The 72,089-nt window shown below is 29.0% G+C and overlaps 5 protein-coding genes and 2 non-coding genes across 8 annotated transcripts; 4 read left to right on the top strand and 3 right to left on the bottom strand.

The window, feature by feature from the left end:
* Positions 1–22,184: 22,184 nt before the first annotated feature.
* LOC124842930 (dehydration-responsive element-binding protein 2D-like) lies at positions 22,185–23,784 on the bottom strand. The gene has a single exon (XM_047319544.2). It carries the CDS (start codon positions 23,698–23,700, stop codon positions 22,939–22,941), a length of 762 nt encoding a protein of 253 aa, XP_047175500.1. The 5' UTR covers positions 23,701–23,784; the 3' UTR covers positions 22,185–22,938.
* A 6,994-nt stretch (positions 23,785–30,778) lies between these two features.
* LOC124842936 (uncharacterized) lies at positions 30,779–33,954 on the bottom strand. 2 transcript variants are annotated; one of them, XM_088107368.1, is made up of 7 exons: positions 33,768–33,954; positions 32,812–32,953; positions 31,884–32,031; positions 31,733–31,808; positions 31,534–31,645; positions 31,330–31,421; positions 30,779–31,166 (listed from the first exon to the last, which is right to left on the bottom strand). In XM_088107368.1, the coding sequence occupies exons 1-7, from the start codon at positions 33,795–33,797 to the stop codon at positions 31,122–31,124; spliced, it is 645 nt and encodes a 214-aa protein (XP_087963494.1). In that variant the 5' UTR covers positions 33,798–33,954; the 3' UTR covers positions 30,779–31,121. The 2 variants fall into 2 exon arrangements, with proteins under 2 accessions (XP_087963494.1, XP_087963493.1); XM_088107367.1 differs by having other exon boundaries at positions 33,765–33,952.
* Positions 33,955–38,280: 4,326 nt separating this feature from the next.
* On the top strand, positions 38,281–42,109 carry LOC148204252 (cysteine proteinase COT44-like). The gene is made up of 5 exons (XM_088107366.1): positions 38,281–38,840; positions 40,207–40,442; positions 40,797–40,934; positions 41,045–41,470; positions 41,741–42,109. The coding sequence occupies exons 1-5, from the start codon at positions 38,432–38,434 to the stop codon at positions 41,816–41,818; spliced, it is 1,287 nt and encodes a 428-aa protein (XP_087963492.1). The 5' UTR covers positions 38,281–38,431; the 3' UTR covers positions 41,819–42,109.
* Positions 42,110–48,018: 5,909 nt separating this feature from the next.
* On the top strand, positions 48,019–49,522 carry LOC124842923 (thioredoxin H-type 2-like). Its single transcript, XM_047319535.2, has 3 exons — positions 48,019–48,191; positions 48,979–49,101; positions 49,215–49,522. The coding sequence occupies exons 1-3, from the start codon at positions 48,105–48,107 to the stop codon at positions 49,374–49,376; spliced, it is 372 nt and encodes a 123-aa protein (XP_047175491.1). The 5' UTR covers positions 48,019–48,104; the 3' UTR covers positions 49,377–49,522.
* Positions 49,523–54,889: 5,367 nt separating this feature from the next.
* On the bottom strand, positions 54,890–60,138 carry LOC148204251 (beta-galactosidase 3-like). The gene is made up of 18 exons (XM_088107365.1): positions 59,731–60,138; positions 59,545–59,640; positions 59,331–59,443; positions 59,168–59,234; positions 58,992–59,084; positions 58,708–58,851; positions 58,530–58,618; positions 58,343–58,448; positions 58,105–58,192; positions 57,649–57,767; positions 57,388–57,554; positions 57,078–57,251; positions 56,684–56,793; positions 56,467–56,576; positions 56,222–56,332; positions 56,015–56,128; positions 55,630–55,832; positions 54,890–55,333 (listed from the first exon to the last, which is right to left on the bottom strand). The coding sequence occupies exons 1-18, from the start codon at positions 59,905–59,907 to the stop codon at positions 55,204–55,206; spliced, it is 2,211 nt and encodes a 736-aa protein (XP_087963491.1). The 5' UTR covers positions 59,908–60,138; the 3' UTR covers positions 54,890–55,203.
* A 2,128-nt stretch (positions 60,139–62,266) lies between these two features.
* Positions 62,267–62,339, top strand: TRNAA-AGC (transfer RNA alanine (anticodon AGC)). Its single transcript has one exon. It is a non-coding gene; the product is annotated as a tRNA-Ala (tRNA).
* A 187-nt stretch (positions 62,340–62,526) lies between these two features.
* TRNAA-AGC (transfer RNA alanine (anticodon AGC)) lies at positions 62,527–62,599 on the top strand. The gene has a single exon. It is a non-coding gene; the product is annotated as a tRNA-Ala (tRNA).
* The last annotated feature ends 9,490 nt before the right edge of the window (positions 62,600–72,089 follow it).

Raw genomic sequence — 72,089 nt, 5'->3', positions numbered from 1 at the left:
ATACAAAAAAAAAATGTACAGCCTATTTTTACATTAAGTTTAAGAAAAGTAAGGATTTCAAATTGTTGTTCTCTACCATGTTTGGGTAAGGTGCATTGAAAACATTTTTTAAAAGAAATAAAAAATAAAAGCTCAATCTACTATTGAAACAAAGTTTATTATTGTCAATCAAACCTTATGACTTATTAAGATATTAAGTTAACAATCAAACAATAATAATTATTTCACATAATCTTATATTTTATAAAAAAGACTAAACATTTTAACATGAAGATGTTTTTCTTGAGAGAATTATAAAAGAATTATGTTGTAAGTCTTGTTTATTGTAAGACTGAAATAAATTTATTGTTGTCAATCAAGTCTTATGACTTATATGAAGATATTAAGTTAACATCAAACTGTAATAACTATTTCACATAATCTTATATTTTATAGAGTATACTAAACATTATAACATGAAAGATGTTTTTCTTGAGAGAAATATAAAAGAATTATCTTGTAAGTCTTATTTATTGTAATCATGAATCAGCTACAAAGGAGATTCTGGGTAAACTATGCAATGAACATTCTGTGTGCATCGTGACAAAACAGAAACTAAGACAAACTTACAAAAGCAGAGAGAGAAGCACACTTGAGAGCTTTCCTGTGAAAAATATTATGAATGAATTCTTATTCCAAGGAGAAGCAAAAAGTACAATTATATAGAGTAAAAAGGCAGTAAAAGCAAACAGATGGATATTCTAGAGTAATGGTTACAAAGAGCTTAACTGTCCTAACAGTCAGCCAGGAAGTGAGGCGAACGAGCGCACCGAACGGTTAGAGATGGTGAGACAATAGCCGTTTGGTGGAACATACAAATGATCATACGGGTGATCAGATCGTGTATAGGCAGATGCGTCCGAACGTTTAGCAGCAGAAGTGGTGGGGCATGAGCCGATCGGTAAAACATTGTGTGAACCGTCCGGTAAAGTATTCTGACAGACTGAAACAGAGTTTATTATTGTCAATCAAGCCTTATGACTTACAAAAATATTAAGTTAGTAATCAAACTGTAATAACTATTTCACATAATCTAATATTTTATGGAGTAGACTAAACATTTTAACATAAAGATGTTTATTTTAGAGAAGTATAAAAGGATTATGTTGTAAGTCTTTTTTATTGTGAGACTCAAACAGAGTTTATTGTTGTCAATCAAGCCTTATATGACTTATGAAAATATTAAGTTGATAATCAAAGTGTAATAACTATTTCACATAATCTTATATTTTATGGAGTAGACTACATATTTTAACATGAAGATGTTTTTCATGGGAGAAGTATAAAAGAAATATGTTGTAAGTCTTGTTTATTGTAAGATTGAAACAGAGTTTATTGTTGTCAATTATGAAGATATTAAGTTAATAATCAAACTGTAATAACTATTTCACACATAATCTTATATTTTATGGAGTAGACTAAACATTTTAACATGAAGATAGTTTTCTTGAGAAAAGTATTAAACGATTATGTGGTAAGTCTTGTTTATTGTAAGACTGAAACAGAGTTTGTTGTTCTCAATCAAGCCTTATGACTTAAGAAGATATTAAGTTAATAATCAAATTGTAATAACTAATTCACATAATTTTATATTTTATGAAGTATACTAAACATTTTAACATGAAGATGTTTTTCTTCAGAGAAGTATAAAGGGATTATGTTATAAGTCTTGTTTATTGTAAGACTGAAACAGAGTTTATTGTAAGACGGAAACAGAGTTTATTGATGTCAATCAAGCCTCATGACTTATGAAGATATCAAGTTCACAATGTAATAACTATTTCACATAATCTTATATTTTATGGAGTAAACTAAACATTTTAACATGAAAATGTTTTTCGTTGGAGAAGTATAAAAGGATTATGTTGTAAGTCTTGTTTATTGTAAGATTGAAAGATAGTTTATTACTGGCAATCAAGTCTGTTGAGTTACGAAGATATGAAGTTAATAATCAAACTGTAATAAGTATTTCATAGAATCTTATATTTAATTTAGTAGACTAAACATTTTAACATAATTTTTTTTTCTTGAAAGAATTATAAAATGATTATGTTGTAAGTCTTGTTTATTGTAAGACTGAGACAGTTTATTGTTGTCAATCAAACCATATGACTTACAAAAATATTAAGTTGACAATCAAATTGTAATACTTATTTTACATAATTTTTTATTTTATGAAGAAAAAAAAACACTAAACATTCAACAAAATGAAGATGTTTTTTTTAAGTATAAAAGGATTATTTGGTAAGTTTTGTTTATTTATTGTCATACTGTAAAGTAAATTATTCACATAAAGAAAACAATTTTAAGATCCTAAAACTAAGTCGTGATGTCATATGTTTAGGAGTGTTGCTTTTATTTTATTGTTAATCATGTTTTGGATAAATAAAAGTTAATTTTTTTATTTTTAAGAAAATGAATAGGTTTCAGGTTTTTAATCTCAATAGAAAATTTGTTATTAATGATGAGTTATTTTATATTGATTATACATGTTATGTTTTTGAACTAATAGAGAATTAACTTACTGTTACTTATTTGTTTTTGTTTTTTCTTGGGCAAACAAGACATCATGTTCGCTGCAATTGCGAAGAACGCCCACATCTCCATCACCTCGTACACTGCACCCACAGAGGTAAAATTTGGAACACTGAACAACGTAGTATAATTAATATGATGTCTCAGCAGTACCTATGATAAAGGATGACGCCTTCCATCCTCCTGTTGTTCGCTTGTCAGCAATCTTACCATGCACATCAAAGAAGCTACTGTTGCTCACCAATTCCATCTCTTTCAGAAATAAAAACTACATCGTCTTGTAATTAACTCTGCAAACCATAATTCGCATAAATTCAAGTAAACAAATGCTAATTGCCTTGTGATCTAGTTTGTTGGGTAGTAGAGTAGTACTCTCCTTGAATTAAATGAATTGTCTGTGAAGGAAATTTCGCAGAGATCTGGCATTGTGTGTAAGACATTTGGATAAGAGTCTGCTTTGTTTATTGATTTGCGCTTGTACATGATAGAATGGCATACTCTGCCGGCCAAAACATGGAGATGATGGTGACAACAATTGTTTTCTTCCTCCCTCCCTCAACAAACTGCCTTCTAAATAACGAAATTTCTGTTAACTTCATATTATTCATGATCCTTATTTGATCAAGATGGAAAAAAAGTCTACCAAAACAATTTTTAGGCTGAGGCTAAAAGTATTACAGTCTTCTTCTTTCTTCAGAATAAACTTAATATAAAAACAGTGAAGACTTTGACACCTTTTGAAGTTTGGAATGTATATAAACCATCTTTAAACTTTTTTAAAATGTTTCCTTATTTTTGTTCTCGTACACGTGTGATAAATTAGGTAAGAAGACATTACAAGAAATCTTTGTAGCTATAATACAATATTGAAGACATGCAAAATTTTTCAGCCACAACAATAAACAGGAAATATTATCATAAGAAGGGATGTACAATTTGTGAAAAATGAAAAATAAGAGACTAGAGAGATCAATCCTTAAAACAATCAAACTTACTGATTTGTCACAACTACTAAAGAACAAATAGAATAAGATTGACTAAAATAACACGGTGGATGATTAGAAGGAGGAGGAGCTTCATGTTATCAGAAAAAATAAATAATATACGGCAGTTTGGGTTAGGAGTGTTTCAAATCAAGCTAAATGCAAATGGATTAATAAACATAAGGCAAGGCTTATGGTTAAAGATTATGCTCAAATTTCGGAATAGACTGCGTAGAAACATTTGTTGCGTTGTATTAGTTGAAACATTTTTTTAATGGTTTTTTTGCATAAAGAAATCTATGTTGAGCAACCTTAAGAATTTCAAAAGAAAGAAGAAGGTGTGTCTATTTTTTAACGAAGACACTCTATGTATTGAAATAAGCTCTAAAAACTTGGTACAACATATACAATCATTTGTTAAATATAACCTTTGAATCCATTCTTTACATTATACATTTTAGGGTTGACACTATCATTGTTTTTCTTTATATTGATGATCTTTTAGTGGTGGAAAACAATGTAGTCTTAATTGATGAATTTAAGATTGCAATGATGAAAGTCTTTTAGATTATTTAGTTTCTTATAATGGAGATTAAATAAAGTTAAGATGAGTTTTCTTTTATCAAATAAAATATGCTAAGAAAATTCTCAGTAAGTTTTATATATGAAAGAATAAGTCAATGAGTACTGCTATGAATAAAAGTTAGTAGGAATATGCAAAGTGTAGATGAGACATAGTTGACTAGTTTGATTAGGTACTTACAACAAGAAAACCAGACAAATTAAGTGCCATATTTATTTTATCTTGGATCATACTCTTTGCAAGTCAAACACACTTAAAAATTGCTAGAAGAGTAATTAGATATAAAAAATTTACATTTTTTTTGACAAGTTTGAGAAAAATAAGGATTTCAAATTGTTGGTGTTCTCAACCATGTTAGGTAAACTGCATTGACAACATGAAAAACACTTAGGACATTGCTTAGTCTTAGATATAGAACTTTTTTAAAATAAACAAGAAATAATAGTTCAATCTACTATTGAAACAAAGGTTATTGCTGTCAATCAAAAGTTATGATATACGAACATATAGTTAACAATCAAATTATAATAATTATTTCACATAATCTTATATTTTATAGAAAAGACTAAACATTTTAATATGAAGATGTTTTTTTTGAAAGAAGTATAAAATGATTATGCTGTAAGTCTTGTTTATTATAAGACTAAAAGAGAGTTTATTGTTGTCAATTAAGTCTTATGACTTACAAAAATATTAAGTTAACAATCAAATTGTAATAATTATTTCACATAATCTTATATTTTATGGAGTAGGCTAAACATTTTAACATGAAGATATTTTTCTTGAGAGAAGTATAATAATTATTTCACATAATCTTATATTTTATAGAGTAGACTAAACATTTTAACATACAAATATAAAAGGATTATGTTATAAGTCTTGTTTATGTTATAAGTCTTGAAAAAAATATAAAAGGATTATGTTATAAGTCTTGTTTATTGTAAGACTGAAATAAATTTTTTTATTTTCAATCAAATCTTATGGCTTACTAAGATACTAAGTTCATAATCAAACTGTAATAATTATATCACATAATATTTTTGTATAAGAAAACTAAACATTTGAATAATAAAGATATTCTTTTAAAGAAAGTATAAAAGGATTCTACCGTGTAAGTCTTGTTTATTTATTATAAAACTGAAGAACAAATTACTCATATTTTTACCTGAAAACAATTTTAAGGTCCTAAAAATAAATCTTGATGTAATATGATTAAGATTGTTGCTTTTATTTTATTGTTAATCATGTTTTGAATAAATAAAAGTTAATTTCTATTTTTAACAAATTGAATAAGTTTCAGGTTTTGGATTTGTTAGTTGTCACCTCAATAGAAAATTTGTTATTAATGATTAGTTACTTTATATTGATTATACATGTTTTGAACTAATAGAGAATTAACATACTGTTACATATTTCTATTTGTTTTTTCTCGCCCAAATATGCACAAATTTGTAAAACAAGTTTCACTTTCTTTTATATTGATTCAAAAGTCCTCCTGTTTGCGCTCATGTTCCTATACATTTGGTCTCATAGGTGATAAACACTTTCTTTTCTGGTATATGCTTATGTGCTTAACTATATTAATTAGCTGTGCCTTCGAATTTTGTTACTATGATTATTTTGTTATGGCTAATTGACTATCTACTTAAATATTTTGCTGAAAAACCCCTCTCTGATTACACTTCCACTTGGAACTTCTGAATATTATTCACTCTTTCTCTAGTGGAAGTTATTGGAAATAAAGAACAAAGCAAAAGGTTAAACTATTATGAACTTAGTCTTACTAATATTCAATTTTGAATCCTATCAAACTTACAATTTTCTCTTTATAAGATTGCAGAGTGAAGCCCGAGATTCAAATCTTATATATTGTACTCTATCAAAAAAGCTTTAGCATACATCACTGTTATGTCTTCTTACTCAGCTTTTGGTAACAATTTTTTGTTTTCAAAACCTGCTGGTAACTTATAAATATTTAATGTGTGTTGTGTATATGAATATACTTTTGAATAATGAATGATCTTTCATTAATAACTTGACTTTTCCTTATCAGATTGCATTGATCTATAGTCAACTCTCTGCAAATTGGGAAGCTATTTTGCACAAGTATTTAGTATTGGAATAAGTGATTTTTCCTTCTGGAAGGATTTCCAATAAAAATTACTACCAAAAATTACATAATTTGAGTTTAAAAATTAGTATTCTATAAAAGAATCTTCGTACCTGGTAATGTAAAAACTGTTAAACTTGAAAAAATTAAACAATAATCATATATTAAGTTACATGAAAATATAATAACTATTTCACATAATTTTATATTTTATGGAGTAGACTAATGATTTTAAAATGAAGATGTTTTTCTTCAGAAAAATATAAAAAAATTATGTTATAAGTCTCTTTCATTATAAGACTAAAACATAGTTTATTGCTGCCAATCAAGCCTTATGACTTAGAAGATAATAAGTTAACATCAAAATATAATCACTATTTCACATAATCTTATATTTTATGAAAAAGACTAAACATTTTAACATGAAGATGCTTTTCTTGAGAGAAATATAAAAGGATTATGCTGTAAATCTTATTTATTGTAAGATTGAAATAAAATTTATTGCTCTCAATCAAGCCTTTATGACTTAGAAAGATATTAAGTTAGCAATCAAATTATAATAACTATTTCACATAATCTTATATTTTGTAGAATTGACTAAACATTTATATTTTTCTTTAGAAAATTGTAAAAGGATTATGTTGTAAGTCTTATTTACGGGAAGATTGAAACATAGTTTATTCGTATCAATCAAGCCTTATGACTTATAAAGATATTAAGTTAACATCAAAATGCAATAATTATTTAACACAATCTTATATTTTATGGAAAAGACTAAACATTTTAACATGAAAATGTTTTTCTTAAGAGAAGTATAAAATGATTATGTTGTAAATCTTCTTTATTGTAAGACTGAAACAGATTTTATTATTGTCAATTAATAAGCCTTTATGACTTAGAAAGATATTAAGTTTACAATCAAACTGTAATAACTATTTCACATAATCTTATATTTTATAGAGTAGACTAAACATTTTAACATGAAGATATTTTTTCTTGAGAGAAGTATAAAAGGATTATGTTGTAAGTTTTGTTTATGGTAAGATTGAAACAGAGTCTATTGATGTCAATCAAGCCTTATGACTTACGAAGATATTAAGTTAACATCAAAATGTAATAACTATTGCACGTAATGATATATTTTATGAAAAAAATTAAACATTTTAACATGAAGATGTTTTTCTTGAGAGAAGATAAAATGATTATATTGTAACATATTTTTTCTTTGAGAGAAGTATAAAAGGATTATGTTGTAGGTTTTATTTATGGTAAGATGGAAACAGAGTCTATTGGTGTCAATCAAGCCTTATAACTTACGAAGATATTAAGTTAACATCAAAATATAATAACTAATGCACATGATGATATATTTTATGGAAAATACTAAACATTTTAACATGAAGATATTTTTCTTGAGAGAAGTATAAAAGGATTATATTGTAAGTCTTGTTTATTGTAAGATTGAAACAGAGTTTATTGCTGTCAATCAAGTTTATATGACTTAGAAAGATGTTAAGTTAACAATCAAACTGTAATAATTATTTCACATAATCTTATATTTTTTAGAGTAGACTAAACATTTTAACGTAAAGATATTTTTTTTGAGAGATATAAAAGGATCATGTTGTAAATCTTATTTATTATAAGACTGAAACCGAGTTTATTATTATTAATCAAGCCTTATGACTTAAGAAGATATTAAGTTGACAATCAAAATGTAATAACTATTTCATATAATCTTATATTTTATGGAGAAAAAAACTAAACATTTCAACTTGAAGATATTTTTTTTGAGAAATATAAAAGAATTGTTATAAATCTTTTTTATTATAAGACTGAATTAGAGTTTATCTTGGTTAATCAAGCCTTATGATTTATGAAGATATTAAATTGACAATTAAACTGTAATAACTATTTAACAAATTTTTTATTTTATGTAGAAAAAAAACTAATTATTTCAACAAAATATTGTTTTTTAGAAAAGTATAAAAAGATAATATTGTAACTCTTCTTTATTGTAAGACTGTAAAGCAAATTACTCATATATCTCTGTTGGAAAACAACTTTAAGACACTGATAAAAATAAATTTTAATATTTTGTTTTATTATAGTAAGGAGAAGTCTCATATGTTTAGGATTGTTGCTTTTATTTTATTGTTAATGATTCATGTTTTGAATGAATAAAAGTTAATTTTCTGGTTCTAAGAAATTGAATAGGTTTCAGGTTTTGAATTTTGTTATAGTTGTCACCTCAATAGAAGTTTTGTTATTAATGATTAATTATTTTATATTGATTATACATGTTTTGAACTAACAGAGAATTTGCATATTTTTATTTGTTTTTTTCTAGCAAACCTACATAAATTCGTAAAACGAGTTTCACTTTCTTTTATTATGATTTAAAACTCCTCTTTATGTTTGTGCTTATGATCAGTATACATTGGGTCTCATAGGTAATTAACACTTATGTTTATGTGCTTCACTAAATTAATTAGCTGTGCTCTCGAAATTTGTTCCTATGATTATTTACCTATGGCAAATATTCACTATCTACTTAAATATTTTGCTGAAAAACTCCTTTCTCATTACACTTCCACTTGGAACTTCTGAATATTATTCACTCTTTCTCTTGTGGAAGTTATTGGAAATAAAGAACAAAACAAAAAGGTTAAATTATTATGAACTTAGTCTTAGTAATATCCAATTTTGAATCCCATAAAACTTACAATTTTCTCTTTATAGGACTTGAAGGTGAAGCCACACCATTCAAACCTTATATATGGTACCCTATCAAGAGAGTTTTAGCATACATCAATGTTATGTCTTCTTACTCAGCTTTTGGTAACAATTTTTTGTTTTTAAAACCTGCTGCTAACTTATAAATATTTAATGTGTGTTGTGTATATGAATATACTTTGAATAATGATCTTTCATTAATAACTTTACTTTTTGCTATCAGATTGCATTGAACTATAATTAACTTTCAGGAAATTGAGAAGCTATTTTGTACAAGTATATAGTACTGGAATGAGTGATTTTTCCTTCCTGAATGACTCCCAATAGCAATTACTACCAAAAGTTACATAATTTAAGTTTAAAAATTAGTATTATATCTAAGAATCCTCATACCTGGTATTGTAAAAAATGTTAAACTTGGAAAAACTAAACAATAATCATATATTAAGTTAACATCAAAATGTAATAACTATTTAACATAATCTAATATTTTATGAGTAAACTAAACATTTTAGCATGAAGATGTTATTCTTGAAAGAAGTATAAAAGTATTATGTTTTATGTCTTGTTTATTGTAAGACTGAAACATAGTTCATGATTGTCAATCAAGCCTTATGACGTACAAAGATATTAAATTAACATCAAAATGTAATAATTATTTCACATAATCTTATATTTTATGGAAAAAACTAAACATTTTAACATGAAAATGTTTTTTCTTAAAAGAAATATAAAATGATTATGTTGTAAGTCTTTTCATTATAAGACTGAAACAAAGTTTATGGCTGTCAATCAAATCTTTATGACTTAGGAAGGTAGTAAGTTAACAATCAAACTATAATAAATATTTCATGTAATCTTATATTTTATGGAGTCTATTAAAAATTTTAACATAAAAATATTTTTCTTAAGAGAAGTTTAAAACTTATGTTGTAAGTCTTGTTTATTGTAAGACTGAAACATAGTTTATTGTTGTCAACCAAGTCTTATGACATATGAAGATATTAACTTAACATTAAAATATGATAACTATTTCACATAATCTTATATTTTAAGGAAAAAAGCTAAACATTTTAACATAAAAATGTTTTTCTTAAGAGAAGTATAAAATGATTATGTTAGAAGTCTTGATTATTGTAAGACTGAACAGAGTTTATTGTTGTCAATCAAGTCTTTTTGACTTAGGAAGATATTAAGTTAACAGTCAAACTTTGATAACTATTTCACATAATCTTATATTTTACGGAGTAGACTAAACAATTTAACATGAAGATGTTTTTCTTGAGAGAAGTATAAAAGGATTATGTTGTAAGTCTATTTTACTGTAAGACTGAAACATAGTTTATTGTTGTCAATCAAGTCTTATGACTTACGAAGATATTAAGTTAACATCAAAATTTAATAACTATTTCACATAATCTTATATTTTATTGAAAAAAACTAAACATTTTAACATGAAGATGTTTTTCTTGAGAGAAGTATAAAATGATTATGTTATAAGTCTTGTTTATTGTAAGACTGAAACAGAGTTTGTTGCTGTCAATCAAGCCTTTATGACTTATTAAGTTAACAATCAAATTTTAATAACTATTTCACCATCTTATATTTTATGGAATAGACTAAACATTTTACATGAAGATGTTTTTCTTGAGATAATTAAAAAAAGGATTATGTTGTAAGTCTTAGTTTATTGTAAGACTGAAATATAGTTTTTTGTTATTAATCAAGCCTTATGATTTATGAAGATATTAAGTTAACCTCAAAATGTAATAACTATTTCACATAATCTTATATTTTATGGAAAAGAATAAACATTTTAACATAAAGATGTTTTTTTGAGAGATGTGTAAAAGGATTCTGTAGTTAGTCTTGTTAATTGTAAGACTGAAACAGAGTTTATTGTTGTGTAACTTAGAAAAATATTAAGTTAACAATCAAATTGTAATAACTATTTCACATTATCTTATATTTTATGGAGTAAACTAAACATTTTAGCATGAAGATATTTTTTTTTGAGAGAAGTATAAAAGGATCATGTTAAAAGTTTTGTTTATTATAAGGCTGAAACAGAGTTTATTATTGTCAATCAAACCTAATGACTTAAAGAAACTATTAAGTTGACCATCAAAATGTCATAACTATTTAAAATAATCTTATATTTTATTAAAAAAAACTAAATATTTCAACTTGAAGATATTTTTTTAGAGAAATATAAGATAATTATGTTATAAGTCTTGTTTATTATAAGACTGAAATAAAATTTATAATTATCAATAAGTCTTATGATTTATGAAGATATTAAATTAACTATTAAACTGTAATAACTATTTCATATAATCTTCTATTTTATGAAGAAAAAAAACTAAATATTTTATCATGAAAATGTTTTTTTAGAGAAGTATAGAAAGATAATATTGTAAGTCTTGTTTATTGTAAGACCGAAAAGGAAATTACTTTGTTTATTGTAAAACTGAAAAATAAATTACTTATCTATTTTTATAGGAAAACAACTTTAAGATCCTATTGAAAGTAAATTTTAATATTTTCTGTTATTAAAGTAAGGAGAAGTGTCATATGTTTAGGTTTTTCCCTTCAAATTAGATCACCAATTATCAAGGATTAAATCATTTATAATTTTTTAAATTGTTTTTCACTTAGGTTATGTATAAGTTGACTTCTCATCACGATAACTAATATTGAATTTTATTTGTGATAAATAAATAATTTTTCTATTAATTTGTAATGTTGAATATTTTAATATTACTCTTTTAACTTTCAATTATATGATTCTGTTTAACAAGAACTCTTACGTTTATTTGAAAAATGAAGATTTCCTGTTTTTTAATAAATAACATTTCTTTAAAGGAAATACTTAAAATCTTCAAAGTCTTTGGTTTCAAATTTGATCACAAATTTTTTTTGTAAAGTCAAATGGTTTACGTTATCATTTTTTTCATTAATCATGTCATTTACAAACATCAAGGACTAAAAAAGTTATAATTGTTTTTAGATTATGCATAAAATAACTTATCATATAAACAGAATAAGTAAATATTGGGGTGATAAATAAATAGTTTTTTTAGTATAACTTATAATGTTCAATATTATAAGAGGACTGTTTTAACTTCTAGTTATATGATTCTGTTTAACCAGAAGTTTTACTTCTTAGCTTATATGTATCTTTGAAAATTGAAATTTCTGTTTTTGACTAACTAACATCTCTTTTAAGGAAATATTTAACTTCTCAAGGTTTTATATATATATATATATATATATATATATATATATATATATATATATATATATATATATATATTAAAATATGAAAAAATATAAAGAAAATACTAATACATTAAGGTGTGGTTGTATTTTTTTAAAGAAGGTTAACATATCATTACCCTAAAATAAATTTATTGAAATACCTACCATTTAAATTATATTATTTATATCGTTATTATGTTGGCTTAATAACCAATACGGGGCATAAAATTTTGTGCATAAAAGAGGCACAAATTACAGAATTTCAATCAGTCAACTAAATTACTCAATAATTAATTATTTATAAAATTAATAAATATTTCACCGCTATAATATAGTGTTAAAAATTCTACATACTGATATTTTTACTCCAAAACTTTTCAAAGTTCCTAAACAAAAGTTGAAAGGAAAGAATGGCATTATTTAAATAATATATAAATTAACATAATTTGCTGTGTCTCACGGTCAGATTATAAATTCGGGTTAAATATGTTTTTAGTCCCTAAACTATTGGCCGTTTCTGGTTTTCGTCCCTCTTCCAAAGTAAGGTACAATTTGGTCCTCATTCTTTAGAAAAACGTTCGTTTTAGTCCTCAAAATTTTGTTTTTAGTCCTCGTTTTAGTCCTCAAAACGTTCGTTTTTTCGACTAAAACGAACGTTTTTTAAAGATTGAGGACTAAATTGTACCTTACTTTGGAAGAGGGACGAAAACCAGAAACGGTCAATAGTTTAGGGACTAAAAACATATTTAACCCTATAAATTCTGATAATATAGCATCTAGCAATTATTATCATAACACGAAAAATAATTTTTTTTAATGGTTTTTTCAAAAAGAAATCTATGAGCAACCTTAAGGATTTCACTATATAGGGGATCAATATCACTATTTATCCAAAACCTTAAGCCAATGGGTTAGTAGGTTTTTCACTTTTATATACTACTTTACTTTTTCATTTCTATTCAATGTGGGACTTAGACTCATACTTGAATTCCCAACAAATAGACAATCATTTGTTAAATATAACCTTTGTGAAAATCATATTTGAATTCATTATTTACATTATACATTCTAGGGTTGACACTATCATTGTTTTTCTTTATATGGATGATCTTTTAGTGGTGGAAAACAATGTAGTCTTAATTGATGGATTTATGATGAAAATGATGAAAGTCTTTTAGGTTACTCAGTTTCTCGTAATGGAGATTAAACAAAGTAAAGATGAGTTTTCGTGTATCAAAGAAAATATGCTAAGGAAAGTATAAGGATATTAAATTGTTGGTGTTCTCTACCATATGTTTGGATAAGGTGCATTGAGAACATGAAAAGCACTTAGAATATTGCTTAGTCTTAGATATAGATTTTTTTAAAAAGAAACAAAGAAAATAGTTTAGTCTCCTATTGAAAAAGAGTTTATTATTGTTAATCAAGTCTTTCTTATTGTAAGACTGAAACAGAGTTTATTACTGTTGATTAATCCTTATGACTTATGAAGATATTAAGTTAACAATTAAACTGTAATAATTATATCACAATCTTATATTTTATGGAGTAGGCTAAACATTTTAACATGAAGATGTTATTCTTGAGAGAAGTATAAAAAGATTATGTTGTAAGTCTTATTTATTGTAAGACTGAAACAGAGTTTATTTCAAGACTAAAACAGAGTTTATCGTTGTCAATCAACCCTTACCACTTACGAAGATATCAAGTTAACATCGAAATGTCATATAATCTTATAACTTATGGAATAGACTAAACATTTTAATATAAAAATGTTCTTCTTGAGAGAAGTATAAAAGGATTATGTTGTAAGTCTTGTTTATTATAAGACTGAAACATGGTTTATTGTTGTCAATCAAATCTTATGACTTAGGTATATATTAAGTTAACATCAAAATACTATTTCACATAATCTTATATTTTATGCAATAAAATAAATATTTTAACATGAATATGTTTTTCTACAAAGAAGTATAAAATGATTATGTTGTAAATCTTATTTATTGTAAAATTGAAACAGTTTATTTTTGTCATTCAAGTCTTTATGACTTAGGAAGTTATTAAGTTAATAATCAAATTGTAATAACTATTTCACATAATCTTATATTTTATAGAGTAAATTAAAAATTTTAACATAAAGATGTTTTTCTTGAAAGAAGTATAAAAGGATTACTTTGTAAGTCTTGTTTATTGTAAGACTGAAAAAGAGTTTGTTATTTTCAATCAAGTCTTGTGACTTAGGAAGATATTAAGTTAATAATCAAACTATAATAATTATTTCACATAATTTTGTATTTTATAAAAAAAATTAAACATTTTAATATGAAGTTGTTCTTTTTAGAATAGTATATAAAATGATTATATTGTAAGTCTTGTTTATTTATTATAAGACTGAAGAGCAAATTACTCCTATCTTTACATGAAAATAATTTTAAGATCCTATAAAAGTAAATCGTGATGTCATATGTTTAGGACTGTTGTTTTTATTTTATTGTTAATCATGAATAAATAAAAGTTAATTTTCTATTTTTAAGAATTGAATAGGTTTCAGGTTTTGAATTTGTTAGTTGTCATCTGAATAGAAAATTTGTTATTCATGATTAGTTATTTTCTACTGATTATACATGTTTTGAACTAATAGAGAATTAACTCATGTTACATAAGTATAAAACGTGTTTCACTTCCTTTTATATTATGATTCAAAACTTCTCCTCCTGTTTGCCCTCATGATACCTATAAATTCGGTCTCAGGGAATTAACACTTCCTTGTCTGGTATATGCTTAAGCGCTAAACTAAACTAAACTAATTAGCTGTGCCTTCAAAATTTGTTACTATGATTATGTACCTATGGCTAATTGACTATCTACTTAAATATTTTGCTGAAAAACCTCTTTCTGATTACACGTTCACTTGGGACTTCTGAATATTATTCACTTTTTCTATCCTGAAAGTTATTGAAAATAAAGAACAAAGCAAAAAGGTTAAACTATTATGAACTTAGTCTCAGTAATATCCAATTTTGAATCCCATCAAACTTACAATTTTCTCTTTATAGGACTGCTGGTTGAAGCCAGACCAATTAAACCTTATATCCTTATATATGGTACCCTATCAAGAGAGCTCTAGCATACATCACTGTTATGTTTTCCTACTCAGCTTTTGGTAACAATTTTTTGTTTTAAAAACCTGCTGGTAACTTATAAATATTTAATGTATCTTGTGTATATGAATATACTTTTTTTTCAATAATGATATTTCATTAATAACTTGAATTTTTCTTATCAGATTGCATTGATCTATAGTCAACTCTCTGCAAATTGGGAAGCTATTTTGTACAAGTACATAGTATTGGAATGAGTGATTTTTCCTTCTTCAATGACTTCCAATAACAATTACTACCAAAAGTTACATAAATTTTAGTTTAAAAATTAGTATAATATCTAAGAATCTTCATACCTGGTAATGTAAAAAATGTTAACACTTGGAAAAACTAAACAATAATTATATATTAAATTAACATCAAAATATAATAACTGTTTACATAATCTTATATTTTATATAGAATAGACTAAATATTTTAACATGAATATTTTTTTTAGAGAAGTATAGAAAAAGTATGTTGTAAGTCTTGTTTATTGTAAAACTGAAACATAGTTTATTGTTGTCAATCAAGCCTGATGACTTACGAAGATATTAAGTTAACATCAAAATATAATAACTATTTTACATAATCTTATATTTTATGAAAAAGACTAAACATTTTAACATATGAAGATGTTTTCTCGAGATAAGTATAAAATTATGATTATGTTGTAAGTCTTGTTTATTGTAATACTAAAACAGAGTTTATTGTTGTCAATCAAGCTTTTATGACTGAGGAAGATATTAAGTTAACAATCAAACTGTAATGACTATTTTATATAATCTTATACTTTATGGAGTAGGCTAAACATTTTAACATGAAGATGTTTTTTCTTGAGAGAAGTATAAAAGGATTATGTTATAAGTCTTGTTTATGGTAAGACTGAAATAGGGTTTATTGCAGTCAATGAAGTCTTTATGATTGAGGAAGATATTAAGTTAATTAACAATAAAACTGTAATAACTATTTCACATAATCTTATATTTTGTGGAGTAGACTAAACATTTTAACATGAAGATGTTTTTCTTTAGAGAAAGTATAAAAGGATTATATTGCAAGTTGTTTATTGTAAGACTGAAACAGAGTTTATTGTTGTCAATCAAGCTTTTATGACTGACGAAGATATTAAGTTAACAATCAAACTGTAATGACTATTTTATATAATCTTATACTTTATGGAGTAGGCTAAACATTTTAACATGAAGATGTTTTTTCTTGAGAGAAGTATAAAAGGATTATGTTATAAGTCTTGTTTATGGTAAGACTGAAATAGAGTTTATTGCAGTCAATGAAGTCTTTATGATTGAGGAAGATATTAAGTTAATTAACAATAAAACTGTAATAACTATTTCACATAATCTTATATTTTGTGGAGTAGACTAAACATTTTAACATGAAGATGTTTTTCTTTAGAGAAAGTATAAAAGGATTATATTGCAAGTTGTTTATTGTAAGACTGAAACAGAGTTTGTTGTTGTCAATCAAGCCTTTATGACTAGGGAAGATATTAAGTTAACAATCAAATTGTAATAACCATTTCACATAATCTTATACTTTATGGAGTAGGCTAAACATTTTAAAATGAAGATGTTTTTTCTTGAGAGAAGTATAAAAGGATTATGTTATAAGTCTTGTTTATGGTAAGACTGAAATAGGGTTTATTGCAGTCAATGAAGTCTTTATGATTGAGGAAGATATTAAGTTAATTAACAATAAAACTGTAATAACTATTTCACATAATCTTATATTTTGTGAAGTAGACTAAACATTTTAATATGAAGATGTTTTTCTTTAGAGAAAGTATAAAAGGATTATATTGCAAGTTGTTTATTGTAAGACTGAAACAGAGTTTGTTGTTGTCAATCAAGCCTTTATGACTAGGGAAGATATTAAGTTAACAATCAAACTGTAATGACTATTTTATATAATCTTATACTTTATGGAGTAGGCTAAACATTTTAACATGAAAATGTTTTTTCTTGAGAGAAGTATAAAAGGATTATATTATAAGTCTTGTTTATGGTAAGACTGAAATAGGGTTTACTGCACTCAATGAAGTCTTTATGATTGAGGAAGATATTAAGTTAATTAACAATAAAACAGTAATAACTATTTCACATAATCTTATATTTTGTGGAGTAGACTAAACATTTTAACATGAAGATGTTTTTCTTTAGAGAAAGTATAAAAGGATTATATTGCAAGTTGTTTATTGTAAGACTGAAACAGAGTTTGTTGTTGTCAATCAAGCCTTTATGACTAGGGAAGGTATTAAGTTAACAATCAAATTGTAATAACCATTTCACATAATCGTATAATTTATGGAGTAGACTAAACATTTTAACATGAATATGTTTTTCTAGAGAAAAATATAAAAAGATTATGTTGTAAGTTTAGTTTATTGTAAGACTGAAACATAGTTTATTGTTATCAATCAAGTCTTATGACTTTCGAAGATATTAAGTTAATATCAAAATGTAATAATTATTTAACCTAATCTTATATTTTATGGAAAAGACTAAACATTTTAACATGAAAATGTTTGTCTTGAAAGAAGTATAAAACGATTACGTTGTAAGTTTTGTTTATTGTAAGACTAAAACAGAATTTATTCTGGCCAATCAAGCCTTCATGACTTAGTAAAATATTAAGTTAACAATCAAATTGTAATAACTATTTCACATAACCTTATATTTTATGGAATAGACTAAACATTTTAACATGAAAATATTTTTCTTAAAATATAAAAGGATCATGTTGTAATTCTTGTTTATTATAAGATTGAGACAGAATTTATTATTATCAATCAAATCTTATGACTTAATAAGATATTAAGTCCACAATCAAAATGTAATAAATATTTTGTATAATCTTATATTTTATAGAAAAAAAATTAAACATTTCAACATGAAATTTTTTTTGAAATGTTTAATTTTAAATAAATATAAAAAAATTATGTTATAAGTCTTGTTTATTATAAACTGGAATAGAATTTATTATAGTCAATCAAACTTTATAATTTACGAAAATATTAAATTGATGACTGAACTGTAATAACTATTTCATGAAGAAAAAAACTAAATATTTCAAAATGAAAATGTTTTTATATGAAGTACAGAGATAATGTTATAAATCTTGTTTATTGTAAGACTGAAAAACAAATTGTTCATGTATCATTATCCAAAGAAATTTATTATAATACCTACCATTTAAATTATATTCTTTATATAACTATTGTTGGCTTAATAACCAATACAGGGCATAAAGTTTTGTGCATAAAAGAGACACAAATTACAGAATTTCAATCAGTCAACTAAATTACTCAATAATTAATTATGAATTATTTATAAAATTAATAAATATTTTACCACTATATTATAGTGTTAAAAATATTATATAGAGAGAGAGGGAGAGAGAGAGATGTATATTGTGAATGAAATGCTGCATACTGATTTTTTTACTCCAAAACTTTTCAAAATTCCTAAACAAAAGTTGAAAGGAAGAAAGGTATAATTTATATGATATATAAATTAACATAATTTGCTGTGTCTCACAGTCAGATTATAAATTCTTATATAGCATCTAGCAATTATTATCATAACACGAACAATATATTATTAAGCACAGTATAATGATTGCATAAAAGAGAGAAAGGAAAAACGGTAAAGAAAAAAAAGGCACTGCAATGTAAAATGGAGTTAAAGAGAGTATAAAATTGAATAGTAAATATGAAAAAGATGATATTAGGTTGTTATTACAGCAATTGAAGGGTAAAATAGTCGAAACAAATGAACAACAGAAATTGAGTCCCTGGAATGTGTAATTGAAATAATTTTCTTAAATCACTGAGTTCCATGCTAACTGTCAATTCGAAATTCAAAATCAGAACCTTTTGGCTTCCCACAACCCAACCCCATCATACTACTTCTGCTGCCAATTCTCATTTTCAACCAAAGCGTCAAACTTTTTGAAAAACTTCAGTGCTTTGGTTGAGAATGCAGAAACAACGGATTTACTGTGCGTCTTAACTCAGTCTGATTTCGCCTTCATAAGTCCCACACTGCCCAGAAAATTAAACATCGAAATAATTATATACCATATGATTATAAATCAACCAGTTCAAGTTGAGATGTGAGGGCGCGTGAAGCTGTAAGGAACGGATTTAGGGCTTGCTGCGGCTGGGGCTGTGATTGCTAGAAGTTGGTTTTCCCTCTCCAAGGTCGGAGCACCAGTCGAAGGGCTTCGGGCTGCTCAACCAACAGCCCACAAATTAGCCTGGTGAGTCCAATTGCTTGAACCATCTTTTGGTAACTTGTTATTGAACTCTTCATTTTAGGTACTTTTTACATCATTTTATATTATTAATTATTAGTAGAATTTTATTTAATTCTTATATTTAAAAGCTAAACTATATTTTAACGAATAATATTCATATCAAAAGGTTATATGTATATATATACATTGATAAGTTGTGAAGAATCATCCGTGTAGAATATTCATTGAACTGTAAAACATTACCCTACTATATGTATTGTGCTCCCCAATACCAACAAAAAATAATCCCGTCGTCAAAGATAAAAGTATATCACTGATAATGTGACTTTTTATTTTTAACTTAAATTGACATACCTCAAATTAACTATTTTATACCAATGCTGATAAAAATATATATATTTTATACCAATATTCATATTAGTCTATGACAAACTACCCTCTCTTTTTTTTGTTCACATTTTAATTGTCGTTTACAACTGCCCATTTCATATATGATTTTTATGTTTGGTTAATATAAATTGATTTAATCCTTATATTTATAGAGTAAGTTACATCTTAATGATAATATTTAGAATTTATGTTAATTAGCATTTTTTTTTAGTTTTTTTTTATTTAAGGCAAATTAGTTAACTTTTGTATTAGTTAGCTATAAATACTTATAATTTTTATATACTTAAGAAAATATTTGTATTCCAAATTTTAAGCAAAATTAAAAATAATTAAAGAATAGAGCAAATCGGAGACATCCATGTGTGATTTGGAACTTTAACAAATAAGGTTTTGAAGCTTTACCTGAAGTCCAAATCAGTTAAAAAGAGTGACAGATCTAAGAGTGGAGCTCTGTTTTGGGTTCAACCAATTTGAATACGCTCAACAAATTTGAGGTTGAGAAATCTAACTTTAAGAAACTTTTAGAAAAAAAGTGGGAGAAATTTGTTAAATAGAAAACAACTTACAAGATAGAGATCAAACTTCACTAAAGCCAGAAGCAAAATTGAATAGAGAAATCTTGATAAATTTGATAAGTTTAAGAGTTTCTGAAATCACAACTCTCACCATTATTGTGTCTCGATAAATCATAACTTATAGAATCTTATTGATTGGCAATTTATCACTGAAATCTCTAGGAATAAAATTTTATTTGCCATATTGTTTTTACATTTAAAAGAAAGTTTTTTATCTGACTGCTGGGATTTATTTTTTCTTACTCAAACTCTTGTGGAAGGCTAATAAGTAATCTATTTGCGAAAGAATTAATAGGTTTATAAAAATTACGAATAAATATATGTATATGGATTGAAAGTGAAACTGTTACAAGTTTGATTCCAACAATGTCTTTGATATTGATTTTTTTCTTCGTTAGCATCTTTTTTAAAATCAATTATTTCTATTATTTATAAGTCAATCATTTGAATATCCTCATTATGTTTAACTCTATTTTCATCTACTAAACTATAAATGATGGCAAAATAATTATTGTATCATGCAAGTATTTGAGAATAAGATTTTTATAATATGAAAAGATGAAATTTACTTAAGAAAACACTTCTTTTATATTTATTAAAACTATGGTATATCTTAAAAATAAGATAGATGGTTATTCTGGTTGCATATTTGACTATACTATCGAAGAATGAACTAAACTAAGAGGAAAAATATCATTTCAACCATGGTCTTGACATTAACCTCTCCTTTTTTTTTAAGATTACTGATAGTATAATTTTTATGTGTCATTTTTAAAAGACATTTAAAAAAACAAATTTAACATAGTACAATACGACAAAAAATCTTTAAATTTCAGTATACCGCGATGATAAAATATTAATAATTAACAAAGTAAGAAAATGTAATTAATTGTATTTTTTTTTCTAGGACTAAAAGAGTTTGTAACATATTACCTTCCAAAAGTGGAGCATGTTTTCCTGCAGAAACTGGAAATTAAAACGTCTCACTTTCCCTGTCCATTTCTGTGAAGGGATTAATCTAAACAGAGAGGGATAAGACCATTTTTTTTAATCTCTAGTTCAATAGTGTTTTAGGCAAGCTGTTTATTGGTTTGGTATTATAAGATTACAAATAATTTAAAGTACAAGACTCTATGAATCACCTTCTTTAAGTTATTATAGTTAAAAACTGAGTCAATAACTTAGTTCTCAAGGTTGTGTCAAGAGATAAAATTCTTTCATAATTTTCAAACTTTACAGGACAGGACACTTAGCATCTTAAAATTTTAGTGAAATCTTTAATGACATCAGATTGATTAGCTAAAAGGCTTCAAATCATATATGTGAAATTTAAAATAAAGTTTTCTAATAAACTAATTAAACATAGAGAGTAAATATGAACTGTCATAACACATGATTTATGCAGATAAACATAATCTGGCATAAGACATCTTATTATTTATGCAGATATAAGAAAGGGCATACATACTTTATGACACATAAGTCACAAGCTGCTCTCACATAATCTCATAAAACTCATAAGCTGCTTAGGAATTTCTCACTTTGCACAGAACGAACACCATCCATTAATATAATACTTATTGACATACAAGTCACAAACACAAACTGCTTACATATATCTCAGGCTGCAGAAAAGCAACATGATCTCCTGCTTACAGTTTACATATATCTCACTCGCTGAGCAAAACCAACGAGACCTATTGATATAGTACTTATTCAACACACAGATGGATACACTGCACAAAACTGCCCAAAACCTAAACAAAACAGAAGCTGAACAAAGGCCAGCGCCCCGGATAGGGCACAAAACCTAAACAACTTATTAATACCAGGTCGATAGGGCACAAAACCTAAACAACTTATTAATACCAGGACGATAGGGCACAAAACAACTTGATAAAACCTAACTTATTGATATTGAAAACATAGGACACAAAATAGGACATAACGAAACACATTATTTGAGATCAAACCATATTTGGTACTAGGGCACAAGGGGACACCACATAGGGATTATAGAGGACGAAAGGGCAAGGTCACCATCCCTAACACTTTAAGTAATATTCACATACATATATGTAGTAACTTAAAAGACACATACACAATATATATAATAGTAGTAGTAGTAGTAGTAGTAGTATATATATATATATATATATATTATATCTTGCTACCAAACCAGTGGTAACATATATTTCTTTACCCCTCTATACACTGTATATATATAGAAAAGACCAGATCGCAGCTACTATAAGGTATAGTAGCTACTTGTCCTTGCCCTTATGAGATGTGACTCAAAGGGATGGTATTACATGCACCATGGAGTTTGAGGGTCCCACATATCCACATCGGCCGCCAAATTGTTGTTCTCCGGTGTGTAAATCGCATTCTCTGCTGCAATTAGAGGAAGATCTAGAGACATAGCAGCTTCGGCCCAGATAGAATCATCAAAAACAGGTAAAGTCTCGGTCATTGTCTCCCAAGATGGAGAAAACTCTCCCTCAATCCCCTCAGGCTTTGTGTAGGTTGCAATTGGCTTAGGATTGGTGTCCAAGGGAAGAGACACGATGCAATCACTGGTGTAAATTGGAGTGACTCCAACTTCGTGAGAAGCCATGGAAACTGCAGGATTGAAATTGAAATTAGAACAAGTTGGAATGTCTAGGTTGTTTTGCATCAGAGGCTGTTGCAGATTCTCCATATCAGGAGTTGGAGTGTTGATAACAGGAGGTGGTGGTGGTGGTGGAAAGTGAGACGCTGGGGGCACAGGATGGTCTGGTAAATTGAGTTTGGCATCAGGGCCGTAAAGCTTACGTGCTGCAGCATCATAAGCCAAAGCAGCGTCCTGAGAGGTTTCAAATGTCCCTAGCCAGAGTCTAGCACCACGATTGGGTTCACGGATTTCAGCAACCCATTTCCCCCAGGTTCTCTGTCTCACACCTTTGAAGGTGCAACTGGCATTCTCGGGACCTCCTTTACCTCTCATACACCCTTTTCTGGAGCTGGCCTGTGCTGTTTTCTTCAGTTTTTTCTCCTCAATTTTCATGCCTGATTTCAGCATTGTGGACATGCTAGGCTTTGTAGGATTGAGACGATGAGGGAGACACAAAAGTAGAGATAAGCTCAAGGACTTGAAGATGGAGTGAGGCTGATGAGCCTATTTATACTAACAAGGGAGTAAATACTGTGTAAAAGAGATTACAAGTTCATGAAACGTGGCCCCAAAGTGGGCCCAAGACGAAACTTGGCAATGTGAGCTACACAGACCGTGTCCACGACGAGCCTCAATGTTGATTTCTCTTATTCACACTTGGCCTTCCCTTTTACTGGCATACTGCAATCTCAAGATCATGTGGCAAACACCACCAAATAAATTAAGATTATTACTTAATTTACACTTTCTTTTAGTATTTTTTTTATCTGTGAAGGAATTTTTCTGATGGATAAGATGGACGGAGAATAAAAGAACAATAAAGAAATAGAGCAAAGGTAAAAGAAAATTAAAGTTGTGGGTGAGAGGATGCGGTTGCATGGATAATGGGATTTATGGACTGTATATAGATAATTCGGATTCGGATAAGTCATTTACCATTGTGTGGGATCGGTGTCATATTGAAACGAAACGGTTGAAGATAAGTGCTTGCGGGGGTTCCAAAACTGCGCACATGAAAATTAGCAACGATGCATTCAGACGTGTAACCAAAACAATCCCAGGTGTTCGTCTTTCATGCTATGGAAAGGGCTTGGAAATCAGTGAACAGTGAAAGAGATCCAATGGACTGTGACACCACACATAGCAAACGAGACACGGATTAGAGTTTACAGAAATTGGTCGACATTTCACATCCTTAATTATAATTTTACATCTTCATACTCCTACACTACCTAGTGCATTTTCCTTTTTTGTCGTTTGGTGACACTCCATCATAACTGTAAATATAGCAAATGTAGTATAGAACAACGCGATTACTTGTTGGTTGTCATCACAAAAGAGGACCGTTATATTATGGAATATATTTTTCCCCACAGCATTAACAGCAAACTTAGCGGTGGATCGAAGGGACTAGATAAGGAGTAACACAAACCAAGAGATAAGCAGTCTTTAATGTTTACTTCTTCATCAATTGCGGGTTTCGAGACTCACATATGCACCTCATTATTTTTTTCACACTTCACTGTTCCTCAGTTTAAATTCAATCACCAACTTATTACCGTAAAAGAAATTCAACAAGCAGGCCTAGGTGGTTGAGACTAGCAATTCAATGTTTTCCCCCATTACTTTTCTTAATCACCTCAGTTCTATATAGCAGTAATTGTCATACAAGTGTTTTACATCTCTTAAGTTCCAATTTTCTCTAGCATAAAGAACTTTGGTTCTGAAATATGTTATAGTTCTTGGTGTTAAGTTTTTACAACAAGGTCAGAAGAAAAACAGATAAACTATTCCAAAGTGTCTACAATGTTCAAAACTTTTAGAACAAAACAAAGTCAGAGGTCTGTTCATTGTTACAGGTTCTCTAGATCAAAGTCATCAACATTTTAACTATTCCCCCTGGTTGACCAAGATGTAACAATCTAGAAGGATATTCTTTATATTGCACAAGTTTTTGAACTTCATTTTCATAACATCAGAGTGAGGTGGAAAGTTTCTGATGATTAGAAACTTTGGACCATTTCTATCCCTGCTCTTCAATCAATTGTAATCAAATCTTATTGATATATATGTAAGGCCACTTAATTGCACAGGATACTCGGTAACTGCAACTAATATTACTAACATATATATTATCTAATGCAATAACCCCAAAATGAGAGAAGTATAGTTTATAAGATAATGTATTTGGGTTAATCTTTTGCACTAGATGACGATAAATCAAATTTACATCACAAGTTAGAATCAAATTGTGCACAACTTTAGAAATAGACACTTAAAAGTAACGTTTTTAGAAGAAAAACTATAAATAAATAAATTGATTTATTTATAAATTAAATTAGTTTATATATAATTAATTTATCGAAGTTAATGTATGTTTAATTCATCATTATTTATGAAGAAATTTACCTATTTTTTTTTGTTTGTTGCTCTTAAAAGTGTTGATGAATAAAGAATTACAGTTGACTTTGCAGTGAAGACTTCACTGAGTGCAGCCGTTATAAAAAGAAAAAGAAAAGGCAAGAAGCAACTACTTCGCAGTATATTTGTTGTCAAAGCAATCCTATAGTTTCCTTGTACACTTTATTTTTTATTCATAAAAAATTAAAAACCTTAGAAAGATTGTAATCATCACACTTTATTCAACCAACTGCATAGGAATTAATTAATTAATTTTCTTCGTAATTTTTGTGATTTACATATGCAATGTTGGTACATTTTAAGAAAAGGAGAAAGCACAAAGAGATTGATTAAGATGAACCTCTTCTGACACCATAATGTAGTATGGGTTGAGCCAAGACCTTCAGCATTTTACAGCAAACAAAAACATTTATTTTTATTTTTATTTTTATTTTTATTTTTAGTATTAGAATGATAAAAGAACATAAGTTGGTCCAGAATTAATAAATATTATTTCCTAGGTTGGAATTCTCACACATCATGACGCAATATTTCAAGGCTTTGTCTACACTCGACACGTCCAACTCGCGAAGCAGTTTGGCAACATCGATTCACTATCACTACTACAGCGAAAATACTCACACCATTAATAATGTCAATGTCAAATGAAGCAAAAATTAAATAAATAAATAAATATCGTTCTGATACCTCGAAGTGTGAAATTGGTTTCAGAGAAAACCAATTTGTATTCCATTTTTTAATATCTAAAAATAGTGTCGTGATAATTAAACATCGGTCCAATATGAAATTCGGTTATGTAATTCATACTGAATTATAAAAATTAAATAATTTTCTATGCTATATTTTTTATATTTAAGAATTAAATTAAATCTTCAAAAATGTTTCTGAAATGCATCTGCTACACGCTGTGTATAGATAAAAACGGACCATTTTATTAAAAAAAATAAAAATAAAAATGCCTCGGTTTGTGTGATCTCTGAGACGGGCAGCGAGTGCCACGTAGGCGAAGGGTGGTCTAAACACGTGATTCGTTTGTGTTTCGACACACATATGAAACACTTGAAGTGACGTGCATTTCTTTAAACACGTAGAAGCTGTTGCATCTCAGTTTTTTTCTAGAAAGACATGCGTACTGTGCATTTAGACACGTGACCAAAACACCTCATTATTTTAATTACGATTTTTCTGATCATTTGTCCTTATTAGAGTGAAAATAAAATATCTCAGGTGTGCTCAGATCAGGATAATCTTCCCTTTATTAAAAATAAAATAAATATTTTTTTTATTTTTGTGAGTTTTTTTTATTTATTTATTTTGGGGACCACTCTGATTTTGCAGAAAGAGTTATCATGAAATTTGTTTCTTTTATAAAATCTATCAAACATTGTATTATTCATTTATATTAGTGTTTATCTTATATAAGTTATTAGGAAAAAAGTTTATCTTTCCATTAGTATTCTAAATAAAACTAAGCATTTTTTTTAACTTTTTCTATAAGCATTTGTCTTATACTTAATATACGTGTATCTTAGTTTTAAGATGCAAAATGACTGATTTTTAAAGTTAACAAGTACATATAAATGATAAGCATTTAATAAATCTAAATATTAAGTGTAATTAGTCTGAAATAGTACCCTTTTCATTTATTGTAATATAATGTGATTTTTGTTGAAGTGATTTTTTGAATAAGTTGTAAATGTCAATTTTCTTTATTGATTTTAACCTGTTAGTACTGCTTGAATTTAATATATTTAGGATTTCTTAAATTAAAAAATTCCCATGTTTTAAATTTGTAAAATTTAATAAAATCAAAATTACTAATAGTATAGTTACTTTGGAAAACAAATCAATTATATATAATTTAATAACTAGTTGATTATAACTTCATTTTTATCTTAAGCATTATGTATCTACATGTTTGAGGTTAGTTATACTGATTTTTCATGCATTAATATAAGTTCAAAAATTATTATATTTATTGGCAATTGTTAAACAAATATTAGTATAGGCCTCTTAGTTTTGATGTTAAGAAACAAAGTAATTATACTGAAGGTCTTAGATAAATTTCTCCCAATTAAACTATGTTTTGTCCTTAGGTATGTAAATGATAGAGGTTTTGTTATGGCTACCTAATATTCTTGGAGCAAATTGTGATGTTTCAACAAATTCAAAAAAAAAAACATCGTAATAAAATTTTGGCTCAATATCATGAAATGTATATATACATGAACATAAGAAAATGTAAGAAAAAATGTTGCAAAATATTATTAGTCATGCTCAGCGGGTTATGTTACTAATTTCAATACATAATCATGTTATTTAATCTTATTAAGCTACCAACTTAGTGAAATGTAATTTAATGTCTCAATGATTTTCTTTCTATGTATGAGATGTTAGAAAAATGCTAGCACAAATTATTTCAGAAAACTCCTTCAAGTTGACAAAAATTAAAAGTATAAAAAAAAATACCCACAATTGCATTAATATACAAATTTCATTTAGTGATTAACATTCTAATATGTGAGAAATAATGTGAAAAAAAAAAGACTGTACGAAACTTCATTCATTTGATTTGGAAGAAATGAGAAAAAAAAAAAAAGGAAACTGTGAAACCCAAAATAACTTTCACACTTTAATAAGAGAAAATATAAAGAAATTAATTGGTTTTTAGAGTATTACTCTTTCACACTTTATATATCTATTGAGCAATTGTATTTAATATCGATTAATTTTGAACTGAAATCTAACATAATTTAGAGCTTATAAACTCGTCTTACTTATTATGAGTTTAAATGTCTCCATGTGTGAAGGTAGTGTTACTTTATAAATATTTTTTGAAAATCTAAAGTTTCAAAAGTATAGTATTGTATTTTTTTGACGTCACAGTTATAATATATATTTATTCGAGTTGACTTCTGAAACAAAAAATAAAATTAAAAGACTAAATACAGTTATTGAAATCATCATTTATCTCGATTATAATTATCGAGGGTCACACACACCAAGCAATAAAACCAACATCTACAAATAGTAATAATGGCAGTAACAAAGTTTTAATTTTACGAAGTGATTCATTTTAGAAGAATGTCAGTATCATTGAGACTATCACAATCATCAGTGTTACAGGTCAGGAGTAAGGAATAAAATAAAATAAAGATAAAATATTGTTAAAAATAAAATTAAAGTGCCGAGCAATTAAAAATCTAAAGTAAAACAATACTCTTATTGATAATCGAATTATTTTTACTTTTCTCAAATTAAGTAATTTTTACGTTTACTTTATTTCTCGTTTTCTAACACACCTACCTCAAAATTCTCATATTTGTTTGTATGTCTAATGCAAATGACTCTCAAACATCGTTGTCATATTAATAAACCCGGAAGTAGATTATCGTACATTATATTTTCCGAATATTATTATATTGGCACCGTCAAATAATATAGGATAAGGATCCCCTACAGCTGGGGAGCACAACGTTTAAGATTCGAGTTTAATGCAAAAGTTTTCGAGTTCTTCTGAAAACGTCTCTTCAGTATGAATACAATAAATATACTCCTTCGGAAGTGAGAATAAAATATTCAGAATCAAGAAGAAAAAAAAGAAATTATATATCAACGACACAAATGAAAAAAAAAAAGTGATGTATGATAAATTTGGCTTGCATATCAATTTTTCATAAAATTACATGCACTTTTAATTAAGCCCACAAAAATAATGATCAAAAGTACACGTACTTACATAATAGTTCATTGATGAATTAAAATACTAAATGTATATAAATATATTTTTTAATCAAAAATTTCCTACCATTGCACTTTAGAAGAACTAGATCTGACATAAGAATGTGCAAGGTGTTGTTAATAATGCAATTGGGATACCAAAATTAATGATACTCACTATTCATAATCAAACTAATGGCTTAAAAGACGGGCTAGAAACAGTGGGCAAAGCCCTTAAGATTGCTTTCCTGGGCCTCCAACTTTACATAAATGGTGACGGCTTGCAACCTAACTATTAATAACTACAGTCCAAACCAATACGAAAAAGACTAAAATATCCTTTTTCACTACATCACACCACCATTGCTACCACCACTGTTGCTGCCATCTATCCACTATACTCTACGAGATATTAAAAAAAAACAAACTCATTTTGAAAACTATCATTTGTGTTTTTTAAATTTTATTTTAGAAATTAAGTTTTCAAAAATTCGTTGGAGAACTCGTTTTGAAGGTATCATATGTTCTTAAAAGTTTATTTTGAAAATATTGTTCGAATAATCTCTTGAAAGTTTATTTTCGAAATACTGTCCTAAAAAACCTCGATAAAATACATTTTATATATAACAAAAAGTTTGTACCAAAAATATTTTTCTAAAAACCCTATTCCAGAAAACTTGTTTTAAAAAACTCTCAAAACAGATAAAAAAAATAACTCGTTAGAATACATTTGATTTATAGAAAAAAATTTGATCCAATTTCTTTTTCTAAAAATCCTATTCCAGAAAAAATGTTTTAAAAAACTCTCAAAACGGAAAAGCCACGTTTACAAAAAATAAAAGTCCTTTAAAAAATTATATGGGTGAGGGAAGAAAAGACTATTTTGTTTTGAGGAAAAATTGTGTATGGGCACGAGAGGATTAATCATCAACATTACATTATTGAATCAAATTATTTAACGCAAGAGAACTTGAGCGAAATAATGGCACTTAAAGAATCATTGTGCATCATTAAAGAAATATTGATAGTCTCTCACACCAAAATAATGCGATTGTTAACTAAAATAAAATCATAAAATCATACAATAACTCCACAGAGAAATTTAATCCAGAAACAAACCTTTTCGTACACACTCAACATTTTAATATATACCAATCCCAAAATGTTGATTCTACAAACCTGGAGAGAGTATATCAAAGTCAGACTATTAGTCTTCCATCTTCCTTCTCGTATTCAAATACATGTAACCAAAAGAAGCCTACTCATTTTACATCAAATATTAAAAGAATATATATATATATATATATATATACACACACACACAGACTTCAGATAAACCTTAATGGATTAAAAATCATCTAAAGGAACTCTGATAATTAATTTTGTCTGTTCAAACTTGTAATGGATAGAAAATAACTTAAATTAGTAGAAATTATGGCAGTTGAAATTAGGCCCTAAACGAGACCATCTAACTGCCACAGACAGGAAGAATCATCTCAATCCGGTTCCAATTGCATTTTTTCCCCATAGCTAATAATGGATTACTCATGCTTCACAAAATTGCAGCAAGACCAAAAAGATCTTAGCAGCAAATAATTTATAGATGAAAAGGTATTAAAAAACTTTACACCTATGATAAAACCATTAACCAATCCGATATGTGACAAGAACGGCTTCATTTCCCAATCGTCTATCCATCAACTTTTGAGAAAATCCTTTAAGGAAAATGGTGGAGGCCCATCCTGCAATGATAATGAAAGAATCAGCTCGAACACCAATATTGCATACTATAGTAGCTGGCTACATCTCCTTTTACTGGTCCAAGAAGAGATGAGCAATCCAAGATTTTGCAGGTTAGACAGAACTTTGCATCAATTCTTAAATTTCATAAGCAACACCCATTACCTTGCCCGCTTCTTGACTTAAGCATTGTCTAACAACTGTAGCCTGCTGTATTAGCCTCTCCATTGCTGTGTATCTGGGAAGATTCAAGTGTGCTGCCAATTACCCACCATCACAGAAAAAATCACATAAAACATGGATAAGAAAAAGCACCATGATTTGCAACAAAATATATTAAAGAAAGATGCAGATAACAAGTTAACCAACCAAGAATAGCCCGATTCAAACTATCTGCAACCTGCTGCCGATACTCTAAGCTAAGGAGATGAAACATTGGGGATTTCTCTGGCTCCTTATAAGCAAGAAGGGCCATAAAATCCTGCCGGTAGCATAACAAAAATTCAATCTTAAGCACACACAGTCACACACATACATCACAAAAAAGCTATGTGAAATCCAGACATACTTCAAGTTTTTCCATATATTTGGGCTCCTTTCCAAAAGGGCCCAGCTTGGTCTGAGCAAACTCCAAAGCTTCTGTGCTGCCAATAAAATGAAAATATATGAAAGTAGGAAGTCTACAGGTTCTTTGAGAGACAAAATCAAATTATGCTTACCATTTCCTGGAGCACACAAGCTCAACAAAATGAAGGCTTAGTAGATCAAACTGCAAATCCTTATTCTTCTCTAAAATATCCTGTGCTAGCTGCTCAGTAAGCTCAATGGCCTTGAGTGCATTTCCCTCTAGTGCAAAGTGAAAGATTCCTAAAGAAAAAATGAAATTTATCATGAAGTGTTTTCATTAATAATAATAAGATCCAATAAAAAGCCTAATTATCTTCGTAAGTGTGTGGAGAATTTCCCAGCACAGTTTGTGGCACAGTAATATATCTTAAAATGTCAATCGAAGCTCAATAGAGATGTCTTTACATAGTAAAAAAGATGCAAGAAAGAAAGTAGACTTAAATATGTTTTTAGTCTCTAAAATTTAGGACAAATCTCATTGTAATCCTCCAAACTTACAAAAGTTCTTTTAGCCCCTCAAAATTTTCAAAAATATAGTTTTATCCCTAAATACTAAATTTGAAAGACATAAAATGTTTGTTTAAGGTTGTTTTTAGTTCCTCTAATTTAGTGTTTAGGGACTAAAACCACTTTTTTTCTAAATTTGAGTGATAAAAATGAACTCTTTCAAATTTAAGGAACCAAAACCAGATTCACTCCAAGTTTCAGGAACTGACACCATAAACAAAAAAGGTCTAATCAAAATTCAAATGTATTTCAAGACAGAAGTCAAAAGTCGTCTAAAGAATAAGAATCACAGATGTTTTAAGTAGTATTAAAGCGAACAACAGTTCAGCATCCCTCGTGTTGGGGTTGACAACGTGCATTTAGATTTGAAAATTTCTTAAAAGTTGTTATGAATGAACACTTAGTGTACACACAAAATTCTAGGATAAGCAAGCAAATAAAGTATAACCAGAAAACACCCAAAAAAAAAATCTTGAAGGAATTTTGTGTACCAAAAAATAACCATAAACCTACTTTTCCTTTTGTCCATGTCCTCCAAATAATCTGCAGGCTGCTTTGTCCCAGTGCTAGTAATGAATGATTCTACTGATTCTTTGTAGCAATTGTGTATGAGATATGACAGAACAACACTGTGGATGTCATTATCATTTATAGCCTGTAAATTCAAGTAACCCAGAAAAAATGATGGATTAATTTCAGTAAGACAATCAAAGGAACTAGAAACCCACCAAAACATACTACAAGGGTTCAATCTTAGCTCAATTCTTTTTCTTTTGTATATAAAAATTAGGAGGAGGGAATGACGCCCAAATCCAAGACAGGTGAAGTCTCTAGACTCAAAGACACTTAACGAGGAACAATATTTCATTTCATCCCAAAGAAAAGAGTGACGGTTTGAAAGACACGGTCATGCAAAATCACGCCTTATCCATTCAAATAACCCACAGAGGATTAATTACATTCTCTTTTAAACATAAATTTGAGGGAAAAGTTTTGAATCACCGGAGCCAAAACGCATATTAGTAGTAATTCGTGTGAGAGAAATATAGAGTATACAGGGCAGAATAAATATTACATTTTTATTTTCAATCCCTCTTCTCTTCTGTTCAATTTTCTACCATGAGAAATTAGGGTTGGGAAATATCTTTCAGAAACTAATTATTCGAAGAGTTTTCCAGAGAGTAAGAAATCATTTATCGCAAAACAAAACATATTATTAATATCCACAAGGCAACTACTCACCAGGGTCTCCACTTTAGTGGAGACCTCAATAAGCATCTACGAGTTCTACAGGGAAATAAGACTCGACGAACAAGGAAAAGTGAAAGGAGCACGGAAGTGAATAGTGGCCACAGAGAGGATCGGGATATGAGAAATTGACGACACAGTAGAGTTGCAAAAATAAAATCATGAAGAAAAAAGTGAAGTCGAAACAGTAGAACACGGACAGGGAAAAAGAAGCATACAACGTTTTCGTATTGACGAGGATCGAGGTCCATGGCTTGGTAGAAGACGAGAGAAGCGAACAGTGAAAGGAGGCACCAGTTACGAGACTGAGGTGCTGTGACTACGAAACGATCCGATTGCAATTCCTTGGGTTCGTGTTCGTGACGACTCACCGTGTGGTGGGTGTGTGAGTTTTCTCAAAGCAAACACGTGACGTGTCTCTCAACTCGTGTGATGAAGTCTGCAGGGTGCACGTGAGGAGCGACCCACTGAAGCAAATCAACCAATTACAACATTTTTATCCAAAATAATCATTTTCTTTGTTTTTATTTTCCCAGCTATGCATACTGTTAATGTTGTATTGTTTGATATTTAATTTAAATAAATTTTATATTATATAATCGCCTTTTTAAGAATTTAATAATATTTTTAAATTAAATATATAATAAATGGAGATACTTAAATATTAATTTTGTCTTTTTTTTAAGGTTGTTCAATTCAATTATAATATTTGTGTTTTAATTTCGGTTAATTTAGTATTTTTTATAACCTCATTTAAATAATGTATTGTCAGTGTTGTTTCCAAAATTTTTATTTAAAAAATATTTGTGTATCAGTATTTAAGATTTAAGATTTATAATTTATAATTTATAATTTAAAGTTTAAAATTTAGAATTTAGAATTTAGAATTTAAGATTTAAAAATTAAATTTTTATTGTATAATATATACAACAACCTAACATGTAATATATAATGACATTATACGTAGTATAAATGCATCATTAACACGTGACATGACATGACATGGAATATATAATGTATAAATATATGTCTACCGTGGTATAAGGTCAAAGAGCCTTGAAATATATGTGTCTTCTAGAACTTGAAGAATAACTGCACCTTAGAAGTGTGGACTTCAGGATTTACACAAATTAAAATATTATTATAAATTAGCTTTTATTAAATTAATACCTCGTCTTAAATATGAGAATTTATATTACTAGACACACATCCATATAAGAGTAAACTAAAGTCTCTTACATTTTTTCACAAAATTAATATTTCCAAATAAATAAGAAAGGCAAACATAAACACTAACATTCACAAACAAACACACAGTAAGCGAGAAAAAACCACTCCATATAAATAAATTTAAAATATTGGGTTTGTACATTTTTTATATTTTTATTTATTTTTTAACTATTTTTCTTTTATATTAATCATATAATTAATTATATATAAAGTGTAATTATTAGTTTAAATATTATTTTTAGGCATGTTTTACACTCAATATTTTCATTACTTTTGTATCTATAATTTTTCTCTTGTGCTCACATTCTTTGAAATTCATTTTATTCTCCATTAGTTTGAATTCCAACTTTGTGCAAGGATTTCTGGTTACCTCTCCCGCGTGGACACACCATTTGGCTTATTTGCAACCACTTATTTATATATATAAAAGATATTTGTGTACTATCATGAAAACAATTCCAAAAGTGTTTTGTCAAAGTTCCAAAGAATTACGAAGAATTTTATATATACTATTGGTGGTTCGAGTCAATAAATTATCTTTCCGTACTTGGAAAATAATATATTGTTTTCTTGTTGTAGATGATATAAATATTAACAAATAATTATTTATCTTTTCATTTGGTGAATATTATAAACATAATAAACTTTTTTAAGTAAAATGGATTTACATCCTTGACTAATTTAGTATCACATTGTACTAAATTTATAATGTATAAAGATAACAATAAATAAACTCCTTCTGTGATATTTATAAACTTTTTTTCTATTTTAGAAGAATCAATGCATTGTATACCAGAATTAGTATAAATAATATCTGATTTTTTTAATTAAATATAAAGACAATGATTGATATGCGTATATTTGTCTCATCGTTATTTTTATATATATTTCAATATTCATCTTATTTTTTCACGTTTAAATTATTAAAATATTTATAATTTATTAGATAACTTAATAATATATATACATATATAATATTACTATTTAATTTTGTAAAAAAGTTTATTATACATTTTTTAATTATTTGATTTGTTCTTTATTCATAAATCCTTTTAATTTTCTAAGGTTATTTATTCAAATTACAATCTTGATGACATTTTTTTTATAGCTATGTTTAAATATTTACAATTTATGTGAATCAAATAGTTATCAAATCACAAATTTGATTATTTTTATTTTTTTTTTATTTATTATTTTTTTTAACATGAAAATGATTGATTCTCTTAATTTTAAGGTTTCAATTTTGGTTCACTGTGTATTTTATATGATTTTTTCTATTTTGTTTAATTATTATTTGGTATTCTGATTTAAAATTTATATAATAAATTTTAATAAATTTTATTCGTAGATATTTGACATAGAATGTGATTTTTTTATACAATATATTTTTTTTCGTATTTTTTAAAACTAATTATTTAGTATTAAACCAGGAAAAAGATGTTTATCTGCACATGTACTATATCCAAGGGGAATGAGAGATAAACAAACTTTTCTCACTTCATTACTATTCCTACATATACTAAATACAATAATAAATATAAATTAATTTATTTTTTAATAAAATAAATATAAAACATCTCTATTGAATTATACTTTATTTTTGTGTATAGTTTTCCATAATTATACTAACTTAAATATGTAATTTCACTTCATATTATCATTTTTAGGTAAATATTTTTGGAATGATACTTTTTAAGGAAAATGTAGTACTTTTAAAAACATTGGCCCATGATTGACCCTTGCCCATAAGTGTGATCCCTGTAAGACTTCTACGAACATTTTGATTATAAGCGTTTTTTTTTTGTACGTTTTATGGACTCCAATCTATATAAATCAAGGCCTATAAAGATTATATATTAATAAGTTTGATTAGATGCTACTAAACCCTTCAACCTTAAAAGGAATTTTGGATCAGTTTAATTGTTTGATTGTAAAACACCATCATTTAATTAAAAAATAAATTAGTTATTAAATTATTTTTGAAAATAACATATTTTAAATCTAAGCAAAAAATAAAATAGTTGACCACAAAATCTGAAACTAATAATCCAATTGATGTGTCTCACTTCAATGCAATTTAAATCAAATTCAATCTAATTTAAATCGAGTTAGATTAAATTTAATAAAAGAAATACAAAAAAATCACTTAGTATAATATATATTTTCTTTTTCGTTAAATTAAATAATAAGTTTGCTCAAATTCAAAATCTAATATATGTATACTTTTTAATATTAATTAATAAATCACACGTGTCATCTATAAAACGAAGAAAATTATTTCATTATAGTGGTGAACCTTCATTCTATATATTAAGACGTATCTTTCATTGAAAAAACAGACAATTACATATTTTCTATAATCAGCCGAAAATTATATTAAGAAGAAGCCGAAATAAAATTATTTTAAAATAATCAATAAGTTGTGATTTTAATGTTGTTAAATATACTGTTTAAATAATTTAATTTTATTATGGAATGCGCTAAAAATATAACATCAAACCATACCATTATTATAATTTGCATAATTTTTAATTTTTTTTTTGTTAAAGTAACCCGCCGACTTGCAAAAAATGTTTTTGTAGGATATGTGTAAGTTCTTTAGGACTGTCATTCTTAGGATTCAATGCTTAAGTCGTCTGTTCCGAACGCTTTCATTCTTGAACGGGAAGTAAGGTAGCAAAAGGTATTTTGATACTTAAGTTAGACGTGATTAGTGAATTGTTTATTACAATTGAGTATTTTGAATATAGTTGAACGTACATGGCTTTTGGCCTTGACCTTATATATATAAGTCATCTCATGATCCAGCATAGATCCAATAAAATAAAAACAAACTTACCTTTAGATTCGATTAGATAAACAATTTATCAACATCTTTAATCAGATATCGTTAATCAATATCATTTAATCATTCTACTATTATTCTATTATCTGTTGAACTATTAATCCAATAATAACTTAAACATTGATCTAATTATGATCCAACATCAATAAAATCATTTAATCTAATTGATGGTTGTTGATGTAGCAAATGGATCTATCGGTCCTGAATGTTAACCGTTTAATACTATATATCAGACATAATGTAAGACATATCAACAAATTTAACTCTTAATCATTAAGGAGACCAAATATTTGAGTTAACACAGGATCAACCCAAATTTTTATATAATAATATTTTTTATCAATGTTAATGGTTAGTTTTGTTAATGAAAAAAATTAAATTCATAATATCTTTCGTCCTCTTTTTGAAATATTTCAAACTAACTTTATATTTTCTAAATGATAGCGTGAAAAATTAACTGATAATCTCTTTTTTCGCGTTTTCTCTGAGTCAATGTCACGGCTCCCACAACCTATTAATATATTCACGTTGTCATTAAATCAAATTATATGCCTCAGGTACACCTCTTTTGCGTGTTCAATTTTGAAACAAACGTGTTTATTTATTTATTTTTAAAAATAAAATATAATAAATTTTAATTGGATAGAACATCCAAAGAGTGGTTTGTAGTTGGGAGCCGGGACCGTGTGGATCATTGGATGTCTTGATCCAAAAGTAGCTTCCTCAACCCTGCTCCCTCCTACATTCCTCCTTTTCAGGAATTCCAACTCAACTCAGCGCTGTAAATTCTGATTTTCCACGAAAGGTCCGATGAAATTGTTGTTGTCTCTCATCCTCCTCTTCACACTGTTCTTGCCTTTCGCCTCTGCCTCCAACACCTCCGATCTGTTCGAAAGGTGGTGCAAGGAACACGCCAAAACCTATTCTTCCGAGGAAGAGAAACGCTATAGGTTCCGCGTGTTCGAGGACAACTATGCCTTTGTCTCCCAACACAACCAGAACGCCAATGTTAACAATTCTACCTACACCCTCTCCCTCAACGCTTTCGCCGATCTCACCCACCATGAATTCAAAACCTCACGCCTTGGATTTTCCCCTTCCATGTTTCGATTCAAGCGGGTTCAGAATCAACAACCCCGTCACCTTCTACACCTTCCTTCTGAGATCGATTGGAGACAGAGTGGCGCCGTTACACCCGTCAAAGACCAAGCAAGCTGCGGTACTCCCCATATCTTCTTTATACGCCCTTTTTAAAAATTATCAAATAGTTTTACTTCTTAGTCGTCGAACATTCCTCTTTGATCATTCATGATGCGATTAAATAATGCCCATAACTAGTGGCAGTAGTACCTAACTCTCACTCCATGAGCTCAATTTTGAAGTTGTATTAGACAGCAGCTTAGGCTACACATTTCTTCTTGTAAGTACTTTTGGGAAAGAAAAATAAAAAAGAAGTTAAAATTATACACTACAGCAGCTTAGTAGGCTTTATTGGACCATCTATTATAGCCCGCTCGCATATGTTAGTTGTGCAAATTTCATATTGGAGATACTTAATCCTTCGCCTGAAGGTTATGTTAGAGATTGTACACTAACTAGTGATATAATAAATAATGTAATATATGGGGAGGAGAGCCATCTAATTATGAAGTTTGGTCAGTTTTAAGATTCTATGAAAGAATATTCCAGTGGTTTATGCAACCATTTGTGAATATGGAAACCTACCAATTTTATGCTCAGGCTGTGCTAGAGATTCTAGCATACTTGGTAAATGGCTTATATAAAGAAACAATCTTCACTTGATGAATTCGCTTTTCGGGGTATGCTAATCTCAAATCCAAATTCCAATATTTTTTATTTATAATTAGTAAGTAGTTTTAAAGAGATAATTATTTTTCTAAATGCAAGTGGTAAAAAGTAGACTTTAATTTTAACTTTAACTCAACCTTACAAAATTGGCTTGTAAGAGTAAAGTTTGCACTTACATATATACTCCAAATTGGTCTTTAATAACTATGATACTTTCAATATCTTCCTCTCACGTCGAGGTATATACATCTCTAACGTGAGACTATACATTAATGGGTGGTCCGATAGCAACTCAATAGCATGTAGAACAATAAATCCACAAGCATAAAATTTCGTTAGGATAGGTTCTAATCCATGACCATGTTAATTAAGTCTAATTCAATCGTACATAATCTGCTTGTAATGTGAGATTTGTAGCTTCATAATTACTATAAATTGGTTTTATCTCTAATCGATATGAAACTTTCAATCGTAGGTATAACTAGATTATTATTAGGAGTTTAGGTAGTGTTTAATTGGCCTCTAATTTGTCAAACAACTTTTGTATGGTTAGCTGGTTTTACGTAAAACCAGCCGCCACTATGATTTGTTCATGATACTTTTGAAACTAGAAAGCTACTTATCACTCTTGAGTCTTGTATATTGTGCAAAAATTCTTTGGTTGATTTTGAATTCGTCCTTGGTGACCTACTATTTGTTCTTCTTGGACTTTTTAGTTGTCACTATGATTTGTTCATGATACAATTCAGTGACAACTTAAGATGTGTGTTATCTAGGTGCATGTTGGGCGTTCTCAGCTACTGGTGCAATTGAAGGTATAAATAAGATTGTTACTGGGTCTCTTGAAAGCATTTCTGAACAAGAATTGGTAGATTGTGATACATCCTACAACAGTGGTTGTGAAGGTGGACTAATGGATTATGCATACCAATTTATCATTGACAACAAAGGGATCGATACAGAGGATGATTATCCATATCAAGCTCGGCAACGGTCTTGCAATAAGGACAAGGTATTTTTGCTTCTTCAGCCGCTTTACCTCCAATATGTTGAATTGTTAAGTTTCAGTCTATCAATTGTATACCCACACCTGTTGGTTCAAGCACCATATTGCATGATTTCTCCTGTAACTAGATCTTGAGATCAAGAGAAAAGAAAAAAAGAAGATAAAAATTGTTAGAGTCCACCGAGTATGACTGAAATTAATCAGTGTTTAATATGTGACTTCTGGTAACAAGGGTCAAAAATCAGAAAACTGCTTGTGAAATTTATTGTCTTTCTTTTCTTCCTTCTCTGTTTATTTGTTTTTCTGATATTAGTATGTTTATTATCTGTTTTCACCTTTCTTCCTGCATCTAATCTACAGTTAAAAAGGCGTATTGTTACAATTGATGATTATGCTGATTTGCCTCCGAACGAGGAAGAGCTACTAAAGGCCGTTGCTTCACAGCCTGTAAGTGTAGGCATATGTGGTAGTGACAGAGCTTTCCAGTTGTACTCACAGGTTGGTAGTCCAATGATCAATATGAGCACTGACTTATTCGTATTATTATCACATATATCTGTACTATCTATCTTAAAATTAACAATGGCTATAAAATATCGATGTTTTAGGGTATCTTCTCCGGACCATGCTCAACTGCTTTGGATCATGCAGTATTGATAGTAGGATATGGTTCAGAAAATGGAGTTGATTATTGGATTGTAAAGAACTCATGGGGAAGATATTGGGGAATGAATGGTTACATACACATGATACGGAACAGTGGCGATTCCAAAGGGATATGTGGAATCAACACGTTAGCTTCATATCCTATCAAGACCAAGCCTAATCCTCCTCCTCCCCCAGCTCCTGTAAGATGTAATCTGTTCACTCACTGTTCAGAAGGAGAAACATGTTGTTGTGCCAAGAGCTTTCTTGGAATATGTTTTTCTTGGAAATGCTGTGGGTTAACTTCTGCTGTGTGTTGTAAAGACAAGCGGCATTGCTGCCCCCTTGATTATCCAATTTGTGATACAAAAAAGAGCCAATGTTTAAAGGTTAGTATGAACTCCTTACCTGTGCTCATCACAAGTAAATGATGTAATATGGTGCCCAAAACCTGGATATCGATTTGCAGACGTTTATGTCACAGTAAAACATATTTCAATTCAACAATTTTTAGTTCATTACCATTTGATGCAATTCTTTACTAAAAAATACTAACATTGTAGTATTCCACATAAAAGAGAATATATCAGAAAATTGTGTAATTAGCATTGCATTTTTAATAAAACAAATATACTTACTGACTTTCTCTATACTTGCAGATTACAAATGAGACTACAACAATCACAACCGGAAATCAAGATTTCTCCAACAAGCCAAGAGGTTGGAAATCTCATTGAAGTTTTTCAACATCATCCGTTTGTATGATTCATAGTTGCTATCCTATTTATTTGTGTTAATGGGTTATTTTATCACGGGTAGCCTATTAGCGCTCAAAAGGAATCAAGTTTTGACAAATGGATTGTATTCGATATTGTGTAAGGATATTGATTGGATAAGCCAGTAGGGAATGCTTGTACAACCCTAATAACATATCAGTTCTATTATATAGAGGAAACGTTTTTGTTTTAGCTACAATCGCTAGCTTCTAAAATTGTGAATAACTACATTGGGAGTTTGTCCATTTTAAAGTTGTCGTATGTGATTTTCATATCAATAAATTCTACCAATGCTAACTTGTGGGGTCTTTACATCATGATGCTTGAGTTTTGACACATATGCTTGAAATTGATTATGAACTATAACATAAATGAAGTATAATATGAATAGAATACGTTCAGATCAACTTCAGTTATAAAATTACATTAAAACTAAAACATGCAAATTTTTTTTCTTTAGGAAATCTTAGAATTATTTATTTAAGTCCAAAACAAAAGGAGTTAAGACAGGGAGGTGACAGATATTGACAATATAAACCACCCTGAATCCTCCATCAGTGCCAGTTCTGCCAATGTAGATGTGTGTTTTTGTTTGCAGGCTAAGTGAAATCGGATAACCAATTGTATAAATTTGGATTAGTAATGCTCTGATCTTAGTTTGCTCACCTCAAACCTCAGTCTGCAGATATAGTAGACTTCAAACTAATAATCAAATATGTTCAACAAAACTCTAGTCACAAACTAAAAATTGTCTCCACACCAATAATTCCAAAATTGCAAATCCTATTAAAATCGAAACAGTTAAAGCCAATGAACAGTCATAACAATTCACATCCACTTAGCACTTAAAAGAGCAAGTTATTGAAAAAGCATTACTAAAAAATACGAACACAGAAGAACATCAAATCATGTGATGTGCATTTTTATTCTAAAACAGAATATGCTTCTAACTGTCTGCATCAGGTGGCGAAATGAGACAGATAGATTAAATATTCTATTAGCCTGCAGCACTACTTGTATTGAATCCGCAGATCAAATGGCATATACTATCTTTATCTATCAAGTAACGCAGTATATAATGGGTATCACAGTAAAGAACAAAAATGCAAGCAGAGTTTACGCACGAAAAGAATTTACAACTATTTTCTCAATATGTTGCCACGAAGTTACACTTACAAGCAACAATACATTGGGTATAGAGTATAAATCACCAATCAAGAAGAATTGGAAGAAGAGGGAAAAACATCTTTAACAGCAGAAGCAGCAGTGAGGTAATTAAGAGTGTTCTTCAATGTTTCCTTCTCCCTCTTCAATCTGGCGGCGGTGTCCTCCAATTCAAGCAGCGCTTGTTGCTCCCTTGGCGCGCCCTCGAAGGTGCTGCCAACGAAGAACGAGAACGTCGTTGGAAACAGGTTTCTTCTCAAATCCCCAACCTCCTTCTCCGGTTTCCCTCCCAACCGGTTGGATAACCGGATAACGTCCTTCATGTAGGTCTCCACCTCGGTGGCCAGCCCGTCCAGATCGAGGTCGGTGGAGGGAGATGGCCGGTCCTCCAGCCACGTCACCTGCGCGACCAGGTAGGGTTTCGTGCGCACCACACTGTTCACTCGGAACCGTTCCTGGCCCTTACAGATGAGGAAAAAGCGGTCATCCACGAGGCGCTCATGCTTTATGACTTCGCCGACGCAGCCAACGGCGGCGGTTCCGGAGACGGCATCCGTGTAGATGACGCCGAAGCGGAGGTCTGTTTGGAGGAGTGTGTGCATCATGATGCGGTAGCGGAACTCGAAGATCTGCAAGGGGAGGATGGCTCCGGGGAAGAGCACCAGAGGGAGAGGGAAGAGAGGAAGCTCAACGACGTCATCGGAGTTGGGGGAGTTGGTGTGGTGCTTCTCGGAGAAGGAAGAGGCAGAGCAGCGGAGAGTGGAATTAAGTTTCCGGCAGCGGTGGCGGAGAACGGCGAGATTGAGATGGTGCAGAGAGTTTGAGGATTTAGGGTTTAGGGAGAGTGTTAAAGGGTTTGAGGAGGGTTTGTGAGGTAAAGAAGAAGAAGTGGGAGAAGGGATAAGCTGTGGGAATGCCATTTCTTCCAATGAGAAATTTAGAATAGAATATAAGAAACCGCAGAAGTAGAAGTGAATGTTACAGCCAAGCTTTTGTTGTGTGGTTATTATTGGACCTTTTCTTAATTTTATTATTACTATTTTCTGTTATAAATCTGTTGTGAACTTCACAGTGGCTAGTTAGATTTTGTGAGTTCAAATAAGATTACGTGGAACACATAATAATGAAGATTAAGCATAATGACACAAGATTTTTTTTTTTGTTTGTGGTTCCGGATATCCCACGTGCCTATTTTAGATAAAAAGAAATCAGGCCCCAAAAGTTTTATTGGGCCTAATCTGATATTTGGCCCAATATTCGAATTTAAAATCTCCCTAATCTTTTAATGAATTATAATATTTCATAAAAAAAATTAAATAATGAGGTCAACAAAATTGAATGCTGAATTGGCATATCAATATCAATCTTTTAATTAATAAAAGAAAATCAAAATCAAGATCATGTATGACTAATTGATTTCATCTATTTACACGTAACGTACTTGGATTTTACATATTAGTTGTTGAATCCTAATATCATACTTCAACCTACTTATCTATTGTCACATAATTTAATACTTGAATTATAATTTTTATTAATGATATTTTGATGTCTTCAACTAATTAAAAAATGCTAAACCACATTTTTCTCACAAAAATTTTCAAACTCTATAGGCTTATACTTTTCATTGGTTCTTAAAATCTCGAACAACAACTTTTCTTTACGATCAACGGTTTACACTTTTTAAACATCTCATATTCTTCTCTTTTCTTCCATGTCAAATATACCAAACTCATTCAGGAACTCACAACTAACAATTTAAACTTATTAAACACCTCCAATACTTTACTTTTCTTCTTTATTAAATATAACCACCTTCTTATGCTATGTTTATTAATAAAAAGTATAATATTAATAAAATAATACTACATACTCACTCCTTGATGTATAGAGTTTCACTTCTAACCACCATCAAAGCACCTTTGGAGGAACTTCACCATTTCTTTGGTATAAATGTTAATACTTTCATCTGCACTCTTTGAATTAATAATAGAAGCTTGTTATCATTTTTCACTACCTCCTTGTGCATCACCATGCTTAGAAAAGGATTATATTATACACCTGTAAAATTAAAAATGGTTAAATTTATAAAATGATAAAGTTCTAAAATATTAAAACCATAAAATTACAATAGATAATTGTGAAATGATGAAATAAAAAAAAATTAAATTTTAAAATTATAAAAATATGAATTTATAACTATGAAAGTATAAAATACGAAGATGTCGAATAACAAGGTTGTCAAATTGTAAATTTCTAAAAGTTATAAATTTGTAAAAATACAAGAATATAAAAATGTAAATGCAATGTTATTACATGAATATGAAGTAACAGATATTCGTGACTAAGTCATCCAGAATTCAAGTTTTTAAAAAGTTTTTAAGATTTGTAAGATGTGTGACAATAATTAAATATATGCTGTTTATTGGTTTAATAAAACTTGTGGTTTCTATTTTTGTCAATGAGACTCATTTTTATCGACTTTGTTTCGTATAAGATTCATTTTTGTTAGACTTTGTTTTAAGTGAGATTCAATTTTGTTGAATGTTTAATAGAGCTCAAATTTTTATAGTTTATGTTTAATTTAGTCATTTTTCATGAGACCATCTAAATTATTAGCGAAAGATTCGTGATCTTTTAATTTTCTTTTACATTTTTTCTTAATTAAGAAAAATTATCCATATATCCAGTTAGTATTGTGTCATGTGACAATATCAGTACCACGTGCCAAGTCAATATTAGTGTCAAGTGTCAGAGTTTTGTATTTGATTTCTATCTGTTTTATTTTTATTTAGTTTCCATTTTTGGTAATTTTGGTTCAATTCAAACTCAATTTTGTTCTGAATTGAAATTAAAGTTAATTTTTATTAAAATTCATATTTTTATTAAATATTTTTATTATTTTAAAACCAATTATAGAATATAGTTATTATATTTATGTTTAATTTTTTCTACACGTAAAAAAGAAGGTTAAAGAAAATTTAAAAATAATGAAGAATTATTCCTCTATATTTAAAAACAATAAAAAAAATTCATTCTAATTTAAAAAAAAATTATAATTTTTCTTATAATTTTAGAAATACATTATAATTCTCCTTCTAATTTTTAAAATAACAGAAGAAATTTCTTTCTAATTTTTAAAATAATAAATAAATTTCCTTCTAATTTTAAAAATAATGAAACTTTTTCTTCTAATTTAAAAATAATGAGTAATGTTTCTTCTATTTTTAAAAATAATAATAAAATTTCATTCTAATTTTAAAAACAATGAAGAATTTTCATTCTAATTTTAAAAATAATCAAAATTTTCTTTTAATTTTAAAAATAATGAAGAAGTATCATTTCAATTAAAAAAATTAAAAATAATGAATATTTTTTCATATAATTTTAGAAATAATGAAAAAATTTTGTTCTAAAACCAAATTAAATAAAATTAACAAAAATTGAAATTAAATTAAAAAAGATTAATAAAAACTGTGACTAAATTGAATAAAATTAATAAAAATTATGACAGACACTAACACATAATTTTAGTGTTGATACATTGATACTAATTTAACATGTAATACTAATATTAATTTAACACGTATCATTAATATTGACAAATGACGTTATTCTCACGTCAAATTAACAATATATTTCAAAAATAAGGAAGAAAAAATGTTTATGATTATTTAATACAGTATCTTCTTAGTTAAAGGTAAACTATTTTTATGAGTTGTTATTTTCTTATTTATATTATTCATTTATTTATTACTCAATTATTATTTGACTTTATTTATTTGTGTTAAGTAGGTTGTATGAACACAGTTATCCAAACTTCTTTTTTTTTACATAGCATAGATTTCTTTTATTTTTTCCTAAATAGCTTACTTTTCCTTATATTACTCAAACATGGTTTTGTATATAGGTCGGGTTTTTGGAGAATCGAATTTTAATTTTTGTTTTTGTCCATTTTCATCAAATTATCAATTATGAAAAACCGAATTCTGAACTAGTATTTTATTCTTGAATTTTTTTTAAAAATTACAAAATTAAATAAAATAAATTTTATTACAAGATAATGTAAAATATATTAGAAGTAGTGCATGGTTAAATATTTTATATTATTTAATTTTTTATTTTCTTTTATCTCTTTAAAATTGTAATAACATTTTGTTTTGAAAATTAATAATAAATTAGAAGGATTATTTTTTTATAAAAAATGATCTCATGATTAATTTCCAACACACAAAAAATATTACAAATATCAAAGAAATCAAAGAATTAAAATATTATATTTCTTTATTTTAAACTATCATTTTTTTATTTTCCAAAATTTTACAAAACATTACAAATATTACTACATTATTTTTATACATATCAAAACATTATATTTTTTAATTTAAAAATACTATCCTATTATCAATTCCTACTTCTTTAAGTCTCAACATCCAAAATAATTATTATCCTAAATAATTTAACCATAAAATTATACATTATTTTTTAATTTTCCAAAAAATTCAAACGATTACGACCTTACTTTTATTTTATTTTACTTCTTATTCTTTAAAATCAATATCGTATTTTTAATTAATTTGAAAAAGAAAAAGTTAAAAATCTAATTCAGAATTCGATCCCAAAAACCAAATTTCACCTAATTTTTTGGTGAAATTAAAAAACAAAAGGTCAGAATTCGACTTCTGAAGAATCGAATTATAACCTAAATGTAAAATCATGCTACTTGGATATAGAAATTCTTTGAGATTAAAATATAACCGACATTTGAGTAATGAATGAAAGATACGAATAAAAATGGTGCAGAAGAAAGAAATAGGTGTAAGAGTTTGCGTTGGCGTTTTACACTCTCTCTTGTCCCTGACGTCAGCCATGAGGCACAACGTAAATTACTAGACAGCCCTTGGCATGGGGACTTGCGCCACTCAAATGTGAACTCGCCATAAACGCGTGAACACGGAATCTTTTATTAAATATATCTATTTCTATAAATATGTAGGCACTTCTTCCCTGTTGCCTCCATAAAAAAAGAAAAGAATCCAAAGAAGCGTGGTGATTGTGAAGAAGAAGGAAGAGAAAGAGAACAATGGCGGAAGAGGGACAAGTTACCGGTGTCCACTCCGTGAGTGAGTGGAAGGAACATCTCAAGAAGGGAGAAGAGACCGGCAAGCTGGTAATGTCCAACTCTTTAACTTCCTCTCTACTTTCATTTTCCCCTTTGCTATGTGTTAATTTTCACAGGCATCATGCATGTTAGGGTTTTTCAATACCGAAATTCCTCTGTCTTTTGCCTTAAGAGGACGTATCTGCTCTGTTATTGTGAAATCGTTATTGGTTGGTAAGAGATCATTGTATTGTGTCTTCCATAGCTGTTCCCTCTCCTCCTGTTCTTTTTATAATTGATTTTCATCCCTTTCTTTAGATTTTGCCGTATTACCTCCTTTGTTGAATTCTCGTCATGAGTGTGGTTGTAGAATTATGATTACATTTTGTTGCTTATTATTAGCTTTTTGTTTTTTAACCTTGTTGCTACCTTTGAAAAGACTGTTTTTTGTGGTGATCTATCCTAAAGTTACTCAATCTGCTTTGATATTGGGAATTTTGTATTCTTAAAGGTGCTGTTTGATATATTTAATCAATTGAAGTTCCTGTGATGGAAGTTTCAATTGCATGTACTGCCTAGTAGAAAGAAAGGAAATATTTTGTAAGTCTGGGGTGTTGCTGTTTAGAAGTAGCTGCAGAGGATGTTGATCCCTTGAAAATGCCCTTGTTAGTGAACTTTTTAGCTGCCTTTGATTATTGAAGATCTGTGTCATGATTAGCACGATTTGTGATTCTTTAAAATGGTTTATGTTTGATCTGTGTCATTACTGGCTTGATTTGTGATTCTTTAAAATGGTTTTCTTTTCGTAAGGCAATTTTAAACCATTAAAAATACTGAAAGGAAATTTCTTTAATAGATTGTGGTGGATTTCACTGCTTCTTGGTGCGGTCCATGCCGATTCATTGCTCCAATCCTAGTTGAGATTGCTAAAAGGCTGCCCCATGTCACCTTTCTCAAGGTTGATGTAGATGAACTCGAGGTGAATATGACTATCTAAATGTCACTGAACATGGTTTAGTTTTTTTTACTCTAGATCCTAAAACACTATGAGGAATTTCCTAATTTAATCTTGCAATCACTTTGGTTCTTCAGTCTGTTTCGAAAGAGTGGGAGATTGAAGCTATGCCAACCTTCCTGTTCTTGAAAGAAGGCAAGCTGGTGGACAAGGTTGTGGGAGCCAAGAAAGAGGAGCTGCAAATGACAATAACCAAGCATGCAAATGCTGCTGCTGCTGCTGCTGGTAGTTCCATATGAATGAATGTGTTGAGAATAATAAATATATTTCTTCAGTCATTTTGCTTTTACTTATTTTTGAGTCTGTTTGGATGATTTCAGCTTGGATATGGAGTTAGTAAAACATGGACTGAGTTATGTGTAAATGAAATCGTTGCAGTGTCCCATTTGCAGTGCCCCTGCACATGTCACCATTAGTAGTATTGATTTTAATTTTAGGCGATAACTTAATATCTAAAAGATTAGATTGTGATGCAATTCAACTTATAACTACGAAGTAATTACAATGACCTATAGGAAACCAATAAATCGGCACGAAAATGCATCAAACCATGTTCTAGATAATATAACTGTTTCATCAAATATTATTATACTTTTAAGGAAATGAAATAATATAATTAATATAGCTGTAGTCAGACTCTGTTACAATATGATTGTTTCAATCCATGTTAGAAAAATAGATTTTTCTTTAGGCCAAACTAGTGTTCTAAGACAAAACCAAAGAAGACCAGGAGACAAAAAAAAGTCAAAAGAATGTTCCTATAGACATAATTGGAAGAGTATTTTGAAGGGAAGTTTTTGTCCCTAATTGCATGGTTCTCAAATCAATCCCAAGATATTGTAAATTTTGATAGAAATAATTTTGAAAGACATGGAAAAGGATACAAAATAATTTTGAAAGTAGTTTTAAAAATTAATAAAAAATAAAACTGAAATAATGTGGCTTAATAATCAATTAGATTTGTAAATGAAGAGTGGAAAAAGTAAAAGAAAACAAATAAAACTAGTTTTGAACTAAAATAGTTTTAAAAAGTTAACAACAAATAAATTTAAATAATATAAACATAACAATTATTTAGTTTAATAGTTAAATTTGGCATGATGTTAATCTAAACTAATTATTGTGAAACCCACTCAAATCAAATTGCAATGAATTTGATGTTACTTATAAAATAAACTAAATTATATCTTAATTATATTTGTTGACAAGGTATACCGATATTGTTAAATATCAAACAGTGCATAATATACTTCCATGTTACAGAGTTGTTAATAATTTTAAAGAAAAATGTTAAATAGAAGTCAAATGAATATTTTAAAAAAGTTAATAAAACCAACTTTATTTCTTAAACAATGTAGTAAACTGTCTATTTAAACTGAATCATCAAATTCTAGATTGTGTTATTAATTTTAAAAAATATACTTAAAAGAAAATCTAGACAAAGTATAAAGCATTTGTTTCTGTTTGGTTTAGTTTAGATGCATTATTCAAATTCAATTGTATCCTAATTTTACATTTGATTGAAATGTGTTTTCTTATTTTCAAAATCAAACAATAATATTTTCGTTTTCACTTTTTTCCTTTACATATCTTAAATAAACGCGTATATCTTCACGATGGTAGTTTTTTTGAAATAATTTTATTTTTCATAAGAAAAATTTATAAACTTTAAATTTTTTCATCTATTTTATATCACTGTTTGAGAAAGTAACTATCAATTCTAATAAAAACTATAATAAAAAATTAGATAATAATGAATTAGATAATAAAAACTATCATTTATTGACAATTAATATTGTCATTAATTGGTGACTAATGAATCAGACCTAACCGTAAACTCATTATAATTTATAAATATTTGTCTGACAAAGAGGACAGGTAACTTTTGAACTGAACTTTGAATTTTGATAACTAAATCTTGATTACAAGATTATTATGCAAAGTCACTGACTTAAGCGTCGGAGTGTCTTTTGTAGGCACCCCTCACAGCTTGGACAAAGAGAAGAGAGAAGACAACGCAACTGGATGATGGAGCGGACAACTTTGAATGTTTTGGATTAGGGTTCTAAATCCTGTCGAAACATTTTGGCGCTCACCGTGGGGCCGAATGAGTATCCCCATTGTAGTCACAAGGAGCAACGAGTAATGCCTCAAAAGGATGTCAACTCAACCTCAGACTCGTCCCCTCGGCCTCGTGAACTCGGTCATTCGGCCTCCCAGGTACTTAGCCAAATTTGGCATCAAATGTTCAGCCCGTCGGCCTCAACTACTCGGCCATTCGGCCTCACAGGTACTTAGCCAAATTTGGCATCAGATGTTCGACCCTTCGGCCTCAACTACTCGGCCATTCGGCCTCACAAGTACTTAGCCAAATTTGACATCAGATGTTCGGCCCTTCGGCCTCAACTGCTCGGTCATTCGGCCTCACAGGTACTTAGCCAAATTTGGCATCAGATGTTCGCCCCGTCGGCCTCAAGTGCTCGGCCATTCGACCTCTCAGGTACTTAGCCAAATTTGGCATCAGATGTTCGGCCATTCGGCCTCAACTGCTCGACCATTCGGCCTCACAGGTACTTAGCCAAATTTGGCATCAGATGTTCGGCCCTTCGACCTTAACTGCTCGGCCATTCGGCCTCAACTGCTCGGTCATTCGGCCTCTCATGTACTTAGCCAAATTTAGCATCAGATGTTCGACCCTTCGGTCTCAACTGCTCGGCCATTCAGCCTCACAAGTACTTAACCAAATTTGACATTAGATGTTTAGCCCGTCGGCCTCAACTACTCAGTCATTCGGCCTCACAGGTACTTAGCCAAATTTGACATCAGATGTTCGGTCCTCCGGCCTCAACAGCTCGGCCATTCGGCCTCATAGGTACTTAGCCAAATTTGGCATCAGATGTTCGGCCCTTCGGCCTCAACTGCTCGGCCATTCGGCCTCACAGGTACTTAGCCAAATTTGGCATCAGATGTTCAGCCGTTCGGCAAGGAACATTTCTCAACTCGGTGAGGCAGACTCTTCATGAGCTCTCACCTTGGTCTTAGGGCAAGCTCCTAGTGAACTCCTAAGACATAAACCGAGTAGGTGAGGTAGATTTCTTTCGTGAACTCTCACCTTGGTCTTAGGGCACGCTCCTAGTGAACTCCTAAGACCTAAACTGAGCAGGTAAGGCAAATTTCTTTCGTGAACTCTCGCCTTGGTCTTAGGGCACGCTCCTAGTGAACTCCTAAGACCTAAATCGAGTGGTGAGACAGTTTTCTTTTGTGAACTCTCACCTTGGTCTTAGGGCACGCTCCTAGTGAACTCCTAAGACCTAAATCGAGTGGTGAGACAGTTTTCTTTCGTGAACTCTCACCTTGGTCTTAGGGCATGCTCCTAGTGAACTCCTAAGACCTAAATCAAGCGGCGAAGCAAGCTCTTTCGTGAACTCTCGCCTTGGTCTAAGGGACACTTCAAAGGAATTCTTAGCGCAAAACCCGCTCGGATGATAAAGAACGCATGCTAGTATGAATTGAAACTCAGGTAAAATCCTCTGCCGATCGATATAACTTTATAAACCCAACGCAATATCAAAAATTTTGCTAGGGCCTTGGAGGCTTATGTTACTATGGGCTCATAGCCGACCGAACAGTAAAGGTGCAGATGAGTCGACCGACCGATGATACCTCCAGGTTAATGAACCGATCCGTAAAAACAGCCGTTAAGGTAATCAATAGTAATAATTGTCGGGGAGTTAATAAAAATAATTGTCACTTAGTGATAATTAATATTGTCATTCATTGGTGATTAATGAGTCAGACCTAACGGTAAGCTCATTATAATTTATAAATATTTGTCTGACAAGGAGGACACGTAACTTTTGAAGTGAACTTTGAATTTTGATAACTAAATCTTGATTACAAGATTATTACGCAAAGTCATTGATTTGAGCGTCAGAGTGTTTTTTGCAGGCACTCCTGCAGCTTGGACAAAGAGAAGAGAGAAGACAACGCAACTGGATGATGGAGCGGACAACTTTGAATGTTTTGCATTAGGGTTCTAAATCCTTATGAAAGAAGAAATAAATTTATTATATAAAACATCGAAATATCACTTTCTATTAAAAAAAACTTTAAAATAATATATTTATCAAAATTTTAAAATAATATATTTATGAATTTTTCTATTTATATACTTTTTATTTTTTTTTCATATGTTTAAAATATGAACTTCCAATAAACCTTTATTATATTTTTAAATGATCGATGATACAAATTATGGCAGGTTATCTAGTTAATTACTAAGACTCAACATATTTTTCATTATTTTGACAGTATTCATGCATTTATTTCAGGAAGAATGCTCTTAAAAAAAGGGATAAACCAGCTAGGAGAAAAGAAAAATAAGAAAATTAAGGAGAGACAATCTTATATAGCGAGAAGAGTTCGAGAACAGACCGACAGAGACAACCAAGGGCATCCGATAAAGAAAACACGAAGAACAAAAGCTTAGTGCGCTTACACTTGACGCTGACCAAAACATAAGACAAAGCAGAATGAAGGAACATTTACACTTGAAAAAGATTCCAAGGTTCCGAAGAAAGAAAAAGTGACAAGTTATCATGCATGGAAGGAACATTTTAGGAAGAGTTGTGATATGTTAAAGTTTTTAATATGGAAATTATTAAATTATAAATATATTAAAATTATGATTTTTTTTTAAATATTAAAAATAATTTTTACTTTTCTTCATTTCATTAACGATATCGTATTATAATGTTGGTAGAAAATAATTTTAAATAGCATCGACTAAAATTAATATATGTTGATATTAAAGAAAAATAATTGTGTTTAATTTAAGTTAAAAATATTATTGTTGTTGACAAATAAATATTAACTAATCTTACCTAGTAAATAACATTAGTCAATATGAGAAAAAAAATATTCTTGGTGATTAGAATTAAAAAATAATATAAATTAAAAATAATCTCACTTATATTGAGCCACTGAAAACGAATTGAAACAAGTTAACCCATAAATAAATAGCTTGACAACCCTCACTACATATGAAAAATATTACGGCAAGAGGCAATCAAGGATAATTAAGAATTAAGGTAAATAAATCCTACAGCAGGGTATACTTATGAAACACAGATCCACAACGGACAAAAGTCCATACAACACTATAAATAGAAAGGATCCATTATGTATCACAACTGATATAATTATCATATTATTTATTGACTTTATTTTCTCGTAGTGGCACTGTTCCACTTCAAAAATTACAGTATATTACTTGGATAATTTTAAGTACAACAGTGTCACTGAAAATAAATTGCATTTATTGCATAGTACGTATTTTTGACTTGAGCGTCCCGGCGATTTAGCAGGCTCTTCGGCTGAAGACTTGCATGATCAAGTATTTCATGCATCCTAAGACTGACATACTGAAAACATATTGTCGGTAAAGGAGTGAAGATACACACAGGAGTATAGTAGCACGTGTGTAATACGAGTACAATTCCACCTTGTAAATTAAAAAAAAAAAAAAAGTACTCTGGCTCAACTTTAAACATTAGACATATATTTAAACTTAATGATAAATATTTAATAATTGATATCTACAAGGACCCATGAATTGATTCTTTAATAGCATGTGCCTTTGATGTATACGCATGGTGTAGTCCTTAAGGACAATTGATGGCCATGAAAGTTATACCATACCATTGGGGTAAGCATATCAGAAATCAAAACCTCTTAAATCAATGCTTGGATGTGTGTTATTCAAGCTTTGTTTTCTCTTATTTAATTCTTTTGTAATTGTCCAAGTGGGATGCGTGATCCTATGACATGATGGCATTCCATATGAGAAGTTCTTCCTAAATACAATCACTTCATTCACAAGTACATAGGTCGTAGTTGAAAAGAATAAATTACTATAGATTACAGATAATCTGGGTACATCTTTTGCACCAATCACGTTGATCAAGAAGGGTTGAACCAGCTCAAGCTGATTTATTGCCAAGTCGATGACTTATTGTTTCAACCAATCACAACGAAAGCCATAGAATTCACAGTGCACACACGTTCTTATTCATGACCTGCCGAAGTATGTACCATTCTCTTAACCAAAGATATTTTCCAAGGATTTCCGCCTAATTCTTCAAACACTACGATCAAGTTCTTCGTTGGCTTTAGCCAGGACCTTGGAACGTGATACCTGCCAAATTTCAAACACAAAACTGGTAAAATCTCTTCATTCAGTAGCATTGGATCTGGCACACTACAAAAAAAGGTTGTGGCATTATCATTACTATATCTGGAGGGTAATGATACCGACACGACCAAAGGTAAACACACAAAATGATAAAAGGTTGCGCACTATTTTTTTCACGTGACACTGACATGTCAGACTGCACTAGTTCAACGGCTCCAAACAGTAACAAAATGCTAAAGACTCAATAATAAAGCAAGCTATCAGTTTATATGATATCCTTTACAGAAGAAAAGAAGTACCATCGTTGAGTGGGTTGGCCACAACCAAGTTGGCATTTTACAGGGCGAAAGCCTCCAGAATAGGTGCAAGAATTACAATCACCCTTTGCATAGGCCAACCAATATCTCCCTATGCTCTGTCTGTTTATCCATACTTGACCCTTACCCATGCTTTCTAGGTCCAAAGCCAGTGGTTCCTTTCCACCAGGTGCATCAAAATAAGCCTGCAGGTTCCAACTTAATATTAGTAAGCTTCTAGTTCAAATCTTACAACTAAGAGAAATGTGAAATGTAATAAATAAATGATGTGATAGAAACAGATAAACATGAAAAATATTGTTAGATAGACTGTTGTATGAATAACACAGATCTTATTATATAAATAAACCAGTAACTATTCTCTCACCTTGTACCATTTCAATTGCGACCGACTTTGTGTACCTTGTGATTCTTGGACCCAATCAACAGACGACACCCCATTGGGAGACGCCAAATTCATATCCTCTCCTCTTAGGCCAACCTATTATAATTAGAAAACATTTTCTGGTCCCATGAATTGTATGACTAGCTTAAGAATACATATGTTAGACTAGCAAGTTTGAGTGCATCAGACCTTGTATGACCACTTATTCCATGTTAAATCTTTCTGTCCCTGGTCAAGACCGTGTAGCAAGACTGGACCAGTGATCCCTGTCTCCCATGTTTCATAATGCCGACCAACGTTCTTCCAGTGAAAAACAGAAAGTCAATCAATGACCAGTAGCATAATGGCCGAGCAAAGCAATGTACTAAAAATACTAACTAGAAAATAATAGTCCATTTCAAGTTGGATTTACAAGCTTGGTACTCAGTACTAACAGGTAATCCAACAGTCACGCTGAGAAGAGCAATTTTATTTGTTCCAGCGTGGAGATCTATAGGTCCATTGAATGTGAAACTTCTCTGCTCCCTTGTTCCAAAAGCCGACCCTGAAAAAGAAACCGTTCATCCACAGTTTAACTTAGAATCATTCAATACGCAAAGTTGCAATTTGCGAACAAAGGAACTGCACGTTCAACTACACAATCGGAAAAACCTGAAAATTGCCCATTAACGAACACATGAACAGCGTCTCCAGATGACTGCACATTAATGCTGGGTTTTTTTCCATCTCGAAGAAAGGTTTCTGATGAACTTATGTCAATGCTGCACCATGCCAACCAGAAAAACAGTAAGATTATAGGCTGAAGCTGACAAGGTAGGATAACAGAATCTATCTGACAAAGAATTTAAATCTGAAATGACAAAAGTGGTTAAGTTCAGGGACTTCTTGAAAAATAAAACAACCAATTTCTTCATCATAAATCAGCATCCTGTTCCAATAGGCATTGCATAACTTATTTTGTCATTATGCAGACAACACCAAAATTCAATTCATTTGGTAGCCTTTTGAAAACAACGACATATAACTTTTAAATCAAGCAACCTACCTGGTTATGTACCATAGGTAGTCACTGGTGTCCCTGGTAACGTTGAGTTGTTCTAAGAGTCCAGGAGATGTAATCCTTGAACTCTCAGCCAGAGAAGATATATCTTCATCATAGCTCTCCCATGAGAACAACTTAGTACTGACAGGAAGCATTTTTACCTCTGAAGTTTGAACTCTCACCTTCATGAAGAGACAACAATACAGTCAATTTCTTTGTGCAAAGGGAAAGGCTGACAATAAATAATACAGATGGGCAAAAATTGTTTTCATCACACTTCGTAGCTTTAAAAGGTCTCGTGAAGTATTCTTACTTTTTTGCAGTATTAAATACATCAGTTTTGCAATCAGGAAGGATGCTGATGGACCAAGGGGGCAAATCATACTTCCTGTTATTGAATGTCACCGTAGCAGCAGAGTTTGCATTATAGTTTGCTAGAAAAGCTGCACATGTTCCAGTACCTGAAGAGTATACATGAGCCTGGAAAATTTCCAAGCACAGAGACAGGACTAACTTATCATAAACAAGCAAAAAATGTCAAGAGGACAATTGCTTCACATCAGAGGCAGCTTGCCTGCTGTTGATTTCCTAAGGACGCAACAGTGGGATCCGAAGAAACCAAAGCATGTTCACACCGTTTGATAGCTCTATGAAGCTCCTTCAAATGACTGTATTTTGGTTGCCTGATCAAACCTAAACACAACACAGCACATTTGGTTAGGATGCAACAAAATATAATATGTAAACTATCTTTGTGACCGCAACTTATGGAACATAATCCAATGCCAGACTGTGCATTTTAAATACTGAAATAGTACAATTGATTTAGTATAAAGATCATATGCAAAAATACTTTTACTGAAGAATGATGATACATTATTTCGTAGCCTGGGATGTCATTAAAAAATAAACTTCAACAGAAGAGCTATGATACACAGCCCAGTAGTAACTGTATCTATAAGTGGCGATGAATCACAGAACAAACAAATAATATAAAAAAAGATACTCATTATAAGCATAGTTTTCTCACCATATTCATCAATTGGAGCGTCATAGTCATAGCTTGTAGTAATGAATGGGCCTCCAGCTGATCGTCCAAAGTTAGTTCCTCCATGATACTATCATTTTTCATTAAGATCATAGGCGAGATTCAGATTTTAAAGTAAAGCAACCTATGTTTCATCACAAGAGAAAAAACAACCGAGCCTTATCCAAGTAATTGAGGGATTCTTTTATAAAATAGTAAGAAAAACTAGAAGGTGGCCAACCATGTAATAATTCACATATGAGCCACCCTTTTGAATGAAACGAGCAACTGCAAATGATAGATCCTGAACTGGTCGCTGGTGAATTGGGCCACCAAAATCTGTAAACCTTGTGATCATAGGAAAAAATTACCCATCCGAATCTAAAGTTACAGAACCAACTTCAAATGTAATACATTGTACAGCTTACCAGCCACTCCAAGACTCAGTCCACATGCTAGGCTTGTATGGTTTATTTGGAGCGAAATCATCACAGTAAAAACCATTACATGAATTGATCTGTAACGATAATTGGATAGATCATATTCAACCCTCAAACAAAATAATAAGGAAGCAAATGAAACAAGCAAGAGAAGGAGAGAACTTACCACGGGATCTGGGGCATCATTTTGCTTGCACATCACCCAGGGCACTCCTGTACCCAATCCAACAGCCATGCTTGCAGCCCAGTTTAAGTACGCACGACCAGCAGCTCCCATTGCCCTGCTCTCTGGTCCGTACTCATTCTCAATCTACAAAACACGAGAGAGAAAAGAACACGATTTAAGATTGTCTCCTGAAATAGTGATCATTGGTATGAATACAAGTGAGCGGCAGGTCAGTTTTTTGAGTATTTCTTCACTTATACCACACAATGAAGTGAATCGCATACCTGAGAGAGAATTATTGGACCGTTCTGAGACTGAAACAACTTCTCAGTCTTCATCATCTGGACAATTTTCTGCGTGAAACCTTGCATTGCTGCCTAAGATTGAAAAACGGAAAAGTCAGATTATCCAAGACCTGAGTCAACTGAGAGAATCCATGTGAATGAAATGCAAATCCAACCTTGAAAGGCTCATTATCCGTTCTGAAGCTCACACCAGGAACATACTTCAACCATACAGGAATTCCTCTGAAGTACACCATTAAAGAACGACATTAAGAATCACAACCAAATCTCACATTAACAGAGGGATAGAGAGATATGGATTATGGAAGAAAAATGTACCCAAAGTTCCACTCAGCGCACACGTAAGGTCCAATCCGAAGGTTGGCATAAAGTCCCACCTTCTGCACCGTCTTAATAAACCGTACTAGATCATACCTTCCTTCAAAATTATACTGCAACCCAACATAAAAAATAATCACAAAGAACCAGAAAAATGTTACTTTTTTTAAAGTAAAGTTGATTAAAGGGGAGAGAGGAAGATCCAGAGTAGTACATTGCCAGGAGATGGTTCATGGACATCCCAGAAGACATAAGTGTCTATGACATCAAGGCCTCCATGTTTGGCCTTCCTAATTAGATCCTCCCACATCTGAAATCACATAATTTGAAGCAAACAAAACAACACGGAGGTTGAAAGTTGAAACACAAAAAAAGTAAAGAAAATGGGAGACATAAATACCTCAGGGGTGCTTCTGGGATAGTGAATGGAGCCAGAAATGAGGATTCTCCTTTGGCCATTGATGAGAAGAGACTTTCTATCATAGGTGACATTACAATGTATCAGCTGAGAACCAACAAACAAGAGCGTGAAAAACAAAGAAAGTAACTTGGAAACTGAATTGGTAATGGCTTCCATGTGTCTAGGCTTAGGCTTTAGCAAGCCGAGTGGAGGGAAATATCATAAAAAGAACAAGGTTTAGCCGTTGGTTGAGGTTCTCCACTTCGGTGTAATCTATGATCTGAAACACTTTCCACCACCAGCAACCATGGATGCTGCCACTGGAAAGAAGTTCCACTCCCCTACCCCTTGCTCTGTTTCTTTATTAATTATTTGTCAGATTTGGGATTCTCTTAAATGCATTTTTTAATTGTGTTCTTTTTTCCTTGACATTGATACTAGTTTCTTTAGTTGAACTGTCACTCACTTTCCTAGATTTTCCCCATTTATTATTTAATCATTTTTTAAAAATCTTAATGACTTCTTATTGGTTAATATTTGAAATGTAAATGATTACCATGAACTTTTTTTTAAACGTGAACTTTGTGTTATTTTCAAACAATATGTTATAGATTTATCATGTTGCGTAAATTATAGTGAGAAATAATGTATTTTATTAGGAGAAATGAATTGTACGCTGTAGAAAGTCATGGAGCTCTGTGTGATTCAGTGATGAAAAAGTGAGAACATATTTTGAGGAGTGCATTCTGGGACGCCATGTAGGTATTGCCGCCAACTACTCTTTCTTGTTTGCATATATGTCTCCATCCGCTTTTTCAAGCAAAACATTAAATAATTTTTAAAATTTACTACCGTTAAACATTCCAAGCTTCAAATTGCTACATTACTCGTCATTGTATTTTTAAATTTCGTAATTAATAAAACTACCTAACTTTTTTTAAAATGTAGAACAGTGAAACGGGATAGGGTAATTTAAATATAATTTCAACGAAATTAAAAATATACACTGGATTTAACTTCCAACGCACAAAATTTAACTTTTAACTAAAACAAATTAACAAAGCATAAAAAACTTACAAAAATCATGGGAGTGCTACGCTACTTCCGTTGTACGTCTTAAAAAGTCATCACGATTTATGATGATTTCAGTAACTATTCAATTGACCTTTTCAGAAGTCATTAATATATTACGAATTATGGAGAACACAATAATAATAATAATAATAATAATAATAATTTATTGAATAGTCTTTTAAATTCAGATAAATCAATTTTGATATTACCTTATTATTGTAAATAATATCAGTAACTTTCTCATTCATATTTATATGAAAAACTTAAAAAAAATAATAAATGAATCAGAAATTCAACAAATACTTTCATTTGGAATCCTTATTATCATGCCTCTTCTGAATTCTATTATCTTTTAGATTAAATTTTCTTAAGCGGACTATTTTTAATGCTTTTGGAGTGTAAAAATGAAAAAATAATATATATATTTTAGCTTTTTTAGATAAATTATCGTTCAAATACTTTTGTGTTGCGTGCAAGCAATGCTTTTGTTTAAATCGAAAACCCACATATTTCTTCCAAACATATCACTTATATTTTCTATTTAGTCCCTTTAATTTAAGTCCCTCTTCTCCTCGTTTTTAATAATCATTAACACTAATATGAATCAATCACAAAATGACACGTAGATAATAATAAAAGGTTGTAAAAAAAATGTTGTCAAACCACCCCAATATATATAAAACCACTAAAAACAAAGAAAGCAACCCTTTTATTTAAATTGAAATCAAGTTAAGTGGTTATTTCTTATTATAAAAGAATAATCAGTGTTGTAAAAGAACCACCCAACTTACTATTTTTTCTTGTAATTATCATTTAATATATATTAACACTGATATGTAAAACATAATCGTAAAATCATGAATACATTTAATAAGCAGGACTTTTGTTATATAAATGAAATCTAATTCCTTTAAGATTAAAATAATCGATAACTATTTATCCAAAGTCAATTGGCAGACTCTGTATAATTGATTTCAAATAATTATTAATATTGCTATAGTTTATTACATATTTAGTATAACAAGTTATTATATATTTTTTATCATGATTACATGCGTTAGCCAAAACAGTATAGTTTTAGTTTTTATATTTTATTTATAATTTCGGTCAATAATAGTTCTACTTTTTATCCATAATTTTTAGTTCATAATTATAAAAAAAAAAATTGAAAAAAAAATTACAATAAATAAATGTTTATAATAAAGTAACATATGTTGTATATGTTTGTAGAATTTATTTTTATACATGAATTGAATAAGAGAGAAATGATGATGCATTAAATATATTTTTAATTTCATTAATAATAGTATTCATAATAAGACAATTATTTACATTTTATTACAATTTAATCGTGTCTTTAATCCTTAAAATTTTAGATACATTTGATGTTATTATTCCAAAAGAAAAAAGTTCTCAAATTGCATTAGTATTTTATTACAACATTACAATCTTTAAATATAAAGGGGATGTAGCTCAGATGGTAGAGCGCTCGCTTAGCATGCGAGAGGTACGGGGATCGATACCCCGCATCTCCAAAAGTATATTTTTTTAAACTTATGGGCCTCGAACTATACTTATTTGAATTTATGTTTGACCCATTTAATTTTCAGTTATGAACTTCTTTTTAAAGTTATGGGCCTCTCGTACTATACTTATTTGAAATTTTGGGCCTCCTAAGATTATTGATTTGTTAATTGAGCATTTAATTTTCTGTCATGGACAGGGGATGTAGCTCATATGGTAGAGCGCTCGCTTAGCATGCGAGAGGTACGGGGATCGATACCCCGCATCTCCAAAACATGGTGTTTTTGAAGTTATGGGCCTTGAACTATATATTTTTGAAGTTATGGGCCTCCCTAGACTTATAATTTGTTAACAAAATCGGCCCATTTTAATTATAGGACAGGGCATGTTTGCATAGGACTTAATAATTTTCTATATGGGTGTTGCTCCCTCCACCACCACAGCCTTCTCCCTCCACCTCCCCTTTACTATTTTGCCCCTCAGTAAAATTTTATTTTTAGAATTATTGTTTTTAATTTTACTCATTTATAACATATTTCACTGATAACCTACGTAGTTCCTTGTATGAGTAAAATATTTTTCTGCAAAGCTCAGTGATCGTGAAAAGAATTATCAAGCAATCTTCCTCTTGCTTTCGGTGCAGTACGTGGTGCAGTGCGTTTGTGGTGTAATGTGCTTGTCGTGGTTCCTCTCCAGGTACGTAGTCATAATCCTTCCAATAATCTTAAACCCTAAACCCTTCCAATCATCCTTCCAATAATCTTTCCAATAATCCTTTAACCCTAAAACGTAAAATGAAAACGAAGCCTAAACGGATGACATCCTTCAACGGATGTCAACATCCGTTTAAGGCAAAACGGATGTCGACATCCGTTTCGCCTTAAACGGATCCGTTGAAGGATGTCATCCGTTTAAGCTTTGTTTTAATTTTATGTTTCTGTTATTATTTTATTAGATATTTTAATATTTTGATTTATTATTTTTGAATATCTTTTTAATGTATTTTAATAATGTATATTTATATTAGTTTATATTTAAATATTAAAATAATAAAATAATAAAAATAAAAAATTTTAACTTTAAGAATATAATTGGAATTAAAGATAATTGGAGAAGTGGAGGAAGAAGGCTGTGGAGGTGGAGGGAGCAACACCCTTTCTATATCAACACCGGCCCATTCTATTTACAAAGGTTTTTTGTTCACTTTTTCCTCTTCATGTTTTCAAATTCTCGCTTGAATCTTCTACTTTTTCACATATTTCAGAAAAAATAGTTTCTGTAATAATGTGTACAAAAATTTACATGGTAAAGGTACCAGTAGTTCGAATATTTTACAAAAATCTAAGGAAAATAAAAGAGATTTTACATGTATTAATACCATATGGCATTAAGGTCAATGCTGTTATTTCATCGGATGGTGAGTTTACCATAAAAATTAATTTCCATCATATAAGAAAATGAATGCAAGTTAATCTAAAGCAACCTATAAACAGAATAGTACAATATGAAAACATTTATTTATCATTACTTTCGAATCAGCTTCTCCCTCATATTTTCGTCTCTAAATTTTTCAATAAAAAAAATATAAATTTAAATTGCTGAACAATAAACGACATGCAAATTAATGGAAGGTGAATTTAGTATAGTTCAAATTTTCATCCGAAGAAATATCAGCATTTAATTTATATAAAAAAAGCTACAAACAAAGCGAGGAAGCTGACATACAGAAAACAACAAATTGAAGATTGTTAGTTTCATTTATTTTCTTCAGTCTTACTCTTTTGTTGTATTCCTATGTAAAGTAAACCAAGAGCATTATTATTTTAGTAAAATATCATCCGATTCATATGGATATGACGTGTTGTCTACTGATTTTACAGAAAAAAGAATGGTTTAATTACTAAGAAAGGAACTGTTTAAAAAACTATTTCACTTATTTTTAATATTTTTTTGTCAGTATTATTATTATTCTTTAATTATTCATCGTCATTAAAATTGAAAAAAAAAACTAAAAAATCAGCACAAATTTAATTATGAAGAGGTTTTCAATTATAAAAAAAAAAGTTTAATGTTTTTCCTTTTTCTTTTCCGTAAACTACGTGTACCAAACTGACAGAAAGTATTATTTTTTGTATGTTATAAGTCAAGTGCTTTTTACATAAATTAAAAGCACTTGTAATAACAAAAGACAAATTGCTCTCTTTAATTCTTGTTATTACGCGATTTGATTAACGAAGATGTCACTGAAGCAGTGAGAAAAGTTCCAAGCATTAGCAATATTTGTTTATTTAAAACGAAATTAGTGGAGCTAATGAGTCCAAAATTAGAAGCACACGAAATGAAAAGGGTTTGGAAGTGCAAATAACGACATGTAAACATGTTCAGTATTCATTAATTAGGTCAATTTTTTTGTTGGAAATGTAGATGATTGAGTTGAGCGTGATTAGATGAAATGTTTGGTTCCTTTCTTTATATAGAGAAATACTAATCTATGAATAACTGGCTCTGTTGTCATAAAATTTAGACAGATTTGATGTTTGGCATGTTGTCACATGGATAATTGTACTTTATGTTTGCAAGTTGATCAAACATTTAAGAACAAAGAAACAGATAAAATTCCTACGATACACCTATGTGGTAGTAGGCGTTGAATTCCATGTAACCTAAATAATATATATTATTAACAGTCTTAAACTAAATTTTAGAAACCAAGATTATAATAATTATCAAATGATTAAAAAATAAAATTAATTCAATTTTACAAAATTAGTTTACAAAAATAGTTTCATTTATTTACACATTGTAAAATTATCTTATTTTCGACTAATATAAGATTTTCAAATATTGAAACATATGCATATTTATAATATATATATATATATATATATATATATATATATATATATATATATATATATATATATATATATATATATATATATATATATAATAATTTATCGATGATACTATAAGTTCAATCAATAATAAATCTTTTAATAAAATAATATAATAAGTTAAATAAATAACAAATCTAATTATATCATATATTGTTAAAAAATAAACTTTAAATTTAACTCAAATTACAAAACTAATTTGTAATAAAATGTTTATACCTCCTTTATATATATATTAATTATGAAATCGCTTTATTTTTTTTCAACAAATATCACAATTACCAATAAGTATACAATAATTTAAAAAATGAACACGCATTATATTTAAACAAATCTAATTTGTGATTTTATGATCATGAATTGTAGTTAAACTTAAAATTAATCAATTAAAATTAATATAAGGGTCATTAAATGTTCACGTGTTATGCTATTATTACTTTGGACCACATGTAAGGTGATGGTTTTAAACCATGTAATAAATTTCTTCCGGATAAATATATAGTTTGTCTTTCGTTCTTTTAACATTTAGAAAATACGTTTTATTTATTGAAGTTACATAATAGTAAAACATAAATAAAGTGATATAATATGATCATGGTAGCATAATTCGACACGTGGTTACTAGCTTTTAAGTGTTGGTACAATACTCTTTGTTAAGTGGTCTTCTTTTAGGAATTAGAACATTTTTTTTTTAAATCAAGAGATTAGAAAAATTATCATTAAAATATATTTATTTCAAATTCTGGAGGTCGAAACACAATAGAAAAAAAGAGCAGTAATATAATATCATATTCAAATTAACTTTTATCGATGGATTTAGCTTTCTTAACATCGAAGTTACAATACTTTTAATAGTATTGTAGTTTTATACACTATTTTATGTCAAAATTGCAATATTTTAAATTACGATACTATTAAAAATATTTTTTAAATAAAATAATATAAAAATTATAATTACAATTTTTTAATTTAAATATTTTACATATAAAATACTTATTTAACAAAAAATTAAAAAGGTTAGTTTAAGCCATCTATAATCTAACAAGATGATAAGTGAAAGGGATGAAAATGAGCTAATAAATTTTAAAATGTCAACTCAATTCACCCATGTTTTGTTTGTCCTTCATCCAAGTATTTCCATGTGAACACTTATTTACAGATTAGATTGTGATATCCACCCACCACCATTTTAGTCAAACAAATATATTTTAAAATACAATTAACCAAAAAAAAATTGTAGGGAAAATAATTATTTGAACTTAAAAAAAATATAGAAGTTAAATATGTTTTTAAATAATAAATTTCATTTTCAACAACTTGTGATGGCTGCAAAGTAATTATTGAAAGATTGACCTCTTGTTGTATAATATATATATAAATAAATAAATAAAGGATTTGTTAACTTATGTAATCTGTTAAAGCTACTAAATTTTAGTTGATAAAAATATTTTTATTCATAAAAAAGTCATACTTTAAATATAAAAATATTTTAATAACTTTTTTTAATTTAAAATAAAAAAATATAAAATTTTAAAATTATTTAAATATCTCTAAGCTTAAAATTTTTCTCAACTAAAATTTAATACACTTGAGGTTACGTAAATTAGAACATATATATATTTATTTATTTATTGTGTTTGATTTATTCATATTAGATTGGTAGGAGAATTTTATATAAATATATATAAAGAGTTTCCTGTGGTAAAATATGTGTTGTGAGGAATCTAAAAGGTCCTTTGGTGAAATAAAATGAATAAATAAATATAATAAAGAAGAGTTATGAGGTGGATTTGGAATATGTAGAAAGATGAATGTTGATAGAAACGTTAAAGTAAGAAAAAAAGTAACCCTAATTATTCCCCGGAGGAAAAGGTGACACCAAACACAACAAAACAACCATACAAGGATTCTTCTTAGGCACTTGGAACTGAGCTGTAAAAGTTATCAAAACAAAAAACAATCATTTCTTATCTTTTTCTCTTTGCATTAAGACATTTATTTATTTGTTTCTTATTTATTTTTTTCAAACTTTCCAAAGGCAATATGTGGGCAGATATCTCGAGTCACGATTCACCCACACTTTAGAAAAAGCATGCCTAAGTTAATAAAAAAATAAAAAGTAAAACGTGAAAAGTGGAAGAACCTAACTCAGTAAGGAATCATAATTCGCATTAAGAGAAGAATATAAAAAAGTGATTCTTCTTTGTACTTTGGGCGCACGTTAATCACTTCTTGCATGCCATGCACTCATCGCCTCCGACAAACTCCAATATTCCAATACACATTTTACAAATTTCATTTCATTTTACTTCTTAGTTCACTTTTTTTTTTCTTTAAATTCTAAAATTATGCATCAATATTTAATAATTAATTAAGTATAACGTTTCATTGAACAGATACGATGATTAACTCGTTTAATTTATATACGCCATTGTTGATATTAAGCGAATTTTAACTCAATTTAATTTTAAAATATTTATTTTATTAATTGTAATCATCATAGTATTACTAATTATATATATATATATATATATATATATATATATATATATATATATATATATACACACACACACATGTGTGTATGTATGTATTTTAATTTAGTCACAATATTTACATTTTTCACTGTATCATTTACATTTTTTTTACTCATAATATTTAGTCAACTGTCTCTGCTTAAATATATTTTTAATCTTTATTTTTTAATTAACATCAATCATGGTTAAGTTCGGTCTCCCTATTTTCTCGAAGATGAATTTGATCCTCATATTAAAAAAAAAGAAAACTGAGACTTAATGTCTTCTTTTTAAGAATAAATGATATTTCATTACAAAGTTAAAAATAATTAAATTTATGTGTTTTCAAAGTTTGAAAGCTAGATTTGTAAATATAAAAATATTACTATGTTTGGCCAAAATTGTAGGTAATAAAACACTCCTTTTTAAAAAAAAAATGTATCAAATATATGTACGTGAAAGTTAATTATAAACAGAAAAAAATTGTAATGATACGGTGAATATTAAAACGTCAGACATATTTCTAAATTTCTATAAAATATTATGTATAAAATGAGAAAGTAACAAACTTTTAGAATTGTTTCAAAAGCATGCTTTTATATATATAGTTCCTTTGCAACTGTAAAAATGGCTTACGATGTCATAAACTATTTTGAGAGTACTATAATAGTTTTATTGATAATCCTTGGAAATGAACTTAGATTGCAATTAATAAGGTTTAGAAATAAGAGTATATAGTGGTAAAAATGTTAAGAAATGAAAAGAATTATGGAGATGAAACCTGCAAACTGGCCACTTGCATAAAGTGTGGTTGTTCCTTTCAAGGTTAAAAGGTCAGAAGATCCCCAACAAAGATCTTGGGATAGATTTTACCAGTTTGTTTATTAATTTCTGACAATGAAAAAGGCTGTCTTGGCCTTTGGTAAACATAAACATATACTATAATATCAGTAGCAAGTAGCGGTAAGGTTTCACTCAACATTTGAAGATCGAAACATGGAAGACATGATTGAATAATTCAGGCACATCTCTCATAGGATTTGTTTCTTGTTGCTTTGTCATCAACTGTTTACTAAGGAAATGTTGGTGCATTGATGAAAGAACCAAATGCAGCAACATATTGTATTTGTATGACGTGAAAGATGGTTAGATATATGTTTTCGATGAGAAATAATAAGGTAATATATATTTACATTCATTTGATATATATAATAAATATAAAATAGTTATAAATAATTTTATTTTTTTAGAATTTTTTTAAAATATCAAATAAATATAAAAAATTTGTGTGTGAAAATATCATTTATATATCACGAGACATAAAAAACACTACCTGTGTTTGAGACAGAGAAAGGAAAATGCCAATTTTGTGTGTGCTATTTTCTCGACAAAGCCTGGTCCCAAACACTCTATTATATGCATGCATATCTATTCAATAATTAATCTCATGCAGGATCTTGTCCCAACATATACTTTTTAACTTATAATAATAATTATACAAAGTTTATACTCAGTGTTTTTTTTTTTCTTTTTCCTTTCGAAAAAGCATATAAATATGATGAGAATTACTAAAGTGTGTCATTCAATTGAATGGGAGAAATTAATCAGTCTTTATTACTATCATTCAACAATTCTTATCCATAATTTTAAAATAATTAATAATAAAATATATATTAGAATCCAGATTATTAGTATAATATTTTTTAATTAGAACTCGATCTACTTAATCTACTAAAATAACCTGCAACACACTTAAATAATAACTTATTACATCAGACACTTGTTATGATTTAATAAAAACTAAAATAAATAAATAAAAAGAGAAGTTGTTATCAACTATATTGAACTTGCCAATTATAAGAAATTAACAAAATGCACACCTGCATGCTTAAAGGTTAATGTTTATATTATCTTTCCATCAAAACTTATTGACTTTAGTGATTACTGTTTAAACTTTATATTAGTAATAATTTTTAATAAGTTATAACATGAAAAACATATGATGAAGGGAAACCCGATCAAATGTTACGTATAGTATACGGGATATATATGTTTCTTTAAATAAAAGAAGAAACATATAACTGACTATTTGATAAACAATTTTTGAAGTAATATGTTAACATTTATAATAAAAAAAAATAATCATTTGACAAAGAAGATATTAATATTTTTGTATTATTTTTTATGGTTAATTCAAAGCATTAATATATATTATTAAAATAGTTAGGAAAGGAGTATTTTTTTTTAAGAATTACCAAAATTGTTTTTGTCCCGATAGTTTTAGACTAATTGCATAGTAAATGAATCAATATATATTTTATAAAAATTAAAAGAACGTGAATGAAAACTGGGAATTTGAAAAACTTTATTGAGTCTAATTTGATATATTTCTCGTGTAAAAAAATAAATTAATTTACAGATAACATTTAAAGTATTTATTATAAAATTAATAGTTTTGTCACGTGATTATCTACAATTTAAATAAGTACACGCTGATAATCTAAAATAATTTTTTATTATCAATATTGAATGCAAAAATATAATTAATATGATTTTTAATATTTTTTTAAAATTCATTAAACTTGTATGCATAATAATTTAGTATTGAATAATATCAGAATTTAAGTTCTTTATATACTATCATCAGGATCAATACATGACTAAGAGAAGAGTAATTTTGTTTTATACTAGCAAGTATTAAATTCAAATATGACTAATAAAAAATTAGATAAAAATTCTCACTAAAAAGACAACAATGTCCTTTAATAAATTGGTACGATTACCACGTCAAAATTGATGAAAATTAATTTTTATAGTCATCGTGTTGTAATAAAAAATATACAATAGTTTGGATAATAAGCTATCCCTGGCCTGAAAACTGTGATTAATAAAGAAAAACACAGAAAGTAAGACTATCAATTTTACCTAAAGAAGTAAAAGTCAACGTCATATATTTTTTATAAAATAAAATTATATCCGGTATAATTATTTATTTGACTTGCATAAATTATTTAATTAGGTTTAAAAATAAAGAAAATTGGTTTATAAAAATAAAATAGAAATGAACAGTTAGATAGAGAAAAACTTAAACAGTGAATTTGGACTTTAATTTCATCCCCTAATGGGTTTATATTCTCTTCCTTTGTCATTAATGCAATATTATATATTATTTATTATTATTAAATAATTCCATATAATTTTTCACATACAATTTTTTTATATTTTTATTTTCTTTATTAAAATATAAAAAAATATTTTTATATAACTATTTTCCTTTTATAATACGTGTTTAATAAATAAATATAAATGTGTGTATCACTGTATTATTATATGATAAATTATAAAAAAAAAAGTGAAGCAATCATGCATGTTAAATATGTAGTGAATACATTTTTTAGACAGTGAAATGAAATCACACTGCAATTATTTGAGATATTCCTTAATTAGTATTGAGTGACAGCAAGGACATACAAAATAATTGATATAGGTCTGCTCTATCAACGGATCGAGACAAATAGACGAAGGTTTAAGAGAGCATAAAAAGGTGGAAGAATTAAAACTATACCAGAAGCAATAACATATATACTAGAGATTATTTTAAGGTCTTCCACAGGTACATCAACTTCTCTATCCTTAAAATATATCATTAATTTTCACAATTTGTTTTTTTTAAAGATTTTTCATAATTCAACTCTCCTTTTCTCTTTTTAACATATTAAATATGATCATTAAAGTTATAACCATGAATTATGTGAAGTTTATTGACGTATAAGTGCAGGAAAAATTATAGCCATGGATTATGAGAAGGAATCATTTGGTAGATATAGGGACAAACCAATGACTCATATGAACCCGTGTAAGTATCATGCAAATTATATCTATGTTTTTATATCTAAATAGAAAATAAGTAATTAAAGTTAGATGAAGATATAGAATTAATATATTTAAAACTAAATTCATTTAGATGGAGGGAAAAACAGTGTAAATTAACAGAAAATTAACTGAAAACATATTAATCTGAGAAGAGCACTTGGTCCTTTGTGTTGGTTAAAGGAAGAGGTTTAATTAATTAATTAGAAAATGTAGGTAGGTAGTGCATAATAATGATGATTAAAAAAAGTGTATAAGTACGTGCCCCCATGCAATCTAAGGCTTAGATTGTATGATTTTGTAATTTTGGGACCCTTGAGAGTTGGGAATAGCTAAGGTAGAGGTTGGTTTGAAATGGGAACATAATTCAGTGATTATGACCTTATCATTTTACATACAGCTAGCATAGGAGACACAAACATATGCTTATGTTACAAGTGCCTAATTACATTGCCAATAATAATTATTTTAGTATTTTATA

This window comes from Vigna umbellata, chromosome 2 (genome assembly GCF_029865625.1).
Source record: "Vigna umbellata cultivar VRB3 chromosome 2, Vumbellata_1.0, whole genome shotgun sequence".
In the NCBI taxonomy this organism is placed as follows: domain Eukaryota; kingdom Viridiplantae; phylum Streptophyta; class Magnoliopsida; order Fabales; family Fabaceae; genus Vigna; species Vigna umbellata.
Note: the sequence above shows the minus strand (reverse complement) of the source record. Positions and strands in the feature narration are given on the sequence as shown.

Excerpts from the sequence above, each read along its gene's own strand:
- LOC124842930 (XM_047319544.2), bottom strand. The coding sequence starts at position 23,700 with ATGTCCACAATGCTGAAATCAGGCATGAAAATTGAGGAGAAAAAACTG.
- LOC148204251 (XM_088107365.1), bottom strand. The coding sequence starts at position 59,907 with ATGGAAGCCATTACCAATTCAGTTTCCAAGTTACTTTCTTTGTTTTTC. Across the intron at positions 58,852-58,991 it reads GTCCAATAATTCTCTCTCAG|ATTGAGAATGAGTACGGACC; the intron begins GTATGCGATTCA and ends CGTGTTTTGTAG. Across the intron at positions 57,555-57,648 it reads CCTTAGGAAATCAACAGCAG|GCTCATGTATACTCTTCAGG; the intron begins GCAAGCTGCCTC and ends GAAATTTTCCAG.
- LOC148204252 (XM_088107366.1), top strand. The coding sequence starts at position 38,432 with ATGAAATTGTTGTTGTCTCTCATCCTCCTCTTCACACTGTTCTTGCCT. Across the intron at positions 38,841-40,206 it reads CAAAGACCAAGCAAGCTGCG|GTGCATGTTGGGCGTTCTCA; the intron begins GTACTCCCCATA and ends TGTGTTATCTAG. Across the intron at positions 40,443-40,796 it reads GGTCTTGCAATAAGGACAAG|TTAAAAAGGCGTATTGTTAC; the intron begins GTATTTTTGCTT and ends TCTAATCTACAG.
- LOC124842923 (XM_047319535.2), top strand. The coding sequence starts at position 48,105 with ATGGCGGAAGAGGGACAAGTTACCGGTGTCCACTCCGTGAGTGAGTGG. Across the intron at positions 48,192-48,978 it reads GAGAAGAGACCGGCAAGCTG|ATTGTGGTGGATTTCACTGC; the intron begins GTAATGTCCAAC and ends TTTCTTTAATAG. Across the intron at positions 49,102-49,214 it reads TTGATGTAGATGAACTCGAG|TCTGTTTCGAAAGAGTGGGA; the intron begins GTGAATATGACT and ends TTGGTTCTTCAG.
- LOC124842936 (XM_088107367.1), bottom strand. The coding sequence starts at position 33,797 with ATGGACCTCGATCCTCGTCAATACGAAAACGTT. Across the intron at positions 32,954-33,764 it reads CTCGTCAATACGAAAACGTT|GCTATAAATGATAATGACAT; the intron begins GTATGCTTCTTT and ends TTGAATTTACAG. Across the intron at positions 31,646-31,732 it reads AATATATGGAAAAACTTGAA|GATTTTATGGCCCTTCTTGC; the intron begins GTATGTCTGGAT and ends TGCTACCGGCAG.